The 72,089-nt window shown below is 41.4% G+C and overlaps 3 protein-coding genes and 2 pseudogenes across 4 annotated transcripts; 2 read left to right on the forward strand and 3 right to left on the reverse strand.

Moving 5' to 3' along the window:
• Positions 1-12,624: 12,624 nt before the first annotated feature.
• On the forward strand, positions 12,625-16,883 carry LOC136527902 (aspartyl protease APCB1-like). Of its 2 annotated transcripts, XM_066520762.1 has the most exons (10): positions 12,626-13,223; positions 13,254-13,326; positions 14,214-14,331; positions 14,547-14,758; positions 14,869-15,108; positions 15,608-15,752; positions 15,824-15,906; positions 15,972-16,083; positions 16,196-16,268; positions 16,352-16,883. In XM_066520762.1, the coding sequence occupies exons 1-10, from the start codon at positions 12,809-12,811 to the stop codon at positions 16,492-16,494; spliced, it is 1,614 nt and encodes a 537-aa protein (XP_066376859.1). In that variant the 5' UTR covers positions 12,626-12,808; the 3' UTR covers positions 16,495-16,883. The 2 variants fall into 2 exon arrangements, with proteins under 2 accessions (XP_066376858.1, XP_066376859.1); XM_066520761.1 differs by having other exon boundaries at positions 12,625-13,326.
• Positions 16,884-17,066: 183 nt separating this feature from the next.
• On the reverse strand, positions 17,067-22,208 carry LOC136525951 (aluminum-activated malate transporter 9-like; annotated as a pseudogene).
• A 10,191-nt stretch (positions 22,209-32,399) lies between these two features.
• On the reverse strand, positions 32,400-35,373 carry LOC136525952 (aluminum-activated malate transporter 5-like; annotated as a pseudogene).
• An 8,867-nt stretch (positions 35,374-44,240) lies between these two features.
• LOC136525953 (uncharacterized) lies at positions 44,241-50,876 on the reverse strand. The gene is made up of 5 exons (XM_066518765.1): positions 50,865-50,876; positions 50,732-50,776; positions 50,398-50,652; positions 50,279-50,309; positions 44,241-44,446 (listed from the first exon to the last, which is right to left on the reverse strand). The coding sequence occupies exons 1-5, from the start codon at positions 50,874-50,876 to the stop codon at positions 44,241-44,243; spliced, it is 549 nt and encodes a 182-aa protein (XP_066374862.1).
• An 8,237-nt stretch (positions 50,877-59,113) lies between these two features.
• Positions 59,114-60,433, forward strand: LOC136526732 (uncharacterized). Its single transcript, XM_066519316.1, has one exon. The coding sequence runs from the start codon at positions 59,114-59,116 to the stop codon at positions 60,431-60,433; it is 1,320 nt and encodes a 439-aa protein (XP_066375413.1).
• Positions 60,434-72,089: the final 11,656 nt, after the last annotated feature.

Raw genomic sequence — 72,089 nt, forward strand, 5'->3', positions numbered from 1 at the left:
AGAAATAAGAATAGTGAGGAGAAGGTACTTTCTCTTCTGACACAATGGGATGTTGTACATGGTCAAGATCACTGGCCATGCGCTATGGTCGCTCATCCTCTCATTGAAGAGATTCATTTCATCGGTGCTCAAGCCAAACCGTACATTTCTTGGGTCATCGCTGAATTCTTTGTGCTTCTCATCAAACCTTTGCCACTGACTATAATCAGTCGGGTGTGCAATCTTATCATCATCCACCTTGCGTTCATCATCCCACCATGTCATGAGTGCGGCTTCTTTAGGGTTTAGGAAGATACGTCTCAAGCGGTCGGTCACTGGCAGGTACCATATTACCAAGGCAGAAATTCTTCTCCGCTTTGCATCGTTGCCTAATGGAGTGTCCTCTGGGGGCTAAGATTCTTGTACCACCTTTTTTGTACCCTTCTTATTCCTCTTTTTCCTCGTGGAGGCTTCGTCCCCACCGTAAATGTCATTGTTCTTGTATCGGCTGGCCCCACACCAGGGACATTTATCCAGTGACTTGAACGTTTCGCCACGAAAAAGTATACAGTGGTTGGGACATGCATAGATTTTTTCAACCCCCATTGTCAATGGACTTATGACCTTCTTCGCTTGGTATGTGTTGGTGGGAACTGAGTTTGGTTGTAGCAGCACCCATAACAGGAGATGCAATAGATCATTGAAACTACAGTCTGACCAGCCGTGCTTAGCCTTCAGGATGAGCAGCTCAAGCACAAAACGTAGCAATGTCCAATGTGTCGGACAGCCCTTTTCAACACCATACACAGTCTCCTTAGATGCTTTTGTCACCATTTTCAAATTTTCTAGACCTTTCGGACTATTTAGTAAAATCTCTGATCCAAGGGCTCGAATCATGTCCTCCAAATCATCTTCATCCCCGACACGTGCTCCACCATCATTATTGGCACCACCTTCGTCGTTACCATCTCAACCACCAGCATCACCACCTTGTTCATTGCCAAGCTCGAAATACATTCGTGCATCAAGCTCTGCTGAATATTGGGACATGGATTCTATGGTTTCGTCGTCGTATTCGTCCTCATCCTCGTCGTTAACAATAACCGTTTCACCATGATGAATCCACACTATGTAGTCCTTAACAAATACTCTCATAATCAAATGTGATCTGATGATAGTCACATCTGTCCATGTCATATGGTTCTTGCAATTTTTACATGGGCAAATAATTGTATCCTTATTCTCTTTCAATGTCGTTGCATACTTCTTTGCGGCTTCAATAAATTTATCCACCTCTTCACGGAAACCTGCCTTAAACTTTAACGAACCATACATCCAAGAGTTCCTGTACTCCATCTTTTACAACAACAACAAAATAAACATTAAATGACTACTTATTCAGATATATATAAAAATAAAACAAATTAATAATTACTTGAGAATAATTGTATATACTTCAGATATATATGAATATAAATATAATATAATTACATGAAGCATACAAACACACCATGGTAGAGAAAAATTAATTAATGACCCATTTATCCATAAATAATTACAATACATATTTATTGATTACAATAAACAATTTGAAAGACAACAATTAGCAACAATTATACTTTACCCAATATCTTTCATATAAACCCTAGTCCAATTTCATCAAACATAAACTTACAAAAACGAAATTAATAAAAAAAACCAAACCCTAGATCTAGATCCACATGCACATGAAACATCCATAAAACTAACTAATTGTTCACTAAAATCAAGAAACATGGACCAAATAAGGGTATGATCTTGTTCCCCTTCCTAATTTATCCTAGTACATTTAAAACTTGGGTCTAATTTGCTTCATAAGTAGCTCAAGCACCATAGAAGAGAGAGAAAAATAAAACTCTAATTACTCACTAACCAACCATTAAAACTTAAAAAAAGTGTGGAATAGCATTTTCTTACCTTCTACAACCTCTCCACCAAAGGATTTGAGACCAAAACCTTCCCTCCTTAATAGAGCAAATTTTGATAGGTGCCAAAGGCCTCCCCACCTTTCTTTTACGGGTTGGAGTGAGTGACCCGAGAAGAAAGAATGTACTGCAGCTGTTTTATATGTGGGTCATTTGTAGGGGCGGCTGGTGATTGAGCCGTTCCTACAAATCGGAGCTATATATACGGGGATATTTATAGTGACAGCTCAATCACCGGCCGCCCCTACAAATAGCAACTCTAGGGGCGGCTGGTGATTGAGCCGCCCCTACAAATCAGACCCCATTTACAGGGGCGGCTCGTATCATTACGGTTCTCATGTTTGTTGGCCAAATTAATTTCAGTTCCCATGAGAACCTTCGCTTCTTCGAAATATATATACAAGTCAACAAACATGATGGAAGCAGCCGCAATCATTACCTACTTTATGTAAGTAGACCCACAATTTTTTGGTCCATTAAAGTTTGCCTGAAATATTTTTTTTCACAAATAGGGACTTTTCTAACGTTAGCCTCCATAATACGTAATAAAGAACTGTTCCAATTCTTTCTAGGTAGAAATGAATCAATGATACGCAGGAAAATACGGAGAAAGATCCTTGCTCGTACAGACATGTTCCTTGTAGTCCAAATTTCTACCACTGTAGCATGCATACTCCCTCGGTTCCAAAAGCAAAGATGTTTTAGGTTTGTCATATATAAGTCAATAATTTTCTTCAAATTTGACCAAATTCAATGATGGATTTAATGAAACTAATTATGTGTCGTAGAAGTTGCTCTGTTTTTTTTTAATAATTTGGTCACACTCTAAGAAGTTGGACTTAGGATACAACTAAATTAACACATTAATAAATTTTAAAAGGGAGCATTCTGCATAGAAAGAAAAATTATAGTCACGCACATTTCACCTCCAAACACTTTACCGAGTGCTTTTTTTTCGGGCACTCGACAAAGAGGCTGTTTACCGAGTACCAGAGATAAAGCACTCGGCAAACAACTGACACTCGCCAAAGAGGTGGTTTGGTGAATGCCGAGCACTCAGCAATTAATAACACCCGGCAAAACTGGCTTTGCCGAGTGTTATTCTCCTGACACTCGGCAAAGGGCCGCCGCCGTTAACCCTTTGCCGAGTGTCTTCTTCTGACACTCGGCGACACTCGGTAAAGTGGTGATTTGCCGAGTGTCATTTTTTTACACTCGACAAAGCGGTTATTTGTCGAGTGTCATTTTATGACACTCGACAAACTATTTTTTTTTTTACTTTTGACCTTCAAACTTTTTCTGTAGTCCTCATACAATACCTGGTGCTCCATGTTCCAATATGGCATATTTCTCGGACTTTTTCTATATTTCTTTAATTTATTTCGTTTAATTGAATTTTCTTGGATAATTCAAATTATAACTGCTAGTCATTCGAATAATGAAAAAATGAATGGAAAAATAATATTCATGTTTTTCAGTATAATGTGAGGCCGTATCTAGGACCAGACCACCAATTTCGAACATCTTGTTCATGAAACATGACCACGAACTCGTGGTCGAGTTGTTTTTAAATTCTATAAAAAGCAAACGAAGTCCGAAAATCATAAAACTTGTCAAGATGTCATGATATCATATGTGGAGGTTGTGATAAAAAATTTGAGAAAGTTTCGTGCAAGTTGTCACATACAATGCTTGCAAACCGAAGAATCTCCGAAGAAGTTTCATTATTTCGTGAAGAGGCCGACAAGGTGGTAAGCATCGTACGTGACAACTTACGCGAAACCTTCTTAAATTTTTATCACAGCCTCCACATATGATATCATGACATCTTGACAAGTTTCATAATTTTCAGACTTCGTTTGTTTTTTATAGAATTTAAAAACAACTCGACCGCAAGTTCGTGGTCATGTTTCGTGAACAAGATGTTTAAAATTGGTGGTCTGGTCCTAGATACGGCCTCACATTATACTAAATAATATGAATATTATTTTTCCATTCATTTTTTTTCATTATTCAAATGACTAGCAGATATAATTTGAATTATCCAAGAAAATTCAATTAAATGAAATAAATTAAAGAAATATAAAAAAAGTCCGAGAAATGTGCCACATTGAAACATGAAGTACCAGGTATTGTATGAGAACAGTAGAAAAAGTTTAGAGGTCAAAAGTGAAAAAATATGGTTTGCCGAGTGTCATAAAATGACACTCGACAAATCACCGCTTTGCCGAGTGCCAGGACGTATGGCACTCGGCAAAGAATTTTTTTTGAAAAAAATAAAAACCCCTCTTTGCCGAGCGCCAGTACGGGGTCATGCAACAAAGATTTTTTTTTAAAAAAAACCCTCTTTGCCTAGTGCTAGGCTAGGTGGCACTCGGCAAAGAATTAAAAAAATTAAAAAAAACTTTGCCGAGTGCCAGATCGGGGGCACTCGGTAAAGGGGGGATTTAACCTCCCGGCCCAGCCGGCCCGCACACACCGCACACACGCACACACAGACGCCCGCGCCCCACGGCAGCGCCACCGCCGCCGCCCGCGCCCACGCCAGCGCCAGCGTCGCCGCCCCCACCCGCGCCCGCGCCTGCGCCGCCGCCGCCCCCGCCCGTGCCGCGCCGCCGGAGGAGGACGAGAAAGAGAGGAGGAGGAGAGGAGGAGAGGAGGAAGAAGGAGGAAGAAGGAGGAAGGAGGAAGGAGGAGGAGGAAGAGGGGGAGGAGGAAGGAGGAAGGAGGAAGAAGGAGGAGGAGGAGGAGGTGCCCCAGCCGTCGCCTTGTCCACCGGCCCCCTGACCCCTTCACCACCGCCGCCCTACGATGCCCACTAGGTATGCCCTACTATCGTCGTCATCGTAGTATTACTAGTAGTTGCGGTAGTAGTAGTGGTAGAGTAGCAGTGGTGGTAATCGTAGGAGTCATAGGAGTGGTTGTGAAATTGTTATATATATGTGGTTGGATATAATCTTGTGCATGTCGACCATCGTGCCATTCATATATATGTGCATGTCGGCCATCATGCCATTGGTTTTCTTGTAGGTTTTGAAAACCTCACCGTGTAGGGGAGGTGTTGCCGAAATTTTGTATTGATAGTTTTATGTTTCTTTTTTTGCAGAGAAGAGCCTATCGGAGCAAAGCCGGAGTACCTCGGTGACCCCGATCGCCTTCCTCGCCGCTGCAGGTCTGCCTGCACCGCGTCGCCTCGCCACTACACCGACCCGCCACGGCCCCGCTAGCCTGACTCCACCGTCACCCTAGGTATAACACATCTTTCCGTATCATGGTCGTAGATCACATAATCCAGTTAGGCGTCTCCCGTTCGAAAGAGATACGGTTGGAAATATGCAGATATTTCCATATCTAAAACCGTATCTGTTTCGAATTGTCCACATTTTTTGGACAGCCCACGGATGCGTAGGTGGGGTTAGTTTCCATGGTCTGCTCTGATCCGAGACAGAGTTTTGGCATCATCTCCCTATTGTTCTCCGGATACACACTCTCCCTGGTAGGACGTGTATTTGGAGAACAACGGGAAGGTGCTGCCGAAATTCTGTCTCGGATAGGAGTAGAGCATGGAAACTAACCTCATCTATGGATCCGCGCGTGGGATTAGGACCTATCCTCACCTATTAGATAGTAGGAACGTCGTGTAGATGCAATTGATGTTTATATTACTCGCCGCTATATATGTTAGAGGATGAAGGACCGTGAGTGGATGTACACGGGCCGCGCAAGTCAGGGTCAGGTCACCAATGAATGGATCGACAAGACCGATGCTTTCTTGGAATGGGCATTTGGCGTGGCTGCAAAAGGAGCGAGTAAAATTTACTGTCCCTGCAGCAAATGTGCAAACAGGAAAAGACAAACGAAGAAGGTCATGGGGGAACATCTTTGGAAGAATGGATTTACGGCAGACTATACCTGGTAGGTCTACCATGGTGAAGCCGATCATATGAGAGAGGTGGTGGTGAGACCACGCATCGAGGATTACGATGCTGATGCGAGGGTAGCAGACATGTTAAATGACTATCACGAGGCACAGTTCGCTAAAGGACATATGGAGGAGGAGCCAGAGGCAACCGCAAAGGCATTCTATGACATGTTTGCCGTGGCACAGAAACCCCTTCACGGCCAGACAAAGGTTTCTCAACTGGATGCCATTGGACGCATAATGGCGTTAAAGTCCTAGTATAGCCTGAGTCGAGGCACCTTCAATGGTATGTTGACAGTTATTGGAAGCCTGCTTCTAGAGGGTCACCTTCTACCAAAGAGCATGCACGAGTCACAGAAACTCCTTCGTGCACTTAAGATGCCGTATGAGCAGATACATGCTTGCCCGAAGGGGTACGTCCTATTTAGGAAAGAATACGTGGAAGCAAAGTATTGTCCAAAGTGTAAATCCTCTAGGTTCCTGGAGGTAGATTCTGGTGATGGCTAGAAGAGGTAGCTTGACATTCCTGTGACAATCCTACGGCACCTTCCGTTCATACCGAGGATCCAACGGCTATACATGACCGAGGAATCCGTGAAACAGATGACATGGCACAAAAATGGCAAACGATACAATCCTGACAGGATGGTACATGCATCCGATGGTGAAGCATGGACCACTTTGATGGCATTCATCATGAGAAAGCTAAAGAGGCTTGTAATGTACGTGTTGCGCTGGCAATAGATGGGTTCAATCTTTATGGAATGATGGCTGCCCCATACACATGTTGGCCCGTGTTCATTATCCCCCTCAATCTCCCCCGGGCGTATGCTTTCAACCACATAACGTATTCTTGTCGTTGATAATTCTTGGACACCCGGGGGATAATATGGGTGTGTTCATGGAGCCTGTGATTGCTGAATTGGTCCATGCTTGGGAGGAAGGGGTATGGACATACAACCGAGCTACAAAGAAAAACTTCAAAATACATGTTTGGACAACGTTAAGGCTAGAGTGGATGTGGCAACATTATGTGATAGACCAAACCAACATATGAAGCCTCCTAGTCGCGGCAAGACATAGAGAAGGCCTAAGGCCGATTTTGTCTTGAGCAAGCCCCAAAGGAGGGAAGTACTAGAATGGATCTAGACGTTAATGTTCCCTGATGGGTATGCAGCTAATCTGAGGAGGGGAGTGAACTTATCTACTATGCGAGTCTTAGGGATGAAGAGTCATGACTACCACATATGGATTGAGCGGCTTCTTCTGGTGATGGTTCGAGGCTATGTCCCTGAGCATGTCTGGCTAGTGCTGGCAGAGTTGCGCTATTTCTTTCGCCAGCTTTATGCTATGGAGTTATCTCGGACCGTGATTACTGACTTGAAAAGAATGACACCTGTGTTGCTCTGTAAGTTGGAGAAGATCTTTCCACCCGGCTTCTTCAATCTAATGCAACATTTGATTTTGCACCTCCCGTATGAGGCACGAATGGGGGGGCTGTGCAGGGCCGTTGGTGCTATTCAATCGAGAGATGTCTAAAGGTTCTTCGAAAGAAATGTAGAAATAAATGCAAAATCGAGGCTTCCATTGCAGAGGCATATATTCTGGAGGAGGTGGTGAACTTCACAACAACAATATACTATGGTGACAACCTCCCTAGCGTGCATAATCCACCCCCTCATTACAATGCTGGCGAAAATGAATCGAACCTCAGCCTTTTCCGAGGGCAACTCAGAAGCGTAAGTGCATCGACCCCCAAGACCTTGAATCATGAAGAGTGGCGCCATATCATGCTATACATGTTGACCAACTTTGACGAAGTGGCGTCGTACATGCAGTAAGTTCTCAATGAACTTGTTAAATACGCCGTCACTATTCTGCATCTAACCCCCTTGTTTCTTGTTGGTACAGGGAATTTCTTCATGAATTCTAGCGTCAATCAAGGGATCCTACCCCGCAGCAGGTAGATACCCTTCTTAGACAGGGTGTGGGAAATGGAATGCCCAATTTCATTTCTTGGTTCAAACGGAAGGTACCATCCAATTTAGCTCGTATTTAGTTTGACATTCCAAGTTACTCGTACGTGTGAATAATATAACGATGTATCTTGCTTGAGCTTGCAGGGCCAGAGGGATGCGTCTATGCGTGCTGAGTTGAGATAGGTTGTCGATGGCTTTGCCATAGGGTCATGTCATTTTCCGATTATGACGTGAATGGATATCGCTTTCACACAACAAGCTACGAGCAGAGTCAGCCCAATCGAAGAACCACAAGTTCTAGAGTTTTTACGCCCGGCGTTGATGGGGTCAAGTATTATGGAAGAATTGAAGAAATATACGAACTCAAGTTTCATGGTTCCAAACCTTTTAATCCCATCATATTCAAATGCCATTAGTTTGATCCTAAAGTAACGAGACGAACATATTCTAATCTTGGGCTAGTTGAAATTCGACAGGATTCCATCTTACCAGGAGACGATGTCTATATTGTGGCCCAACAGGCAACGCAAGTTTATTATCTCTCATATGCGTGTCAAACCAAAAGTCATCTTAAGGGTTGGGATATTGTGCACAGGGTATCGCCACACGGTAAAGTGCCTATCCCAAACGATGAAGATTACAACTTAGACCCAAACACATATGACGGAGAGTTCTTTCAAGAAGAGGGACTAGAAGGGAGGTTTGAGATAGACTTAACCAAAGCGATCAGAATGAAAGTAGACAATGAAACGGTTATTGAAGAGGACGTTGGAGATGAGGTGCAAAATGTGAAGGAGTTACAAATGCTTGAGCGATTACATTTAGACAATGACAATGGCAACATTGCTCATTTAGATAGTGTTGATTATTTTGACATGATTGATAGTGATGATAAGACTTATGATCTAGCTAATCCCGATCATGAAGATTATTTCTAATACATGTAATATGTTTTTTGTAATTACGTTTTATTTATTTTGCATCTCTTTCTAAGTACTTCTTGTTTATCTGTGCATATTGGTTTACTCTTTGTAATTGCAGGTGATTGAACAAAGATGGTGGGCGGTGGGATGAGGAAGCTAGGTGATGATACTTGTGGTTGTTAATGGTACTTCTATTTGCAATTGTGGTTGTAGATGATGGAGCACTTGGATTACTTGTGAACTTATTTGTAATATATTGTGAGACATGTGACGTTTGTGATATATATGTGGTGTTGGATATCTGTGCTGTTGATGATATATATGTGATGTTGGTGATGTTTGTTATATATATCTTCTGTTTGTTTGGATGGAATGTAAAAAACAAATAAAAAGACTGTTTTCAGTCACTTTGCCAAGTGCAATGGCCATGACACTCAGCAAAGTGATGACCTGGGAACATGCCTGGGAACATGCTTTGCCGAGTGCACAGGCCATTGCACTCGGCAAACATCACAGATTTGCCGAGTGCCACGGGCCAGGCACTCGGCAAAGGTCGCCTGTTTGCCGAGTGTCTTGCCAGTGGCACTCGGCACAGTGCCCACCTTTGCCGAGTGTTTGAGTCAACAGCGCTCGGCAAAGAGGCGACCTTTGCCGAGTGTTTGACCTTGACACTCGGCAAAGCAGCCGTCACGGTTGCGCTCGCCGTCACGGCGACTTTTCTTTGCTGAGTGTCAGATTAGCACTCGGCAAAGGCTTTGCCGAGTGCCCGATAAAGTGCACTTGGCAAAGAGGTCTTTGCCGATCAACTGTTTACCGAGCGTCCTTTGCCGAGTGTTGTCGAGTGTATATCGGTCTTTGCCGAGTGCCTGAGGCACTCGGCAAAGAAGCCGCCTCCGGTTGTGAAACAAAAGAATATAGAGGAAGAAAACATTTTCTATAATGAGTTCTTGAGAGACAAAGGTGAGAGCCACTCCATGATAATTGTATTACTGCTCTCCTCAAATTTATAGTTTAATGGCCTATTTGAATCAGTTTTGAATCATTAGAATCTTTGGTTGTGAACGTGATTATGATAATATGCATTATGGATTATACTAATCCACGTTGTTTGTATTCATAAATAATTATAGTGCTGGATTATTGTCCATTGACCTAGAGTCTCCTATTAATATCTTTGAGGTGAATTATAGAAATCTAATAATCTATTACTCCCTCTAGGTTGCTAAAAGAAGTCGTTTTGGATAGCGATATGGTCTCCAAGCATAACTTTGACTTCTTATTTTTACAAAAAATATTTATTGGAAAGTGATATATGTATATTTTTATGAAAGTGTGTTTCAAGACAAATCTATTAATGTGGTTTTCACATTTCCAAACTCGACAACTTAAAACCTATTCATGGTTTATATTTCCAATATTTGACCCAGCTTTATCCAAAAAGACTTCTTTTAGCAACCTGAAGGGAGTAGTTTTTTGGATTATTATAGTACATCTCATAATTTTGGGTTTTTAGATTACCTAGATATTATTTTAGCTGATTACTATAATTCAGGGGGGTCCAAATGGTCTCTAAGTGTAGTGCCTCGATTTGACATGAATAAAACGAAATTACAAAGTTTTATATAAAATAGAGATTACTCCATAAGTTTCAAAAGATTATACTTTTAGAACTTTATACTTATAAATTTGCGTAGACTTTCCAATCCAAAAAAAAGTAATAGCACTACTACATGGTCATGATTTTAGCTTGCGAACTATATGTAACAAATTAAAATGCCAATATATAAAGGCTTTACGCCACCAAATACACCTACGGTGACTTCATCAATATCGAGATTTGCCGGTTCAGTCTTTCGGATGTGTTTATAGAGATAAGTTATATGTTCGTTTATAGGAGATGAGTATATACATATACGAGTGTCTGTGTTTGTACAGTGATTAAAAAACAACACGCCATGCGGCCTGTTCGTTTGGCTGGGCTTGTTCGTTGCTGGATCGTGAAGAAGTACTGCTGACTGGTTTGGTGTGAGAGAAAAATACTGTTCCGGCTAAAAATTTACGATCGTTTACGAGGGAATAATCCCAACCGAACAGGCTGCATAATGGAACTGTAACTGAGGCGTGATGACGAGCATATATAGGGACACACAAGACTACAAGAACAAACAACCAAACCAAGTAAAGAACTCTCAAGTACCTCTCACAAGGGGAGAAAAAAGATTCGCTAATTTTTGGTTGCCATGAGAACCTTCGCTGCTTCAAATACAACATTCAGCATGATGAAAGCAGCAGCCACAATAATTTGTTTCTCCCATTTTTGTTTTTATGCAAGTGGTTTTGGTCCATGAAAGTTTGCTTGAAAATTTTGACTTTCTTTCATAAATAGGGACCTCCACGATGAACACATGTCCTAATTATTTGCATAGAGAAATTAATTATACGTAGCAAAAACACAGGGAAAGACCCCTGTAGCCCTGCTCATACATACATATTCGTTATAGTCAAAATTTCTATCGCTATAATGAAGTGGCCTTGTTCGCTTGGACTATTTCAGCAGTACTTTTCAGCGAAGGAATATTATTTTTCTCTCACAACAAATCAGCATAAGCATTATCATAAGTCAAATTTTAGGTAGCTAAGGAGGAAAACCCCTTTACTCTATCATTGTTCCTTTCGATTTTGCAAAAAAAAATTCTTATGGTACCTTGATGTGACATGAGCACAAAAAGGGGTATAAGAATCCGTTTTGTTTTCCTTCTGTAGGACTAAAAATGAATCACCAAACAATATATAATGAAAAAATATGACCAACTTAAGAAAAAAAAAGACAATTCTTCGCTAAAAAGAAAATAGATTACCCAAATTTGAGTTGAAAATGAGTTGAACATGCATGGATAGTCGGGGTTTATGACCACACCTTTCACCCAACTAGTTGTGCTATGCTCTCACTTTCTTAAACTATATATAATGGACAACTGCATATTGATTTGATTTACGATGGAAGCAAAAATAGGGCTTGGTGGAAAAATGGGGAGGCATCGAGTTAAAGGGAAATTTGTGGTCTTGTCTACCTCATTTATAGAGTCAAAATTGGAATTGGCATTACTATACCATTTTTTACATGTATAACAATATAGTTGGAGAGAAATCCATTTCCATAACTTTTTCTCCCCTTGGTTAATTAAAGGTGACTCTATATAGAACATTTATTTCCAACTTGAAAGGTATACATATATACCTTTCTTATTATTGAGAACTTTGTACATATTCCATAATTGTCACGCCGTGAAAACAACCTACTCCATCTGTCCCAAATTATCTGTTGCTTTTAGTTTCCGTGTCGAAAGTTTGACTCGATTTATAGAAAATACGTGCAACATTTGTATCTCCAAAATAAATTTATTAAAAAACGAGATTCGAAGATATTTTCAATGATATCAATTATGTATCTTAAATATTAATATTTTTTAAATATATATGTATATTTTTTTGGAGTATATAGCATTAATTAAATCTAGAAACGGACGCAGGTAGCCCACGAGTCCACGACTGGATTACCGCACCGCCGTACCATCCAGCCAAAGAGACGGCAGCGTTTGATCCCGTATCCCCTGCGTGCCCAGCCAAGATCATGCCAGCTACAGCTTACAAGTGGCCACGACAAAGACAGGCCACACCACACCACCGTGCTCGTGTCGTGCTGCGCATCCATACCGTACGGACGATGCGACTCATACGATCGAGCACAGCACGCGCGACGAGCCAGCAAGTGCAACGGCACCAAACCACCTTTTGGCAACTGATGAATCGCGCGCTGAGAAGAAATCCCCGTCCTGCCACCTGGACACCTCGCGGCCAAACCGGGACACGCAGTCGGGGACGGGGTCGTCGGGACTTGGCCTTCGGGGCGGACCGGCGGACCAGTGATCCATATATGGATGGCAACCCGCTTCTCTTCTCTTCTCTTCTCTCCCGCGATCGACCAGCCAGCTCCTCCGCCTCCTCGATCTCCTACCTCTCGCGCGCAATCACCCGGCCGATATGGCCGCCACGACGCCGGTGACGTCGTCGCCGGGTCCACCGGAGGAGCAGGACGAGGGGAGGACGAAGCCGCACCACCAGCGGGTTCCCAACGGGTACGTTATGATCGTGGTCCCCAACGACCGTCGCGACGAGTTGCCCGCCTCCTCTCCTCCTCATGACGCCGACGCCCCAGAGGAGGAGAGGGAGGACGAGGAGGAGCGGTCACCGCGGGCGACGTCCTCGCTGTGGCGCGCGGCGGTGGCGGTTGTGGCGCTCGCGGCGCTGGCAGTGGCGGGCAGAGTCTGCCTGTACGCGGACGGGGACGCCGCCACGGCGGCCTGGCGGCTCTTGGACACGCGGGAGGACGGCGGCGGCGACGAGGGCGCTGCCGGCGGCAGGTCCTTCCTGCTCCCGCTCTACCCGAAGCCACGCCGCGGCGGCTGGGCCAGGGAGCGGGCCAGCGGTGGCGACAACTGGCTGCAGAATTCCACGTCGTTATTTCCGCCGCTCACCGGCAACGATCACTTCCCGGAAGGGTGCGTGCCCGCAGCCTCTGCAAGAATTCGGTTTCCGTAATTCTGTCCAACAAACAGTATCTGTTCTTCCATCTGCTGCTGTTACATTCTCGAACAAGCTGGGTTTCTAGGAATTTGTTCCTTCCTTCTTGTTAATTAATTGCTTTCTGTGGGGAAAAGGGGAGCTGCCTTCTTTCTCGTTCAATGCGGCTCTTGTAGTATGCCTTGTTGGTCCTTGGGTTTATCGGCTCTCTCGTTCGCGGACACTCCTTGACATTTTCCGATTATTTTGAGTTTGTCGGCTCCTAATCGCGGACACTTCTGCACAATTTTCGGTGATTTTGAGTTCGCCGCCTCATAATTGCGCCCATTTCTGTACACTTTTGCATGATTTCGAGTCTGTTGTCATGTCTCCCTTTTCCATTCAGTTGGCTATACCATGTTTCAGGGGCTCCACCTCCATTCAGATTTTGAGTTCGCCGCCTCATAATCGCTCTGCTGTTTGTTTTCGGGGAGTAGTTGGAACTGTCATTTGTTTTAGTGCTAGTTGCAGAGTTTGTACTCTAGTCGTTCGTTCCTTCACAGAATTGGAAGTACGTTTGGCCATCATACGGAACCGTAACTCTCTCAATCATTTGGGATTTCATCATTCAGTAGGGTCTACGCTCTCGAAGTTGTCTATACTCAGATATACAACTGTCTTTAAATTTTGGGTTAACAGTGCGCTTTCGAATAAATTAGAGCGATACTGCTTTGCTGGCTTCGAAGTCAACACTCGTCCCAACAAACGGACATAGAATAACTATTTGATGATAGATAGTCTTTCTTGTTTATACATCCAATTGTCGGTAGGCCTTGTTAACATCGCATTATTTTCCTTCTAAATGTTAATGCCCTTACCCTTGCAGGATGTACTACACTACTGTCTCTTTGGGCAATCCTCCAAGGCCTTATTTTCTTGATGTTGATACTGGCAGCCATACAACATGGATCCAGTGCGACGCGCCATGCACAAGCTGTGCAAAGGTACACACCATTTCAGCTACATGCTCCGTTTTACTACAATGTCGTTGCCTGATGATCTTAATTAATAATTAGTGGAAAATTCCATGTGGCTTAGTGGTTGAGGGGCTCAAGTCATGGGTTCAAAGTCCCCATTTGAAGCTCTTCTTTTTCATGATTAGCTGGATTGTCCCAAGTTCACTGGATTCTGTAATAAACATTATTCAATCTTGTTACAGGGAGCTCACCCTTTATATAGGCCCCCTGCACGGACGAATCTAGTTCCTGCCAGTGATCAACTTTGTGAAGGAGCCCAACATGACAACCCAAATCAGTGCGACTATGATATCAGTTATGCTGACGGAAGCTCCTCTATGGGCGTTCATGTAAGGGATAATATGCAGTTCATCAGTGAAGATGGTGAAAGGGAAAATGCAGACATTGTGTTTGGGTATGAGTCAGCCTTCCAATAACTGATAACGTCATGACATGTATGTATAATGATGATTGTTGTTAGCACATTGTCTAAGAAACTAACTGCCATTTGTCCATCGCATACAGGTGTGGATACGATCAGCAAGGAATTCTTTTGAACAGACTAGAAAATACTGATGGAATTCTCGGTCTGAGCAACCAGGCACTAAGCCTTCCTACACAGCTAGCCAGCCGAGGTATTATCTCCAATGCTTTCGGTCACTGTATGACGAGAGATCCCAGTGGTGGTGGTTATTTGTTTCTTGGTGATGATTACCTTCCCAGATGGGGAATGACTTGGGTCCCTATCCGAGATGGTCCAGCAGAGTAAGTTGCCTCTGTCTTATGGAAAATTATTTCAGTTCGTGTGGCTATCATTCTTTCCTTGGATGTCATGCACCATTTTTAGCCAATGCGATATGCTGTGTTTGCAACATATCCTCAGCAATCTTACCATTTCTTGTCACTCTCTGAGACTGAAACCATAAAGGGGAAAAATTACTCAACTGCTTTTCTATAGCTCATTACTCTCTCCCTAATATCACACTGTCACCACATGCTTCAGGAAATGCCATGAAACTGACCTGCATGCTATGTCTCTACTCAAATCACAAATATTTAGTTGCCAAAAGCAGGTGGAAGAAATGCCTTTTTTTAGCCTGAGCACACCAGCCGAGTAGCACAAGTTCCTACAGCATACCAGGAACTCTTCTACGTGGCCCCTTTCCTGTGAAATAAAATTGCACATGAATATGCTGTTATATAAAGTTGAAATAATAAAAGTTAGGCCATATAACTGAAACTTTCCCTTTCTTGTGAGCTTCAGTGATATACGCAGAGCCCAAGTCCAGCAGGTAAACCATGGGGATCAGCAGCTCAATGTGCAAGGGAAGTTGACTCATGTGATCTTTGACAGTGGGTCCACATATACACATTTCCCAAATGAGGCGCTTATAAAATTGATATCTTCGGTGAGTGTCAATTCTTCTATAGATGTAATCATAAAACAGGTCAATTCTTATGTTTTCTTTTAATTTAACAGCTGAAGGCTGCATCCCCACGACTTGTACAAGATGACTCAGACAAAACACTTCCTTTCTGCATGAAAGCTGATTTTCCAGTGAGGTAACATGATCGAAATCTCTTAATTGAATATGTCTTTTTTGCTAAATTGACAGGCATTTTTTCAGATCTGTGGATGATGTGAAACATTTTTTCAAGCCCTTGAGTCTGGAATTCGAGAAACGATTTTTCTTCTCCAGAACCTTCAACATTCGTCCTGAAGATTACTTGATCATCAGTGTAGGTTCCCATGTGATGTTTCTTACATCTGATTAATACTGTATACTCCATTTCCTATTTGAAGTACAGTAGTACACCTAAAACATCATGGTTTTCCTGGGATTCATTTCAGGATAAGGGCAATGTCTGCCTGGGGGTGCTCGATGGAACAACGATTGGTTATGATTCAGTAATAATAGTCGGAGGTATTCAGTGGTCATTTTCTTGACAAATTTCGATTGCCCAATCTATTCCTGCTAAATTTATCCTTATCTCATATTTGTTGCAGATGTTTCTCTTCGTGGAAAATTGATTGCTTATGACAATGATGAGAATGAGGTCGGGTGGATCGATTCAGACTGCACCAACCCTCGCAGACAAAGCAGATTTCCTTCCTTCCTGCGACGAGCGTTGCACAACCAAGTTCTGTAAATACTACAAAGATGCTACTGTGAAATCAGCTGACCATGCTTGTTCTTACAGACGTGAATCCTTCGTCTGAATTCTGAAACTGCCATGGAACCCTCCTCTTCCTTGGCTACAATCGTGTGGAGGAAATGTAACTACGGGATAGAAAAACGGTTACAAGACGGGGAAATAGAAAGGAAAGGTAGATAAGCATAGCTAACATATTGTACTTTGTATTCCCGCTGCCTGTACATAGTCAAAAGAAGCATAATCGATAGCAGTTGTGGTATTTAGCTGACCATGTTTGCTATGTTTTAGAGATTAAAGTGGGGAAGCATAATCGATAGCAGTTGTATTTCATTGACACTTCTGATATTTCTGATTGGTATTCAGTTTCATCAACAGTTTTCTGATTGATGGAATACTGTGATAAGGATTCTAATTCGCAAGACAGTCTACGCAACTTTAATCGATATATACATTAAAGACAACCAAAACTAACAAAGAACAAGAAATCACAGTGATACAAAAACCAATATCAAATTTTCTGGTGAGTGCAAAAAAGAATAAAAAACAGGCAATTCACAAAATATACTTTGAACCCTTCACGCAATATACATACGTGCAATCAGCCAGGTGTAACATTATTTACAAGTCGCTGAAAACACAATAGAACAGATGCATAGATCAGCATTTTACCATATTGATGATTTCTGTGGCTGTAAACTGAACTCCAGCAATACAGCTTGCAATCATCTGATTGCACATTTACAAGTTTAGTGTACATTCCGTACCCCCAAATTAATTTTAAAAACAGAAACTAGATGCCAAAACAGGATTGCATGGTCATCTGAAACTGAAGCCTTGCAGGTTGTCATCAGTGTCAACTCTAGAATCCTACCATTTTCCGTATTTTATCGAAAAACCTAACATCACCTGTGCTAACTGCAGTAGGCTCCTCCACAGGATCCTTAAAGTTAGCCTTCTCACTCAACTCATCAAATGCATTAACAACATTCTGTAGTCTGGCAACAAATTCAATCAGAAGTGATGCAAATGTAGCCAAGGACAAGGCACTTGCACTTTCATATGTTTGGGAATCCTCGTATTCAAGTGGTATGTTTGGATGGAATGATCTACGAGCAGGCCAAGACAGTAGTGGCTTAAAACCGTCAATTGTTGATGCTGAATCAAATCTGCTCAGAAATGAATTTGCAACAAAGCTCTTTGACTGATGCACTAAAGTTTGATCAACTATGGTAGGTTCCACCCCGCCATTGTTGTTTTCTTTGGCTTTGTTTTCTTTTTCCACAGCACTGGTGACATCATTCTTGTTTTCTTTGTTCTTGTTTTCCTTTTCCACAGCACGGGTGCCATTTAAAACTTCTTTGATTCCTTGAACTTGCTTGCTAGCATCCCATCTTTCAGTGTTCACCAGAAGATATGACTTCTCATCAATCTTTTTTTGCAACTCTTCAGCTGCCATGTGAACTTCGAACAGAATACCTGAACTCAGCTTGGTCATTGTCTTAACTCTGCTTCCAAGCTCGCGCAACACTTTAGCTCCTTCCTGTCCCACTCTTTTAATCTCTGCAGCAAATACCCTTATGCTTTCTGGTGGTGCCTGGTGCAAGCGGTAGAGTCTTACCGCCTGTGACCGAAAGGTCCCGGGTTCAAGTCACAGTCTCCTTGCATTGCACAGGCGAGGGTAAGGCTTGCCACTGACACCCTTCCCCAGACCCCACACAGAGCGGGAGCTCTCTGCGCTGCGTACACCCTTTTTTTTTGGTGGTGCCTAATGTCAATAATATATTTGTTTAGAAAAAAAAGATGCAGAGTCTCAACAGTTGTTGTTGACATTAAATGGACAAACCTGAATTTCTGAAAGAATGCAACCATGTAATGCCATGACTGCAAAGGAACAGTGCCTCAATGCTCCAACTTTGGTGAAACTCCTTCAAGGATAGTTCATTGTTTTGTAAGGGCCATGGGGTGGCTCCCATATAGCAAAACCAAGCTGAAAACACACTAGAAATTAAATCTGACAGCAGCACCAATAGCAATCAATATAAATCTGCTTGTACGTATCAGTGAATTTCCCAGTGTTGTACCCAGAGACCATAACATAACAGAATGTCAACAAGAACACACGGAATCCATACTCATACGGCTTCATCATCGGATGCAGCTTTGTCAAGGTTGTGACAAAGGCTACCAATATAAACAACGAGAATTACACTTTAGATATATTCATAGGCCCAATGAGAAAAAAAAATTGATTGCTCTCAGAATGTAAGTGCTCACCAACAATAAGGATACTTGTTATAAGAATCACTTCCTCCAGTTTTCCCAGATGTTTGGACAATTCTGCAACTGCTAGAGCAAAAGCTCCTGCAGTTAGTGTCCCCAATCCCTGATTAAACCCTTTGCTTAAGGTTGCACCTGCATCAACACTGATGCAAATCAATTACAGAATATGGAAAAATGAATTTGCCGGTGTGCACCAGCCACTGGACTTGTTTCATGCCCGGAAGGTCAACCATAGAAGCAATTTTCTTAATAAGACAAGTTATGGAGCGGTATAGGGAGAAGAAGAAGGACCTACACATGGTTTTTATTGACTTGGAGAAGGCTTATGATAAAATACCAAGGAATGTTATGTGGTGGGCTTTGGACAAACATAAAGTCCCAACGAAGTACGTCAGGCTCATTAAGGACATGTACAACAATGTTGTGACTAAAGTTCGAACAAGTGATGGAGACACGGATGACTTCCCGATTAGGATAGGACTACATCAAGGGTCAGCTTTGAGCCCTTATTTGTTTGCCTTAGTGATGGATGAGGTCACAAGGGACATACAAGGGGACATCCCTTGGTGTATGCTTTTCGCGGACGATGTAGTGCTAGTTGATGAAAGCCGAACATGAGTGAATCAGAAACTGGAGTTATGGCGGGAGACTTTGGAGTCCAAAAGTTTTAGACTCAGTAGAACTAAAACTGAGTATATGAGATGTGACTTCGGCACTACTATTCGGGAGGAGGAAGGTATTAGTTTGGAAGGTCAAGTAGTGCCTAAGAAGGATACCTTTCGATATTTAGGATCAATGCTACAGAGAGACGGAGATATTGATGAAGATGTTAGCCATAGAATCAAAGCAGGGTGGATGAAGTGGCGGCAAGCATCTGGTGTCCTATGTGACAAAAGGGTACCACAGAAGCTAAAAGGCAAGTTTTATAGGACGGCGATTAGACCTGCTATGTTGTATGGTGCAGAATGTTGGCCTACGAAAAGACGACATGTTCAACAGATAAATGTCACGGAAATGCGTATGTTGCATTGGATTTGCGGTCATACAAGAAGTGATCGAGTTCGGAACGATGATATACGTGATAGATTAGGGGTAGTACCAATTGAAGAAAAACTTGTCCAACACCGGTTGAGATGGTTTGGACATGTCCAACGGAGACCTCCATAGGCACCGGTGCGTAGTGGAATCCTAAGCCATGATAGTAACGTGAAGAGAGGCAGAGGAAGACCGAAGTTGACTTGGGTAGAGGCAATAAAAGGAGACTTGAAAGGATGGAATATACCCAAAGACTTAGCCTTAGATAGGAGTGCTTGGAAGACAGCTATTCACGTGCCTGAACCTTGATTGCTTCTGCTGGGTTTCAACTCTAGCCTACCCCAACTTGTTTGGGACTTCAAGGCTTTGTTGTTGTTGTTGTTGTTGTTGTTGCACCAGCCACTGGACCCATCTTTTCCAAGTTGAAAATTTTCCATCTAAGGGTCTAAGTAGCAGTGCTAATCAAATAATTAAAAAAAAAGCAAGCACCTTAAAGACCAGTGACAAAAAAGAAAGGTATAAGAAAGAACAGCTTCCTTAGTGGCAAATAAAAAAAAGGAATTATCTATGTTTTTTAACTTTCTGCATCACAGAAACAATACCTACAACATTTAACAACCAATCTTACTTTTTTCTTCCAAATTTTATTTGTTTTGTCCATTTGAGTAGCCATTATTCTCTGAGCGACCTACACAAAAAGGGTTTCCAAATAAATTTGATGAAACCCATAGTTTAATAAGCAATTGTGACCGGCTTAAATTTTACGGTATGATAGTTTGGACTTTGAAGACGTCTCAAGAAGCATCTGGCCTAAACTTTAAGAAGTTGTGGTCCATCACCATTGTAAATATAGTTTTAATAAAGTTACACATCCCACTGCACACAGGCTCGAAATAAAATATGCCAGCCAACAGCATAAACTAGGCAAGCACCATTTCTTAATCCATCTACCACCCGATCTTCAGCAATGTCAAAAGCCGCTCAATCACCAGGTCTTCGACAATGCCAAAAGCAGGGGGCCACGTTCAGCAGATGGGGCTAATGGAAGACGAGTTTTCCTGTCTCTGCACGGAACAACTGATTCACTCGGTCACCTAAAAGTGGACCCGTGTTGTGCATTGCTGGGAGTACAAACCTAACATCTCTAGTATCATTGCCCAAAAGAAGAGATCTCATAATTACATTTTTAAGCTGGCAGGCCCGACTGCCTGAGTGATCTTGAATGCAACGGTAGTTCGTTGCTGATCCGCAGATCAGATGAACATGGGAAGGAGTACTGTATATATGGCCATGCTCCAAGAACTGACGCGTCGGAACAGAGACAAGGGCAGCAGCCACAAAGATCCCATCAGAAGATGAAGGCACGCAAGAGACTCGAGATTCGACAAACGAAGGAATTTCAATCAAGACCGAACAGTAGAGGAACCGGGCCATAGCAAAGATGACACCTTGAATTGAACGCAAGTAAACCCAGGGAAAGTCGAAGGCGGAGCGCACCGATGCTGAACTCGAAGACGACGACGACGGTGAGGATTGCCCAGACGGAGTGGCTGACGTTGTCGCGGGGCTCCCGGAGGAAGACGAGCAGCGAGATGAGCGCGAGCGCGAGCGCGACCTTGCCCGCGAACACGGGCTTCCGCGGGTCGGCCCGCGCGAACGCCCACAGCTCCGCCACCGCGCCGCACGCCGCCCCCCACCAGCGGGCCACAGCGCCGCCGGCCCGGCGGAGCAGGCCCTCCTTGGGCCGCTGCTCCTCCCCGTCCCCGGGCTGGGAGGTGGTCGGCAGGGTCCAGGCCGAGGAGAGCAGCGGGACCGCCGCCCCGCGCTGGTCCTCCAGCGTCGACCACAGCGACCCCAGCCTCGCCGGCGGCGCCGCCGGTGTTGGCGTTGGCGGCAGCGCGGCCGAGGCCACGGCCATGGAAGCGGTCGGCGGAAGGTTACGGTTACGGCCTTACGGGGGGATGGATCCGCCGGTGGGGCCTGCAGGCGATACGGAAGCATCGCACTGGGATTGTTTGCTCTGGGCGCTCGGGTTCTGCCGTGTCCGGGAGGGAGGGAGGATGTGCAGCTTGCAGAGAAGAGTGCAGTGCGCTGCTCTGTCTGCTTATCGTGATTGCGACACCGCGGCGTGTTCGTACTTTGTAGACGACGAGATCTGCTCGCGTTGCTATTGCTATGACTCGGCGGTTTCTGCTGCAGTTCCGTGGGCTGTCGGCGCTGCGGCCGTCAGCCCGGTGGGTTTTCTACTGTTTTTTTTTTCCTTCCCTTCCCGTTACGCAGTTTTCGGGCTTGGGCTCTTTGATTTCTTGGAAACCTGGAAATATGGCCCATCTCATTTGGTTTTGCAGACCGATGGGATGGCTCTTTGGAACATCCACCGCGGTTTTTGTAACTCCGGCCATGTTTTAGATTGCAAAAAATTTTAAACCGATGAATAGTAGCACTTTCGTCTTATTTGGTAAATATTGTCCAGTCGTGGACTAACTAAGCTCAAAAGATTCATCTCGTGATTTCTAACTAAACTGTGTAATTAGTTATTTTTTTTTATCTACATTTAATGCTCCATGCAAGCGGCTAAAAATTGATGTGATGGAGAAAGAGTGAAAAAACTTGGAATTTGGAGGTGATCTAAACAAGGCCTCCATAATAAAATGAACTGAGCATTATTGCTACTGGCTGACTTCGTATAACCTAATGTCACTTTTGTCACTTGAACGATTAGTAGTATGGCACATTTGCATCTACATTGTGCATTACTCCCTAGTTCTTAAAAAATTACTTATATGATTCTAGTTTCGTTCTGAGTCAAACAATATCGGCATCTCTCTCGCGCGGTGAACACAGGGCCAGCCATGGCTGCTCGTCCTTGTCAAAACACCAAAATACCAGTCATCTCTGTGTTGCTATGTGGCCAAGAAAGCGAACGAGGCTCACCAGGAGAACAAAGCAGTTATGGATCATCTCAACATTCCCCACTCCATTCACCTACAAAATCCATTTGAGCGTGATGATGACAGCGAGCTAGAGGGGAACCACGAGTAGCTGCCAAAGGGGAAGTGAAAAGGTTTGATTCCATTTGGTTTGTGTACTTCTCTCGTCTTGTAAATTTTTTTTGCACGTGATGGATGTTGATATTTGTTAACTTATAGATAAATTCATAAGCGCAAGCATGTGGGGATGTAGCTTTCGCCCAAGACTATTTTAAAGTATCGATATACTAATCAGTGATTAAGGTCGTCTATGTTTTGTATGGGCTAGAGAAGGTTTTCCTATGGTTCCTTTGGATAATCTAAGGAGTTAAGAGCAACTCCAATAATGTTCCCTAAAATAGTTACCCTACTTGCGATTTAAGGGTTTTTTCTACTTTTAAAGGTCTTGTTTACTAGGTTAAACTCTAACGGTAGACATCTCAAATTATGGCCCCTGTTTTTAGACCTATTGGTCAGTCACATTACACTTATTCTTTTTATGTTTCCCTTTCCTGTTCACTGTTCCTATCCCCGCTCCTAGTAGGGCCTCATCGGGGAGGAGGTTGGGAACGAGAGGCTCGTCGAGCAGGAGGCCGGTGATAAGGCAACCTGCCAGGGATATAGCCTTGGTGAACGTCAGAACGATATATAGAAAGATGGGATTTTAGTGTTCCTGCCTCTATTCCAAAGCTCAATGGTGATTTTACCCTTCTTTTTTAACTTTGTGAGTTTACCCTCGCTATTTTTAAATGAAGCATCCATTTGCCCCTACTTTTAACACCGTTTGAACTGGTGAGATTAAATGGCCAAAAAAATAATAAAAAAGGAACCTAGACAAAATGACAGCACTGCCCCTCCTCATCCTGAATAGCTCGAATCGTCCCACAAAAAGAAAAGCGTCGGGCTCGGGCACTTCCCCATTCGGAGATGGGACCTAGGGTTTTGGCTGCTCCTGGCGGCAAGGTCTTCCTGGAGTCGAGGTGTGCCTGTCTGAAAGCCCTAGTTTAGTTTTGGATAATTGATGAAACCTAGGACTAACCTTTGATCTAAGTGTATGAATTAGATAAGGTAGTCCAATCCAAGTGATGGAGCAAGATGATGGTCATGGTGAAGGTGATGGCCACAAAAGAGATGATCAAGCGCTCCAACTTGAAAAAGAAGAAATAGAAAAATAAAAACCAAGGAGATCCCGACAAAGGTATCAAATATGTTTTTGTTTTGGCACTTAAGACACCATAGAGGGTGTAAGTGCATTTAGGATCGATTGCCATACTATAAAGAGGAGAAATCTTTGGCTAAGCGGTTATCGAGTGCCACTAGGTGACATGATTCTTGCATATTGAAAGGACATAGGATGATGCCTAGAGGGGGGTGAATAGGTGTTTCTGAAAATTAACACCTTAAAATGCGAAAACGATTTAGTAATGGGAGTTTCTGAGTGGAAACTCCAAATCAAAGCAATACAACCCCTCACAAGTTAGCCACAGAGTATATAAAAGATACTAAATAAGTTTATGGAGCCAAGCACCTGCAACCAAAGAGTCAAATCAAAATGCAATTAAGTTTGGAACATGAATTAATACCAGATGTGTCTGGTATACACGGTTTCAGTGGAACAACCCTAAACTTGCTCCTTTCGATTTCTATCTTCAAACCAAACTGCAAGTACTTACCAGAGATGACAAGATACACAGAGAACCTGCACAAGAGCTAGAGCAACACAAATATCAAATGAAATGCGAATTGAGACACAATATTTGTCTTATCGAAGTTCGGACTCGTTCGAGTCCTACTCTCCGTTGAGGGGGCTACGGGCGACCCAACGAAGTTCAGCCCTAGAGGGTACCATGAAGGTCACTCTAGCCGGAGTCTTTTCTAACTCCTTTTCCTTCTTCCACTAGTTGATTCCAAGACAGCAGAATCGAACGTTACAAACTTTTCGAGGCACACCACAATATCTCGGGTGCTCTCCGGCGAAACCTAGCCGTCTAGAACTGAAGAGTCCAAGAGTAACAAATGCAAATCATGAGATTGACAATATGCATAAATGCTCAAGTGGTTTGATTGGTCTCTTTTTGAATTTCTCTCAATCCACTAATGGATTTGGCAATTTGGATCACACACTCACTAAGAGAGGGTTTGAGAGAGTTGGCAAAGCTAAAAACGTGCTAGAGGATCAGCAGAATCAACATCCTCCAAAGGTGGAGGCTAAGGGGTATTTATAGACCCTTTGAAAAACTAGCCATTATGTAGCCGTTGGGCAATACCGGACACGTCCGGTATGACTTGCACTGCGCCAACGGTAACTGAGTTACAGTATGCGAGGTGTCGGAACTCCCGATGAATGCCAAAACTCCTGACCATCGGAACTATCGACTCACGTCGGAACTCCCGACCCTCAGCTCATTTGAAAACTAGCCATTGAGCTCTGGCCTACTATACTGGACACGTCCGGTATAATACCGAACACGTCCGGTATAATACCGAACACGTCTGGTGTGACCAGGAGTTAACTCTCCAAGTCAGTTAAGCGCGAGACGTCGGAACTCCCGACGATTGCCAGAACTCCCGACCATCAGAACTCCCGACGAACCAACCCAAGAACATCAAGAATTTTGCTGTCGCTGGGCAAATACTGGACACGTCCGGTATTGCCATACCAGCGAAAAACAAATTAGCTCTTTTGTCTCTCAAACACTAAAAACTCACATGGGTTGGCATGAGCACTTATGAATGATTATCTATCAACATGATGCATCCCTCTTAATAGTACAACATACCTATTAAACTCAAGATCAATGGAAAAAACGAATTTATACCGCTTGAGTTGATCTCTTTTGAATTGATGCCATCTATTTCAATCTTCATCAAGTAAGGGTGCCGACATGTTGATATTGATCTTTTCACTTGTGCATAGCCATCTTGAGCACGTGACTTGATTCCATTCATCAAATATGAATAATCCTAAATGTATCAAGTCACTTCCATAAAACACTTCAATAGTGATTTGATCCTCCACATCAACATGACCATCATAGCTTGATTAGTACCTCAACTAAATGCAAGTTCTTCATTCTTCACCCTAGCTAGGTTCTTCCGCCGCCAAGCCGTCGCTTGCCCTTCACCCTTGCTTAGTACCTCGAAGCATTTCCTTGCTATCTTTACCATCTCAAGCCATCAAGTCACATCTTGTGTTGAATCATCCATTCAATTGTATTGTTATATTTTTCATTTCAATTTAGCAAGCTTCAAATATGAGACCATTCTATATGCAATCCCTCATGTCTCATTAATTAATTCTTACCGAGCTTGCTTTCACATAGTACATGGAAATTCCACAATAAATAAGACTTTGCATGAATTTCATTTGCATTGTTGTCTTGTGTTTGAACTAGATTGTTTCTAACAATACATCATTTTGGCTTTCATTAAGTACATATGAGATAATCTATTACTTGTCCACACTTAGCAAATAGGTTAGACCTTGAATCACATTGTCATTCAATCATCCAAAACCCACTAAAGGGCTAGATGCACTTTCAATCTCTCCCTTTTTGGTCATTGATGACAACTTGATTAAAGCTTACAAAAGGATATAAACATTTAAGCTTTTAGGTTCAATGATTTATGAGAGGCTCCCCCTTAATATGTGCTTATGACTAGAATTCACAAAATGACCTCAAGTGTCAATTGCACATACTAAAACATATAGGAGACTCCTCCTAAACCATTGCATCCGTGGGGTGCAAGTGTGTGTGACAAAGTAAAACCGTGATGCATATGACAAGCTATATCACACAAGAATAAATATAAAAGCATCACATCAAACATTTTCATTCTAGCATGCATGGTCCTTATGAAAATAAATACAACACATGTATGTCACACATAGCACTCATTACACATTTTCTCAAGTCCATAAACCACTAAGATAGATTATATTGCCACACGAGTCTTAAATGATACATCCATAAAGCATAAGTATAAGTCTCATCTCTCACATGATACAATCTATCTCAAACTCAAGATACATCAATGAAGCTCAAAAACTACAGCTGCAGTACATATCTCTAGGTACAAAGATAAGCAAATGAAACAAACATCCTGAAGCTTTAATCAGTCTCTCTCTTCCCCTTTGTCATCCATCACCACAAAGGTCCAACAATGACATACGAAGCACAAAGGGGCTGCAAGCTGTCTCTAAAAGTTGTGATCACTCATCACCATCTTCATCTCTGTCTCTGCCTTCTCTTTCATCATCTGAGCGTGGAGCACCAGGTGGGCGAGAACCACCCTCACCAGACAAGTCATAGCCACTAGACCTATAGTAGCTAAAGCCACCTATGAGGTCACCCCACTAGTCTGAAACATACTCGTCTGTAGCACTGAGACGTGGCTAAGAGTGAGTAGGCACACGAGCCTATAGTGGTAAAGTGTTAGGGTGCTCTAGTGCCTACTGCTGCTGCTGCTCCTGTCACTGAAGAAACTCAGCAAACTCTCTGTCATACCTAGCCTGCTGCTACTCCTCAGTCTCAGGCTCACTAGCTGCCTCATCTGATAGTGGAGACCTAGGAGGCTCAAGCTCAAGTCTAGCAGCAATCTGCTTTAGAGTCCGAGTGTCCTTCCTCTTAGCCTCCCTCTCTCTCTGCTGCCTGGTCTAGATGTCTCTACACATCCCAAATAAAGCACTAAACATCTTATGAATAGGAGAAGGAGGACTATGGCAATGTGAAGAAGAGCGTGAAGGAGCACATGGTGGAGGTGAAGTTCCTGCTGCTGCTGCACCACTCTCAGGTGCATCTACCTCTGCTGCTCCCCCTAGACCAGGTGGGGGTACTCTAACCTCTATCAAGTCGTCCACTATCTTTTGGACTTTATGCTTCTTGTCATACTCAAATGTGTGTCATGTGACCTTTTTAATCATATACATGATGTAGGGTGCAAATCTATAGCCCTTGAGGGGCCTCTCACCCACACTCCTGATCTTTGACCAAATAAAATAAAAAACACTTAATGACTGTGCACCTGGTGACATCCTGTGGAGCAAGTTTCTGGAATAATCAACAATGTTCCCTTTGTCTCCTCCCTTGCAATCAATGGTCTTCCTGAACATCCTATCCAGGTACCTATAGGTAGGGTGAAGACCAACTACCTTCCCAACTACTCCTCTCTCACCTCCTAGTGGGTACATATAGGCAAGCTACTCAGGAGGTAACACCTGCTCTGTGTGGATCATGTCTCTCTGAAGGTCCTCCTCTAAGAAGCCAAGAAAAGCTACAAAGGCGTCGTAGTCTACACTGTACCACTAGCCCTCAAGCATCCAATGCATACGCCTCGACTCCTCTTCCACAAACAAAGTGGCATAGAACTGTGCAATGACTTCAGAGTTCCAATCATGCACAAACTCCATGAGCGTGTATACACCTATATGGTGACAAGTGGTAATAGCATAGTCAATGGAGGACTTACATAGCTCTCTGACATATTTCCAATCTATCCACTAAGACTTGGCTACCACAGGATTCGTAGCAAGTATCACACTAGTGTAATGATCTAGATGGAACATAGTGTGAAAGCGATGATCATACTGAATCCTAGGCAAACCTCTGGGATCAATCCTCCTCTAATCTCTTGCTCTCTCAGTCATACCCTTTCCTTTGTAGTTGACTCTGACAACATAATTGGGTAAAACCGGAGCATGTACTTCAAGAAGGCCATAGTGCATGCCCTAACCTGGGTGGTGCACTAGAGGTGCCTACTGCTCCTCCTCTATCTCCTCAGAGCTATCACCACCATCTGACTCTCTGTCTGAATCTCTGTCAGTGCTCTTCCTCTTCTTATGCTCAACTCTGTAATCCTCAGTTTCATCATTAGAAGAGGGGCTGCTATCACCATCACCACTCTCTGTACTGTGGAGTGCCCCTAGTGGCTCTAGAGGGTCTCCTGCTGCTGCCCTACTCCTGCTGACTGAATCTGGGATGCAAGTCCTGCGTTGCCTCTTGTATTTCTCTAATGCTGGATCATGCCTATGCTTGGATCTGGGCTCCTATCTTCCACTCATGGCTGCTGCCCTGTATCCAAAATGATTTGCAAAGAATCTTAGATACATGCCCAAACAATATTTCTTATATCATCGTCTATATATATACAATTATTTATCCAAAATCTCGCAATCACCTATCCCATCCATGGTCAAGGTTTGCAAAATTAATTTAGACAAACAATCATACATATAGAGACAATAATCAATGAGTATTGAGTCAATGCTGCAGCTGAACCTGCACTGCTGGCTCACACCGGACACGTGTCTGGTATGCGCGTGCACAGCATCCCAAGCAGGGGCCTTAACATCGATCTCCATCAATCCATTTCAAAATTTGTGGGCAGCTTCCTCAACAACAATACTTTGCTTCTACCAAAAGGATTTGAAAAAGATGCACTATCCAATAGATCGGATAAGTTTCAGGATTTGAAATACCTAGGGTGGAGATCGTCAAAATTGATCTCAAATCCACAGAGCTGTCCTCGGAATCTTGATGTGGGAGACCTTCTATCCCGTTCTTGCCTTCTTCTTCTTCTCTCTTTCTTGCTTTGATCGGTAATGGCGCAAAGTGGCGGCAGCTGCTGGGTGCTCTGCTTGCTGCCCTGGAGGCTGGAGAGGTGCGTGGCATGGAAGAGGCAGCAGAGCGCGATGTAGAGGTAATGCAGTGGAAAGGGCACGGCGATGGCGCGGAGTGCGGGTGAGGGAGAGGTTGAGCGGCAGTGGTGACGGTTGAGACAGAATGAGTGGAATGGGCCTCGGAGCTAGGCCAAAAGGGTATTTGACCTAGCTCTCCCATGGATACTGGACACGCCTGGTATTTGTGGGACCAGTCCAACTTGTTCCAAATTTCATTCACTTGATTCCAATCCCCTTCTCTATCATTTCTTGATCCAAAACATGTCTGTCCTTGATCCAAATAAGGTGTAACTACTTTTCTTATCCAAATGCCAAGAGTAGCACTTCTCTTTTCCAAATATTTGGCATAAACATGATTTTGCTTAATTAAGACAGATATAGTGAGACATAGTAGAATGCGGACTTAAGAAAGCCATGTCATGTGTGATTAGCCAATCAAACAATCAAGGAGAGCTATAATCATCACATGACAAGGCTAGGTCTCAAAGACCATGATTCAAATAGTTTTTCAAATTCACACCACCTACACATGCTAGTTATAGGTTTTGAAAATCATCTCTCCTATGTCATACAAATGCACACTCTAGCATATAAAGGGCCTTAGATGCACTTACAATGCATGAATGTAAAAACATACCTTCACCTTGAGCCCATAAGAGTTCCACTAAGAAGATACATAGCATGATAATCTTCATGTTGACCTTAATAGCCAAATAATCATGCTAGATACGAAATCAATTTTTCATCCAAAGGACTACAAGGAATGCTAGATAAATTTGTTAGTCCACAAAGGTGCAAAATAGAAACTGAGCTCCCCTAAATAAGTGCCACAAGTGATTTGAATGACTTTCAACAAGTACTTAATTCTATTTAAGAATTTGGGAGTCAATCACCTATTTTGACCAACACTAAGTAATAATGTCATATTTAAATTTGTGTTCGAGAGATGCTCACAATCCACTTAGATTTGATAAATAACAAGCTTTTGAGTAAATTAAGGATATATGAAAATATATGGATCAAAGACTTAGTTGCAATCCAATTAGTGTTCTGGTTCTTGCAATACTAGACACGTCTGGTATGCATACTGGACACGTCCAGCATGTTCAGAACAGAAACACTTCTCTTTCTATCCCTGGCCATACCGGACACGTCCGGTAGGTGCAGGACCGAGACAATTAATCCATTGCTTGTGATTCTTCGTTTAGCTATAGTATTTATTTTATGCCCTACATCTCAACAAATAAATTGCTCTACTAGAGAGCCATTAAAACATCATATGGCAAAATAAAATACTTTTCAATTGAATCTAATTAGCCACTTTCAATATTTCACAAATAGACCTATTTGTGAGCCATTGAGCACAAAATATACAAAGTGGCTATCCTATAAGGTTTAGGTACTTGTTACCAATGGTGAGGATAAAGTAGATGATATATTCATTAAATTATCTTTGGGTCAACCATATAGGAGGTTATGATAAGAATTGGTTGATAGATTGAGTGAATATTTTCAATTTGCTTGCTCAACCACCCTGAAGCCTTCATCTCATCACCAAGTACCTACATCATTAACCTAAGCACACTTTGGTATCCAACTCTTGTTGGGTCTTTTTGGGTTAGTCAATAAGTGCTTAGGTACCCAAATGGCTTTAGTACTAGTTTGTGGTGAACACATCACCTTACTAGTGCTAACTCCATTTGTGGTCTTCCTAAGCATATCATTACAAACAAATGTGTTTGGCTTAGGAGTGTTACCATTTGGACATTCATAGCTTAGATGCCCCTTTCTTCTACAAGCATAGCATATGCGGCCTTTGTTTGCTCTATGCTTATTTTGCTTGTATGAACATCTATCAACCTTATGGCCCATCTCATTGCATCCATAGCATCTTCTTGTTGCAACTTGGGCTTCCTCACTTTTCTTTTGGTTGGCCAACTTGTTTGAGGCCTTTTGTTCGGCCGCTTCACACTTGTCGCCCCAACTCTTATGTGGACACATAGCCCACTCATGTCCATATAATCCACAACCATAGCATAACCTTTTTCCATGTTTCTTGCTCTTGGTTGTGTTGGACTTGCTTGAAATGTGATTCTTTTGTTGGGCTTTGGAGGAAGCAAGGTTTGTACCCTTCTCAAGCTTCTTCACCATGTTATCTTGGTTATCTTGAGAAGGTTGTGCTTTCTCCTTACCCTTCAACCAAATCACATCTTTCTTTAATCTTTCCACCTCTTCTTTGAGCTCTATGTTTTCTATGAGATTTAGCTCAATCGAAGATTGGTTTGCTTGAGGAGTACACTCATTAGTACAAGAAATATTTAATTGAGATGGTATACTAGTGAGTGAATGTGTGAGAGGTTGAGAAAAATTTATCGATGTGACCACAACCTCATGGGCCACCTTAAGCATGATGCTTGATTCTACTACTTCCTCATGAGAGCACTTTAGATGAACATAGTTTGCTTGTAGCACATTATATTTGCTTGATAGTTCATCTAGACTTGCCTTGATCTCAAAGTTTTCCTTCTCTAGTTGTGAAACACTAGAAGAGGAGTTAGTAACTAAAACATGCTCAATTGACAATTTTTTATACCTCTCATTGATTTCCTTTAGTTCTTCTAACTTGGAGATGAGAAACTGATGAGGACATCACTTCTTCATCACATACAAGCCAAGGAGAGGAGGAGGTCTAGCATGGGCGTCCAATTCATCTTTCTCATGGTGGAGGCCCAGTCCAACTGAAGTTGGAGCCCATCTCAGATTTCAGGATCAGTCTGCCTTAAACTAGTCACCCAAGATGTATCCGGACTTCGTTTTCGACGATCCACATATGGTTGGAAAGCTAATTTGATAAGGAAGCCAATGCAAGTGGTCTCATATCAAAATCCCTTCGGAATCAACGGGAATCGTCGTAACAAATCAGTGTCCAGAATCTGTCAGGGTGCTGCGACACCGTCTTTTGGTCCATCAATTGTTGATGCTGAATCAAATCTGCTCAGAAATGAATTTGCAACAAAGCACTTTGACTGATGCACTAAAGTTTGATCAACTATGGTAGGTTCCACCCCGCCATTGTTGTTTTCTTTGGCTTTGTTTTCTTTTTCCACAGCACTGGTGCCATCATTCTTGTTTTCTTTGTTCTTGTTTTCCTTTTCCATAGCACGGGTGCCATTTAAAACTTCTTTGATTCCTTGAGCTTGCTTGCTAGCATCCCATCTTTCAGTGTTCACCAGAAGATATGACTTCTGATCAATCTTTTTTTGCAACTCTTCAGCTGCCATGTGAACTTCGAACAGAATACCTGAAGAACTCAGCTTGGTCAATGTTTTAACTCTGCTTCCAAGCTCGCGCAACACTTTAGCTCCTTCCTTTCCCACTCTTTTAATCTCTGCAGCAAATACCCTTCTGCTTTCTGGTGGTGCCTGGTGCAAGCGGTAGAGTCTTACCGCCTGTGTCCGGAAGGTCCCGGGTTTGAGTCGCAGTCTCCTCACATTGCACAGGCGAGGGTAAGGCTTGCCACTGACCCCCTTCCCCAGACCCCGCACAGAGCGGGAGCTCTCTGCACTGGGTACACTTTTTTTTTCTTTTCTGGTGGTGCCTAATGTTAATAATATATTTGTTTAGAAAAAAAAGATGCAGAGTCTCAACAGTTGTTGCTGACATTAAATGGACAAACCTAAATTTCTGAAAGAATGCAACCATGTAATGCCATGACTGCAAAGGAACAGTGCCTCAATGCTCCACTAACTTTGGTGAAACTCCTCCAAGGTTAGTTCATTGTTTTGTAAGGGCCATGGGGTGGCTCCCATATAGCAAAACCAAGCTGAAAACACACTAGAAATTAAATCTGACAGCAGCACCAATAGCAATCAATATAAATCTGCTTGTAGCTGTATCAGTGAATTTCCCAGTGTTGTACCCAGAGACCATAACATAACAGAATGTGGATTATTTACACACGGAATCCATACTCATACGACTTCATCATCGGATGCAGCTTTGTCAAGGTTGTGACAAAGGCTACCAATATAAACAATGAGAATTACACTTTAGATATATTCATAGGCCCAATGAGAAAAAAAAATTGATTGCTCTCAGAATGTAAGTGCTCAGCAACAATAAGGATACTTGTTATAAGAATCACTTCCTCCAGGTTTCCCAGATGTTTGGACAATTCTGCAACTGCTAGAGCAAAAGCTCCTACAGTTAGTGTCCCCAATCCCCGATTAAACCCTTTGCTTAAGGTTGCACCTGCATCAACACTGATGCAAATCAATTACAGAATATGGAAAGATGAATTTGCAGGTGTGCACCAGCCACTGGACCCATCTTTTCCATGTTGAAAATTTTCCATCTAAGGGTCTAAGTAGTAGTGCTAATCAAATAATTAAAAAGAAAAAAAGCAAGCACCTTAAAGACCAGTGACAAAAAAGAAAGGTATAAGAAAGAATAGCTTCCTTAGTGGCAAATAAAAAGAAGCAATTATCTATGTTTTTTAACTTTCTGCATCACAGAAACAATACCTACAACATTTAACAACCAATCTTACTTTTTTCTTCCAAATTTTATTTGTTTTGTCCATTTGAGTAGCCATTATTCTCTAAGCGACCTACACAAAAGGGGTTTCCAAATAAATTTGATGAAACCCATAGTTTAATAAGCAATTGTGACCGGCTTAAATTTTACGGTATGATAGTTTGGACTTTGAAGACGTCTCAAGAAGCATCTGGCCTAAACTTTAAGAAGTCATGGTCCATCACCATTGTAAATATAGTTTTAATAAAGTTACACATCCCACTGCACACAGGCTCGAAATAAAATATGCCAGCCAAGAGCATAAACTAGGCAAGCACCATTTCTTAATCCATCTACCACCCGATCTTCGGCAATGTCAAAAGCCTCTCAATCACCAGGTCTTCAACAATGCCAAAAGCAGGGGGCCACGTTCAGTAGATGGGGCTAATGGAAGACGAGTTTTCCTATCTCTGCACGGAACAATTGATTCACTCGGTCACCTAAAAGTGGACCCGTGTTGTGCATTGCTGGGAGTACAAACCTAACATCTCTAGTATCATTGCCCAAAAGAAGAGATCTCATAATTACATTTTTAAGCTGGCAGGCCCGAGCAGTGGCGGACGCAGGAATGGAAAATTGGGTGTACATGTTACATATATATACACATGCCGAACCAAACCATTGTGACATATGTAAAACTAAATGTCCATCAATTCAAAGCAAACAGTACTAGAACTAGAGCAGAGTACATTAGTACAATTAATTAATACATACAATATTTTTGAAGTCTCAACTAATAAAGGAACATTACAAATTTATTCGACGAGGCAGCTTTTGGAATCGAGAGATGATGTCTTCATCAGCAACACATAGAAAAAATTGCTTCTCAATGAATGTAACCAAGCAATCATTCAAGTACTGATCCCCCATGCTATTTCTTAGCTTGTTCTTTATGAAGTTCATCACTGAAAATGCTCTTTCAATACTTGCAGTTGCAACCGGTAGCAATAGGACTAATTTCAGAAGCTTGTAGACATACGAGTGTAAGACATGCTTATTTGTTTCAACAAGCAAAACTGAAAGCTCAGCAATACTTTTCACTTTGCTAAATCTTTCATCACCACGCATATCAACAATAAAGTTACCAGGCTGATAGGTTAGACGTCTCAAATTAGTGACTGAGAAGTCTTTGGGATAAAACTTTGAGAGTTTTACTAAGTTATCCATGTCAAAAGAAGCAAATGAATCTTTGGGATTGAATGATGACATGCAAATCAGCAAATCGGTGTTTACCTCATCAAACCTATCATTGAGTTCTTTAAGCTGCCTATCAATGATGATGAGGACATCACTTCTTCATCACATACAAGCCAAGTAGAGGAGGAGGTCCAGCATGGGCGTCTAATTCATCTTTCTCATGGTGGAGGCCCAGTCCAACTAAAGTTGGAGCCCATCTCGGATTCCACAACCTGTCTGGCTTAAACTGGTCACCCAGGACACATCTGGACTCCGTTTTCGACGATCTACATATGGTTGGAAAGTTAATTTAATAAGGAAGCCAATGCAAGTAGTCTCACATCAAAAGCCTTTCGGAATCAACAGGAATCGTCGAAACAACTCAGCGTCCAGAATCTGCCAGGGTGCTGCGACACCGTCTTTTGGTCCGTTGGACCATGTATCGTGTTTGGGCCCATTAGGGGGTGCGTCTAGGGGGGTGATGCCCAAGACTCTATAAATAGTAGCCATCACTCTCCTTAGGGTTTGGGTTTTGTTTAGTTCTTAATTTTCTCATGAAATAGACATCGTTTTGCTGCAACTGTGCCGCCAAGGCTACATGCTGTGAACCAGGGCCCTAGTTCTTGATCTTGTTTGCCTGTGGCGATTAGTCCTTTCGAATAAAGACTTGAACTCCTTGTTATCATAAGCCTCATATTTATTTACAATTTTAGATTGCATTCATCCCGTTCTTGCTTGTGTTCTTGATTCACTTGCAGGAAAGCCTTCTCGGCGAGGTCAATCGCGTCCGCGTGGTTGATAACCAGTGGAGCAGTGGTGTAATGGTTGCAGGGGTCCAAATCAGTCTTGGTTCGAAGCCTAGATCGTGAACATCGAGTCTCCACCAATCGACGCTATCATACCTTTCAGAAGATCGAGCATAATCTACATGAAGTGGTATCAGAGCCCTTGTTGCCCGTTAGGTATAACTTTATTTTTCCCTTTAGATTGTTACTATTTTTGCATTACCTATAGTCGACGAAAAGCCAAAAAAAACACCGCCACATATTTCCTATCCTATAGCCTCGTTGTGCCGTGTAATTTCATCTCTGTGTCGCGTGGTTGAGTTTGTGCCCTAGGTCAAGATCTAGTTGCTGGTTTTAGATTGTTTTTAGTCCTATTTGTGTTTTTTCCTTTGTTTTTTTATCATAAGCCGTGAACACCTTCAAGTCTAGATATGTTTCTTTTATATCCATCAAACCCTAGTCCCCTCCATCTAATTTGTTGTACTTGTCTTCACTATTTCCATCAAATCCTTGCTGCCGTGACGAATTTTGCGTGCATTATTCCCGTTTGGTCCTCTAATTCGGAGTCAGTTCGTAAAACTAATCTAGTTTTCGCATACGAACTCGGATTTCAACGTTCCATATATCAAAATCGATTAGAAAATTTTTTTGGATCCGTCCATCCCTGGCTTGTCGGGGTCAGAGATTTTTATTTTGGTAAAAAACTAGTCACAAGATCCTCTTTTCGTGGTCACAAGCTTTTTGTCGATCTTGAGCACGTCTTCTGAAATTTCCATAGGCCACGCCTTTCACTTGTTTAAGCTCATATTTTCTATGGTTACTTATTTTGTGCTCCTAAGTGAAGAAAAAATATCAAAAAAATAAAAAGTCAAAGAATCCTAAAAAACAACGATAGCCTAAAAATAGAGAAAAAAGAGAGGGGCAAAAGTGGAACAATATCTAGAGGAGCACATAGAGAGCGCCATTCCTGCTGTTCACATCACTTGATTTCTACCTTATTTCTAATCATATTCCTGCTGTTCACATCACTTGATGCATCTGGTACTTAGAACGTGAGTAGACCAACAACTAAGACAAGTACTTGTGATACTTATTCAGCTTTGCTATTCAGTTGTGAATTTTGCTATTCCTTGCTACTATATTATGCCTGTCCAAGCTCCACTTTCTTCTAACCAAGTATAGGTTCGCCTTGCAACTGTTACACTCAAGCTACAATGGTATCATAGTCACCGATCGATTGCACCGCCTGTTGCTTTGGTAAGAACACTTGTAAGACCGTGGTAAGACGCTTGAGAGTTAAGTGCCTTGTTTTTCCTTGTCCATAACCTAAGTAGTTGGTAGAGATAATACTATTTGTGTTGTCTTCTTCTTTCTACTAACCATGTTAGGAAAAGCGGAAGGCAGTGGCAAAGGAAATGGGGACACACCTACAGATTTCAATGACTGTGTTTCTAAGAATGAGCTTCGTGCCGTTCTTGATGATAAGTTCAATGAGATCCTTCAACAAATCACCAACTTGGCCAAGAGAATTGAAGATGTTGAACAACGACATCCTGAACCACATCATAAAGATGATGATGATGATATCTCTGAGGAGGAGGATGGCGACGTGGAGGCTAAAGCCGAAGCTCAACGACGTGCTAAGGATGCACGTAACCATAATCGGTTGAACTTTAACCGACACGGTATAGGAGGTAATAACCAAGGTAATAATGATCCTTTCTCTAAAACCAAGTTTAAGATACCTCCTTTTTCTGGTTCTGCTGATCCTGAAGCATATTTAGATTGGGAGATGGCTGTAGATAAAAAATTTAGCTCTCATCAAGTCCCTGAAGAATATAGAGTTAGACTTGCTACTAGTGAGCTTACTAGTTTTGCTCTTTTCTGGTGGAATGATATTTCCAATAATGTTAATGCTAATGCTATTGCTCAAATACCTCAAACCTGGACTATACTTAAACAATGAATGAAATCGAGATTTGTTCCTCCATACTATCAGCGTGATCTGCGATTAAAACTGCAACGTTTAAATCAAGGTAGTAAGACTATTAAGGAATATTATCAGGAGCTTTTAAATGGTCTAGCACATAGTAACATACAAGAGGATGAAATGGATAAGTGTTCTAGATTTTTTGGAGGTTTGCGTCGTGAAATACAGGATGTTCTTGACTATAAAGAATGGACTAGATTTTCCCAGTTATATCATTGTGCTCTTAAAGCTAAAAGGGAAGTACAGGGACGACAACCTAGGCATTCCATGAATCCATCCACTCCTTCATGTCCAACCGAGGTGAGTATTTTTTCTGATGTGCAAACACCACCAGCGCCTGTAAAGAAGAGTTCTTCTATCACACCTTCTTCTAGTGAATCTGCTACACCTTCCTCTACCAGCTCTTCTAAAATTGTTTGCCACCGCTGCAAGGGCATGGGACATATTGCTAAAGAATGCCCTAGCAAACGCGCATATATTGCTACTAATGTTGGTGGGTATGCTAGTGCTAGTGATGAAGAGAATGAATTTGCACTTGCAACTAATCTTTATGCAGATAAATTTACGGATAGTGCTAAAGATTCTGATGAGGTAATTGATAGTGTGACATGCACTGCAAACTACAAATCAATCCTTGTTCAACGTATTTTGAGTACACAAGTTGAGCCAGTAGACAAGCTACAATGTCACAATTTGTTTTAAATGTTCCTCATTGTCAATAATTTCTATGTTCGTACTATAATTAATGGAGGGAGCAACAATAACTTGGTAAGTTCTAAGCTTGTCAAGACCCTTGGTTTATCAACATATGCTCTTCCACATTCATACCATGTTCAGTGGTTCAATAATAATGGTAAGGCAAAGGTAACACAATCTGCTCATGTGCATTTTTCTATCAGATCATACCATGATTATGCTGATTTTGATGTCGTGCCTATGCAAGCTTGTTCACTTTTGTTAGGCCGCCCTTGGCAGTATGATAATAATGTTCTACATCATGGTAGGCAAAATAGATATACTTTTATATTTAAGGGAAAGACCATTGCTTTACTTCCTTTAACTCCTGCTAAAATTATGCAATATGAAAAGGAACTTGCTGAAAAGAAAAAGAAAGGCCATGATAAAGACTTTAGCAAACCAACAAATGAACCATCAAGTAAGATGAAAGAAGTTTTATTTGCTCTTAAATCTGTTCTTGCTGATCATGATGAACCTTGTTATGCTTTAACTTGTACATCGCCTATATGTCCACTTGGTCCTGCTTCTAGTGCTATGTCTCTTGTTGGTACTAACCTTTTGTAGGAGGAGGATGAATTCCTAGCCAGGAAGCCACCATGGCAGCTGCCTTTGTGAAGGATTGGGCGCCAAGATGAACGTCTTCTTCTGGAGCCATCATTGCTATCATCCAATGGAGGAGACGGTCTACTTCAGTCGAGGACGACTTCAATTCAAGAAAGGTAGGATGATGAGGACATCACTTCTTCATCACATACAAGCCAAGGAGAGGAGGAGGTCTAGCATGGGCGTCCAATTCATCTTTCTCATGGTGGAGGCCCAGTCCAACTGAAGTTGGAGCCCATCTCAGATTTCAGGATCAGTCTGCCTTAAACTAGTCACCCAAGACGTATCCGGACTTCGTTTTCGACGATCCACATATGGTTGGAAAGCTAATTTGATAAGGAAGCCAATGCAAGTAGTCTCATGTCAAAATTCCTTCGGAATCAATAGGAATCATTGAAACAAGTTAGCATCCAGAATCTGCTAGGGTGCTGCGACACCATCTTTTGGTCTGTTGGACCGTGTATCGTGTTTGGACCCATTAGGGGGCGCGTCTAGGGGGGTGACACCCAAGACTCTATAAATAGAATCCATCACTCTCCTTAGGGTTTGGGTTTTGTTTAGTTCTTGATTTCCTCATGAAACAGACATCGTTTTGCTGCAACTGTGCCGCCAAGGCTGCATGCTGTGAACCAGGGCCCTAGTTCTTGATCTTGTTCGCCTATGGCGATTAGTCCTTTCGAATAAAGACTTGAACTCCTTCTTGTTATCATAAGCCTCATATTTATTTGCAATTTCAGATGGCGTTCATCCTGTTCTTGCTTGTGTTCTCGATTTGCTTGTAGAAAAGCCTTCTCGGCAAGGTCAATCGCATTCGCATGGTTGATAACCAGCGGAGCAGTGGTGTAACGGTTGTGGGGGTCCGAATTAGTCTTGGTTCAAAGCCTAGATCATGAACGTCGAGTCTCTACCAATCAATGCTATCATACCTTTTTAGAAGATTAGGCCTAGTCTACATCAGAAACATTTCTTGCTGTTGAAGTGATTGCTCTTGCTTCTCATTCTCTTCCTCTAGCTCATCATTCTTCTCAACTAGATTTATGATGATGAACTTGTCTTTGCGGTTGAGATGGTCAAGGTTGTAGTTGTCTTCAACTTCAACATCACTCTTATCTTGATCATCCACTTGTGCTTTCTTCTTTTCTTGATCTTTCTTGTTACTCTTCTTCTTGCTTTTCTTGGCCATGAGACACAAGTGATGAGAATCATGAGATACTGAGGTTGACTCATCACTTGGTCGCCACCGGTCTTGAGCATCCTTGCAAACAGCTGCTTGCTGCTCTGCTGCCTTGGCCATACCGAACACGTCTGATATATGTAGGCAGACTGTAGGTCATGCACTGCTTGCACCTCGTGCTCCGGCTCGGTGCTCTTGAAGTCTTGTGAGGCTTCTTCGCTGCATGAAGACACAATGGACATACTTTCCATTGAATTGCACTCAATAGCATCATCACATTTGGATTTTCCATATAATTCAACAAGTCTAGTCCAAATGAGATGAGCACTGTTCGAAGGTGGATGTCCATTGAAGATTACCTCATCTTGAACCTCTGCACTCAATGTACTCAAAATGACATTAATAACTTGAGCATTGAGTTGCACACATATCTCTTTCTCTTTTGACAAATTTTTGTAGTTGCTCCAATCAACTATAGGAAGAGGCATGCTTGCACCCACAATATGCTCAACAAGAGGGCTAATAGCCCAAAAAGTATTGAGTACATGTAATGACCAAGATAGAAAGTTTGAACCGTCATTTTGGAGAAGCACGGGCTCCAACTCGATAGGCGTCGACATCCTTTTCTAACGGTGGTGAAGCTTTAGGTGAGAACCTGGCTCTGATATCACTTAAAAGGACCTAGGATGTCGCCTAAAGGGGGGGGGGGGGTGAATAGACATTTCTAAAAATTAACACCTTTAAATGTGGAAATGATTTAGTAATGGGAGTTTCCGAGTTGAAACTCCAAATCAAAGTAATACAACCCCTCACAAGTTAGCCACAGAGTATATAAAAGATACTAAATAAGTTTATGGAGCTAAACACCTACAACCAAAGAGTTAAATTGTGGTAGAACCTCCTAAATTATAGGGTCCACATGCACCTGTCACTGTCCAATGACCTCTGACAACTATGCATATGTTCCCGGTAACTTAAGAAGACTGTCGGGTGTCCTCAGAGAACCCTGAATCATCCATGATTTCCGAGCAGGATCCCATTATAGAGTAATTGTAGTATTACAACATTTATTCAAATATCTACATCAGAGTAAAATAGCGGAAGTCTTACAATAACTTAATTTACAAAATAGTTATTTCAAACCTTATAAACTAAGTACGATGATTATTACAAACCATAGTAGTGGAGTGGCATAAGTAACATAAAATATAACACACAAAGGAAATACCTTGCCCAAGGGTCACCCATTTACTTATCATCATCAACTTGAACAACAGTCATGCAGCACAGTCCAAAACAGACCTGCCCATGAAGCTCACCTGCAATAAGGGTTAACGAACCCTAAGTACAAAAGTACTCAATAAGACTTAACCGAAATATAAACAGAGTATACTTAAAAATGCAGGCTCAGGGATTCAAGGTAGGGCTTTAGCAAGACTCAAAGTTCTTTTGCGTAAAAGCTCTTTAAAAAGATTCATTCAACATTTAATTCTTCATAAAGACCATATATGAATCTGCCATGATCCGTAATGAGATCATGAACTTCATATCAAAACTCTTTCTCAAATCTTCCTCAAGTTTCATTTATTAACTATGATGATGAATAGTGAGTTGAGTCTCCATAACCAAGGAGCAACGACGATTCGAACCAATTATAACCCGGCTGGGGATTCCCAACCACACAACATATGCAGGTCCCCAACCTCCATATACCAACCTACCCTCAGATCATCTAAAACAAGAACGGGTCCACGCCACTCGAGAATACAGTACTCCACCATTCCAGTCCATGGCCACGTGGGTACACGCTACTCTCGCCATCTCTCCACTCCTAGTGCGCGAGTAGCCATTCTTGTAATAGAATAGCCAAGTTAAGGCTTATCGGAGTATGTGATCGGTACTACAAAGTCTCACCCCATGCAATTCAATAACAGACGTGTCTTAATCGACACAGGCAGAAAGAACCCGCTCACAAGACATCCATGTCTTGTGGCTCTCATACACCGAGTCCGCCCGATCTAGATTTATTACTCCACATGCTCATATCTCATGATAACATAAATAACCAGTCATATCCAAAAATCCATTTATATCTCGTAGGTGACTGGAAATCACCCGACTTTTATCATTCTAAGCATGGCTAAGCATAATTAAGCATTCTCGGATTGAAACGGGTAACAAGGTTGATATGGAAAAACAAGGTTGGTAATGCACCAATTAGGTTTCCACTCAACTCCTAATCACTTAATGCAGTATTGAAAAGCAAAAGTGATATAAATTTGTAAAACACAAGGTAGGTTTAAATGCATCCAGGGCTTGTCTTGATTGACGGAAAGGTCAGGTTCCGAAGACGTTCCACAATTATCAAACCCGACCTCAACAGACGGATTAACTTCCTCTTCAACCTGATTCACTACCACGTTCTCGCTTTCATTCAGTACACATAGTAACAATGCCATGTTTAATATGATGCGAGATATAAAATATGATGCTTGACGATGGATGCAAAAAAATTAATAATTGGAATACAACTTTCCTTCGCGGTACAGTTGCAAACCAACAACTAATTAAACAATTTCATAAATTCAAACACTTACTTTAAGTATCAAGAATTATTTTACACTAATGACCCAAGGTCATCACTCAATCCAAAATTCAAACAAAACCTAAATTATTAAGGTTTACTATTTGCTTTTATGAATTAATTATTTAATTAAAGATATGAAATAAATCAACTTTATCCAAATGAGCTCAAAATTTTTATGAAGACTTATCCCATGATAACTAAGTGGCAAAACAATTTTCATAATTTTTGGATAAATAATACAGCCTAGAAAAATCATGGCAGCTCATTTATTAATTAATTAGAGCAATTTTTATCACATTCAAAATGTACTGAAATCAACATTTAATATTTTTCCTAAATAGTTTACATCACAGAGAGGTCACACAAAAATTTTCATAATTTTTGGAGCTCTAATTAATTCTATACAAAAATAACAAATCATAGCACTATTCATGCATTTCTGAAAAAGAAAATTCCATTTTCAAACAACACAGTCACTGACAGGGTGACCCCACTCATCAGCACAGTGCTCCCATGCGTAGCAACGATGACCGGGCATTGGCCAGTGATTTCTCACCGCCGGTGAGATCAACGGCGACGGCGAGGGTACCAACGTGATCACCACGACGAGACGCACCGATTAGTGGCACGAATTGCACCAGTCACAGCTCAAACCGAGCTCGACGCCGGCCATGGCGGACACGGCGGTGCGGCAACGATACATCGGCGAAGGAAGGCCGGTAATGGTTAAACAAACTGCTTGGGAAGAAATAGCAGCTCACCCCAAACACGCTGGAGTTGATGGCCGAACCTGAGGAGCAACAGAAAGGCGGGTCGACGAGCAGAGCAGACACGGCGGAGCAGGCTGTCGTCGACGGCGATGTTCCGGTGGCTGCGGTGGACGAAATGATCAAGCAACAAGGCACAAAGCACCACGGCAACATGGAGAAGATGGAGCAACACTTCGCAAGGGCAGAGGCTCACAGCAGAGCTCCGGCCACGGTGAAGCGGGATCACCGGTGACGCTGCTGGCCGCGGGGAAGAAAGGCACCGAGCGACGTTTCCCGGCGAAGTCAAGCTACAAGGGTGGGTCAGCTAGGTGCGCAATTAACAGGTGGAGCTATGACAGGCTTTGCTGAGGCTGGGAATGCGCTACGACGATGACACAGCTCAACGGAGCAGCGGCAGAGGCGACGGGAAAAGCAGAGCAGAGAAAACGGAGAAGCACGGCGACGTCGAAGGCTTTAAAATGCGGCTAGGAAGAATGAAGAAGCCATGCAGGAGCCTTCTCCACACCAGCGTGAAGCCAAATGTGGCCACGAGCGCGGCTGGAAGCCAAAGGAAGGGCGCCGGCGGTGAGGTGTCGTCCGCGGGTACTGTTCACCGAAATTACAGAATTGCCACTCATTTTGAATCCCAAATTACTCCCAAATCTATGTGGCAACTCAAAAATCTCCAAAAATAAAAGTTGTTCCAAATTCAAAGTTCTACAACTTTGCTTTTATAACCATACCCAAATTCGGTCTACATTTTGAAATGCAAGTTTGAAATCAAAAGGGGACACTTTGAGAATTTACGCCTTTTCAAATTACTTCAAATTTTATAAAACAACTTTGAAAACTCCAAAAACAAACTTTGTACAACTTGACAAGCTCTACACTTTTGCTTTTAGGCTCAACCCCAAAATGTGCTTAGATTTAGAATTAGGTTTTTAGGGTAGAATTTAAATACTGAAAATCAGGGTTTTCGGAAATTCCAAAGCAACACAAAGATTTTTACTTGATTCAAACCACACCAGTCAACACATATAACATAAAGGTAAACTTGTTTTAGTGTATGCATATCAAAATTTTCACTAATACCAAAATGATGTGCAATGCATATGATGATATGGCATGTTTTAGTATTTAAACACCCGAGATGTTACATAAATCAAAATGCAATTAAGTTTGGCACATGAATTAAATACCAGACGTGTCTGGTAGGTATACCGGACATGTCCGGTATACACGATTTCAGTGGAACAGCCCCAAACTTGCTCGTTTCGATTTCTATCTTCAAACCAAACTGCAGATACCTACTAGAGATGATAAGATACACAGAGAACCTGCACAAGAGCTAGAGCAACACAAATATCAAATGAAATGCGAATTGAGACACGATATTTATTTTACCGAAGTTCGGACTCGTTCGAGTCCTACTCTCCATTGAGGGGGCTGTGGGCGACCCAGCGAAGGTCAGTCCTAGAGGGTACCACGAAGGTCACTCTAGCTGGAGTCTTTTCCAACTCCATTTCCTCCTTCCACTAGTTGATTTCGAGGCGGCGGAATCGACCGTTACAAACTTTCTGAGGTGCACCACAATATCTCAGGTGCTCTCCGATGACGCCTAGCCATCTAGGATCAAAGAATCCAAGAGTAACAAATGCAAATCATGAGATTGACAATATGCACAAATGCTCAAGTGGTTGGATTGCTCTCTTTTTGAATTTCTCTAATCCCACTAATGGATTTGGCAATTTGGATCACACACTCACTAAGAGAGGGTTTGGGAGAGTTGGCAAAGCTCAAAACATACTAGAGGATCAGCAAAATTAGCAACCTCCAAAGGTGGAGGCTAAGTGGTATTTATAGCCCCTCTAAAAAACTAGCCGTTGGGCAATAGCGGACATGTCCGGTATGCTTACTGGACATGTTCAGTATGACTTGCACTGCACCAATGGTAACTGAGTTATAGTATGCGAGGTGTCAGAACTTCCGATGAATGCCAAAACTCCCGACCATCAGAGCTATCGACTCACGTCGAAAACACCCGACCCTCAGCTCATTTGAAAACTAGCCATTGAGCTCTGGCCTACAATACCGGACATGTCCGGTATGCTTACCGGACACGTCCGGTATGACTTGCACTGTGCCAACGATAACTAAGTTACAGTATGCGAGGTGTTGGAACTCCCAACGATTGCCGGAACTCCCGACTCACGTCGGAACTCCTGATAAACCAACCCGAGAACAGCAATAATTTTGTCGTCGCTGGGCAAATACCGGACACGTCCGGTATTGCCAGACCAGCGAAAAACAAATTAGCTCTTTTGTCTCTCAAACACTCAAAACTCACATGGGTTGGCATGAGCACTTATGAATGATTATCTATCAACATAATGCATCCCTCTTAATAGTATGGCATACGTATTAAACTCAAGATCAAAGGAAAAACAAATTTATACCGCTTGAGTTGATCTCTTTTGAATTGATGCCGTCTCTTTCAATCTTCATCAAGTAAGGGTGCCAACATGTTGATATTGATCTTTTCACTAGAGCATAGCCATCTTGAGCACTGACTTGATTCCATTCATCAAATATGAATAATCCCAAATGTATCAAGTCACTTTCATCAAACACTTCAATAGTGATTTGATCCTCCACATCAACATGACCATCATAGCTTGATTAGTGCCTCAACTAAATGCAAGTACTTCCTTCTTCACCCTAGCTAGGTTCTTTGGCCGCCAAGCCATCGCTTGCCCTTCACCCTTGCTTAGTACCTCAAAGCCTTTCCTTGCTATCTTCACCATCTCAAGCCATCAAGTCACATCTTGTGTTGAATCATCCATTCATTTGTATTGTTATCCTTTTCATTTCAATTTAGCAAGCTTCAAATATGAGACCATTCCATATGCAATCCCTCATGTCTCATTAATTAATTCTTACTGAGCTTGCTTTCACATAGTACATGGAAATCCCACAATAAATAAGACTTTTCATGAATTCCATTTGCATTGTTGTCTTGTGTTTGAACTAGATTGTTTCCAACAATACATTATTTTGGCTTTCATTAAGTACCTATGAGATAATCTATTACATGTCCACACTTAGCAAACAGGTTAGACCTTGAATCATGTGTCATTCAATCATCCAAAACCCACTAAAGGGCTAGATGCACTTTCAATCTCCCCCTTTTTGGTGATTAATGACAACTTGATTAAAGCTTACAAAAGGATATAAACATTTAAGCTTTCAGGTTCAATGATTTATGAGAGGCTCCCCCTTAATATGTGCTTATGACTAGAATTCACAAAATGACCTCAAGTGTCAATTGCACATACTAAAACATATAGAAGACTCCCCCTAAATCATTGCATCCGTGGGGTGCAAGTGTGTATGACAATAAAACCGTGATGCATATGAAAAGCTATATCACACAAGAATAAATATAAAAGCATCACATCAAACATTTTCATTCTAGCATGCATGGTCCTTATGAAAATAAATACAACACATGTATGTCACACATAGCACTCATTACACATTTTCTCAAGTCCACAAACCACTAAGATAGATTATATTGTCACATGAGTCTCAAATGATACATCCATAAAGCATAAGTATATGTCTCATCTCTCACATGATACAATCTATCTCAAACTCAAGATACATCAAAGAAGCTCAAAAACTGCAGCTGTAGTCACATGAGACTTTGCATGAATTCCATTTGCATTGTTGTCTTGTGTTTGAACTAGATTGTTTCCAACAATACATCATTTTGGCTTTCATTAAGTACATGTGAGATAATCTATTACCTGTCCACACTTAGCAAATAGGTTAGACCTTGAATCACATTGTCATTCAATCATCCAAAACCCACTAAAGGGCTAGATGCACTTTCACATATGTATTTAGGGACCTAGTGTGCTGACAATTGACCCTTGTAAAATGCTAACACACAAGCACACAAGTTCTACACTTTGTTGTTAGCAACTTGAAAGCAAGGGTGAAGCGATTGAGGAGGTAGAAAAAGAAAAGGAGGCGAAAACAGAGGATCAGACACTGGCTCTGTCCTGACCGAACGCTGCCAGGCTGAGTCCGGTCAGTGGATCAGCCCATGGCCGAGAAGGCCAAGGTCGATTGGATGCTAGGAACTAACGCAGACAGTCCATCCTATCACTTGGTCCAGAGGAGGCACAACACGAGGTGGTGATCGGATGTAGGCGAGGACACATGAACAGACGCACAGGGGCCGTGTCAGGTTAACGCTGACGTATGCTGGCGTCAGCATCATGGGCAAGCGTAGAAAAGCAAAGTGAAGACCGAACGCCCAGGCACGTCATGTCACCTCTATCCGGACACATCCGGTCAATATTTATCGGCTCTGGAACCTCTCTGGAAATGACCTTATGCTCTGTGTAGGTGAGTCCGATCGTTCAGGCATCAGGTCCGGTCATTACTTATCATAAGTACGTGAGTGGATTTGACCATTGGAGATCGACGCATAGAATTCAAAGGCGCGACACGTGGATGGGTTGGGATGATCGGATGCTGTCGACCGAATGCTAGGGTGAGTTCGGTCAGGTCTGCATAGAGCAATGACTCTATTTGTTTGAGGGGCTCTATAAATAGCTCTTGGCTGACTTGGGGCTCACCCTCTTGGCACTTTGACATACTTGACATCCTTATGAGCCTAAGCAAACACCTCTCACTCATCTCCATTATTGATTCATCATCATAGTGAGATTGGAAGTGATTCCTAGTGCATTTGCTTGAGTAATTACATCTAGTGGCACTTGGGGATCATTGTGGCTATGTATTTCTTGTTACTCTTGGTGGTTGCCGCCACCTAGATGGCTTGGAGCAGCGGAGGAGCATCGACACGAGTTGGTGATTGTTCGTGGCCATCTCTCAGTGATTGTGAGGAGTATTGTGCTTTCCTCGGTGGAGCACCGAAAGGTAACTCTAGTGGATTACTTGTGTCATTGAGTCACCTCACTTGTGGGTAGGTTCTTGTGGCATCCATTTATTGGACTAAGTTTATGAAACACCTATTAGCCACCGAACCACCAAGTGTTGGTCGACACAATGGGGACTAGCGTGCCAGCAAGCACGTGAACCTCAGGAAAAAAATCGTGTGTCATTGTGTGATTGGATTTCTCCCGGTGATTGATTGGTATTCATCTTGTGATTGGTTCATTCCTCTACACAGTGGTATAATCACCCTACTCACTCTCTTACATTCTTACAAACTAGTTGTGTAGCTAGCTCTTTAGTGTAGCTAGTTTTGAGGACTTGCTTGCTAGATTAGTTTCACCTAGCGGAGCTCTTTAGTGTAGCCTTGTTGAGAGCACTACTAGAAATACCCCCTGTAGTGACGTTTTATTTATACGATAGACACGTTTTATTTCGTCTCTACAAGATTGTAGGCATGGTTTTATAAAGCGTGTTAGAAGCGTCTTCGCATGGACCGTGTCAGGACTTGTAGAGACGAGTTCTCTAAGCGTGTCAAGGTGATAAAGAGACGTATTGTAGAGACGTTTGTTGCATGCCTACGGACATTGATACACTTTTACAGATACATTTGTATAACGTGGTTATTTGTGTAGTTATGTTATATAGCAGCGCTTCATATGTGCTAAGAAATTTAGAGACGTTCTCATAGATACATTCGTATAATGTGTGTACTAATGTAGTAACGGTGTGTAATGATGTTGTATTGTGTGTTAAAAAGTGTAGAGACGTTCTCATAGATATATTTATATTATGTGTGTACTAATGTTGTCACGTTTTGTAATGACATCAAATTGTGTATCAAGAAGTATAGAGACGTTTAAGTAATACATTTATATTGCGTGTCTAACAATATAGATGCATTGTTTAGTAACATCATTTTGCGTTTCAAGAAAACAGAGACAATTTTACACACATTTATATTTCGTATCTACTAATATAGAAACATCATATAGTAACGTTTTATAACGTCATCTAAAAAAAAGATATTTATCCATTTTATAATGTGTATATTTTTATTATAGCCATATTTATAGTTACACATTCTTACTAGAAATAAAGAGACTTCTACAAATTTGGACACACATGAATTGGAATGACTAGATAATGAGGAAGTGAATCATGAAGGCATTGCATTGAAAAATCCACTGTCTTTACAAAACAAGATAATGTTTAATGACCCATTAAAGTGCACTCTTAGAAGCAAACCATATTCATAAAGAAGCATAGGAAAAGTGGCAATATTATACAAATATCTATATTTTTCACTAACATCTAAAGTCTATCTTGTTCACTCTGAAACTTGTAGCTTCTCTTTCCAAGCACATCAAGTTACACGTTCCATCAAGCTGCAAAATAAGACAAGATTGAGTTGACACATGAATTCTAATAAAACCAATATAGCAAGAATGAAAGATACCAAGGCTGTACCAGCTTGAGTTGAACTCTTAAGTTTTTTAACCTACAATGAGACATGTGTTTAGAGGGATATGTAGTATATTTTTTAGAAATACAAAATAAAAAAATCGATAATATAAGAGAGAACTTACATGCGAACGAGGCCAAGCAACAAGAAAGCCAATAGCATCTTTCATAGTTTTGATAGAAAAGAGTGGTCTAGGTAACATCTCATCTCCATTGTTTCCATTGCCATTATTTTCAAGGGTCTCAACATAAACCCCAACAAATTCTTTTCCAAGCACAGTGCCACCAATGCTTCGAGTGCTATCAGTAGTCACTAGCTTTCCTTTGGCCACGATTTTATAATTGTTTCTTAGTGAAATAAGATAGACTTCCAGTTGGCTCTATCATTTTGTAAAACATAGTCATGATCATCAAACTTGTAATTAATTTAGCTTCAAAACAAAGGAAACAAGCACATACCGATCCTGATTGATTACAAGCAGGAGCTTCAATTCTTTGAGATCTCTGCAATAGACACAATCAAACCATATCATTGATCTAGCAAGTTCAGCCATACTTTGAAGTGTTACAATAATATAAAATATAGACATACAATATTGGTCATTGTGGTAGCACGTGGAAAAGTTAGACCTTCAGAACCCTTATCTGCATGACCTTGATTCTCAATATGTGCCACCTGCAGTCATAGTTGCACTATCAATTTTGTGACATGTAACATGGTTTAACTTCATATTGGGAGCTATAGCAAGATTGTACAAATAGATGTTAATCAAATAGATGTACTCAATTCGGATTTTGATTGTACAAATAGATGTTAATCAAATAGATGTACTTCATATTGGGAGCTATAGCAAGATTGTACAAATAGATGTTAATCAAATAGATGTACTCAATTCGGATTATGTGACATGTATCAATTTTGCACTCAATTCGGATTTTGATAATCAAATAGATGTACATGACTAGAATAGTTCATAATGTTAGCACATCTCATACAATAGTTCTTAATCAGATTATTGTTTTTAACTTCATTTTGGGAGCTATAGCAAGATTGTTAACCAAATCTCACATTAAGACCCCTTCAAAAAAATATCATACATACTAGATGGAACTAAGGAAGCAGCATATTTCCCTTCAAATGTGTTTATGAGCTGCAGTCTCCCACCAGTCTTTCCTATCTGAACAAGCCAAGTATGGAATATTTACTTGCTAAGTAAATTTACTTTTAGTCACATGCCTATTTACTTGCTATGACAGTTTTTCTTTTGCCTGCAGTAAGGATAACAGCAAAATAATTGTTGCTGCATGTGACCATAAAATAGAAATACCTTGGAATATTTATTTTGTGCTTTCTTTCAGGACAAAGCATCCAGTGAGACCATTTTACACTAAATAATAAAAGAGTTATGATCTGTGGTTCAAATCTGAAAGGTTTTAGTTTTCAGGTTTGTCTCTAGTTTTTGTGAATTGAAATCTGCAAGGTTTTATTTTCTAAGAGCAGATCGGTGAGCAGAGTTTGGCAAGAACTATCCCTGAAAAATCACAAATGCAGGCTGTCTGAGAAGCAATCAGCAGTAAGCACTGTTGAAGCTACGTGGACAACCAAAAAGAGCAGACCTTAATTTTCTTGCCCCTTGTATATTTCTAACATACCTTTGCAACCATTGGCTCACGTGGTAACTCTGGCACGGAACAATCCTTGTTGACTTGACTAGAATTCTGGGTATGTGCCCCCTGCATATTTGTAACCTTAGAATTTAAGACATTCGAATGTACTTACATGGTATATTGTAGCTTAGAAATTAGAAATAAGGGTTGTGCTCCCTTCTAATTCCTGTAGCTACATCTCATAGCTACAATAATGTAGAATCACAAACAAGCAGGGTGAAGAAAGGTTAGTGTTACCTGAACAGATTTTTCTGGAGAGTACGCATTATCATTGTCGATCTCAATACCATCATCGCTACATGCGCCATGGGTACCGTCATCACTACAGTCTTGCTCAGTATCAGTCTGACCATCCATTTCAGTATCAACAACCTACAGAAAAATGAAAAAACATACGCTTAGTTACAAGATATGAATAAACTCATTCCTAAGAGAGAGAGACATAGACAGGGACCCCATGGAGGCTTACTTCATCATGTAGAGCTCTTTCCATTCTTTTTAGCAAATCATCATCTGGGTACTTTTGTGACACAAAAGCAAGCCAAAGTTTCATAGCACCACTCATGCATTGCATCTTATTGTCCATTGTATTCACTTTGTCACGGTACCTTCTTTCTTCTTCAGTTTCAGTAACAAGAGTAATACCTTTAGAAACTTGCACTTGACTCCAGTACTTATCATCGTAGTACCCACGTGCTTTTAATTGTTTAGCAACAATCTCGTTGAACACCTCATTAAAATCATTAGCTGAAAGATTACCATTGTTCTGCTCTTTTCTTTTTTCTAATTCCTCAAATGATGCATCCTATCGAAATAAGCATATAGCAAGGTCACATAATCATAACAATAACTCCAAATCGAATCCACAAGTAGCAGAAAAATATACCATTACTAATTTCACTTTGTTGGTGCTGTATCTCCCACTCTTTTTCTTATGAGCAGCGTCCCATAATTCTATCCTATGAACCTTTCCTTTCCTTCGATCTTCCTGCACAAGATATTAAAATTGAGAATCCAATCAATTCTATTACATGATCATTGAATTTTACACATAACAACAGTTAGAATATATATCACCATCTCTTTCTTCAGTCTAGCATGGCTTTTCCTCCCCGTTGTGTGCGTATTCTTCTGTTCTTTTGCACACCGAGAGTTTGTTGCACACAATTTCTGTAAACATAGCAAAATTGTAAAGCACAAATGTTACATTACTTTCTTTCAAATTTCTTGTAAATGTTAGATAAAAAGATATCACCTTATGTGCTTCTTGACACCAAAAGCTAACAAGAGGTCTCCACTGATGTTCATTAACAGTTATTGGTCTACCTTGTATAATTTGTTCTAGAGATCTCTGTTCAGGATTGAAATGTTCTTTCTTCAACTTAGATTTGTAGGCTCGCCACCTATTGTTTACAGTTCTTAAGATCCAATCTCTTGTAAGCTGTAGCGTTTGTCTAGGAAAGACAAATTTTGACTGTACAAAGAAAAAGTAAATAGTTGATGATTGGAACAAACAATAGTGTACTTTTCTAGCATTGTACAGATTACATTTACCTCAACATCCATGATTATTAGTTCCTTGTGTTTATTGAATAGAACATTGTCCCATCTTTGAATGTGTAATGGCGCAAATGTTTGTGTTTGTGCTAGATCACCAAGGTGTTGTCCAAGAACAGAGGCTGACCTTTCATTTGGTACACCATTTTCATCGGTCCCTACAATTACCTTTCCTCCTTTTAGTTTTGATAAGTCTGAGACTCCAAAATCTCCTAAAACTTGTCGCACCTGTCCATTAGGCCCTACATGTATGAAATTATATTATTTGACATTGTATTTAGATGTGTCACCAAAACAAAAATCAAACTTACATATTATCTTGATTGGACTTGCACGTCGGTTTGGCATGTGGGCTAATATATTGTCAACATCTGGAGGACCTTGTAAATTCTCCTCAATCTCATTATCTACCAAATCATCAGGCTCCTGTTGCTCATGTCTTTCATCTTGTGCTTCAAGGTGCAAGTTTCTTAATCATCGAGGTCCTCTTGCCATGATTTCTACTGCAAAAGAGCAGTTTTAGTTTGCTGCTCAACAAACAGATAACCAAGAAAAGTTTCAATGCTGATCGTAAATCACATAGTGCACTCATAAGATGTCGCACGGAACCAACACAGTGAGAACCATACATACAGAGGGGGAAATGAAGAACATGAATCTTTCTGACAGGAAAAAGAGAGATGGATAAGTATAAATTTGTAGCGCTGACTGCGCTCTAGTAATCTACACAATGGGATCATTAGATTTTCACACAGTGACAAAACCGAATAAAGAGAAGTCATAGAGCCAAATAATTACTCCATACAAAATCCAGGAGTCAAATAACTACTCCATACAAATTCGGAGAAATCGTAGAGCCAAATAATTACATATAGTTAATAGATGTTTCATGGAGTAAATTTAGATCAATTTTATACAAAATCGTTTAACACTAAAATACAAACAGAATCATAAACAATGTTATATGTTTTCATATAAGAAATAAAATTGTCTTTTTTATAAGAATTGTTCAGAGCTCATAACTGAGGTTGAGTCCTATGTTCATGAAAGAAATTCTACTAAATTCACATGTACATGTTTCGATCTATCATAAATAAATGTGTTCTAGACAAAAAGGACATGGATCAAAATATGCATACGGCAACTATTTAAGATGTGAAAATCAGAGAATCTGCAGTACTTTATTTTAGAGACAAAATCTAATACTGCAGCAGGAAGCAGGCAGTAGGGGCACCGGGAACCGCGGGGGCGGGACGGTCGACCGCGCCCAGGCTGCCGGTCGGGGTACGAATGCGCGTTCGCAGAGGCTGGACTGCCGGAAGCAGAATAGCAGAGAGGAGCGGCGGGGACGGCCTGGGCAGCTGGAGCCCTGGCTCTGGCTATGGCTGCTGGCCGGCCGGTCGCTCGGTCTGGGAGGCGCTGGAGAGTGGAGATCAGGTGAAGGCCAGGAGGGGAGAGGTTCACCGATGGCAGATCAGGACTAGTCGACGACCGGCGGATGGCCTGCGCCGTCCGAGGAGCGGCCAGGCCTTGGGCAGTTGATGCGTCGGCGTCGAGGAATTTGGGGTGCGGGTGTGCCGCACTGACGCGTGCTGCGGTCTCGCAAATGTGGAGACGGGAAGGAGTGGGGGAGGTTAATAGATGCGTTTTTTCCGTAATCTCACGCCGTGGGGGTGATTTAGGCGCGAAATTAAAATGTTCGAGCCCTCCACTACGCGGCAAGTTTTTGCAATTGTACACTAAAAAATAGGCGGCAAGACAAAATACGTTCATACGAAATTCCGAAATTCCGATTGTAATTATAAACGATTGTATACGATTGTAAGTACAATCGTAGAATGGAGGGGAACAAGTTCCTCAGTGCTCTCACCAGTTGTGCTCGGCACTTCGGCAGGGAGGGAGAGGGACTCGTGGGCACGGGTCCCTAAGCCGACGGCGCCGCGGCGGACTGCGGCCTCAGAGGCCCCGTCGCACGGGCACGGCCGCACGGGCCGCGGGTGCCTGGCGGCGGCCGGCCGGCAGAAGCGGCTAGCAGGGCGCAGCCGTGCAGGGATCAGGGGCCGGCTGGGCGGCCGGTGGTGGTGGAGGACGGGGACCGCCGGCCGCCGCCGCCAGCGCCAGGAAAGGAGTCGCCGAGTCAGTGGAAGGAAGAAGGAAGCGTCCTCCTTTTTTTTTTACAGAGTGTTACTGTCATGGGCTGGGCCAGCGCCAGGAAAGACGCTGAGTCAGTGGAAGGAAGGAAGCGTCCTCCTTTTTTTTTACAGAGTGTTACTGTCATAAGACAATGATTTGACACTTAGTTTTTTTTTGTCAATGCATATGTACATATACGATGTAAGTACAATCGTATATACGAAATTACGTTCATACAAAATAGGTTTCATGTTTTTGGAATATTGTTTGTATATATGTTAACGAATATATGTGGAAGTACCACCAAATTTGTTTTAATCTGAAACAATATTCATATTGTTTTGAAATAATTTTCAAAAAAAATAGCAAAAAAATTTTCAAGAAAATATGTTTTTTTAGAAATGCGGCAAGAGATTTGCAGGATTTTTATTAGACGAGCAAAAAGGAACAAGAAAAAAGAATTACAACAAACAACGGGAGACCAAGCTCACCGCCACCACGGCACACCGGCCGACAACCCTACTAAATACCCACCGACAACTTAAAGTCTAGAAAAACAGCCTGAAGCCGAAAAAATGCAAAACTAGACCAACCGAACAGTGACCAACAAATACTAGAACTACTCCTGTTGTGGTCCATCATGAAATCTTGTTGCCAACTAGTATTGCTCTATATCTTCCTTGCAAAGGAGTGCCACCTGACTAGGCTGCAGCGACTTGTTCTGAAATGTTCTTCGATTCCTTTCCTTCCATAAATTCCACCAAAAATAGATCATAATACCATCAAACGCCTTTCTCTGATCTTTATCTGTCTTAATTATGCACTTTCGCCAGTATTTGTACAGGGATCCTGTCATTCCGACATTATCGATCACCGATAGGCTGAACCATCACTTTATGAAGGACCAAACTTGCCTTGAGAAAGTGCAGTCCTTGCAAAGATGTGTCGGTGTTTCCGGGTCAATACCACAATAGGCGCTTTTGGCTATGTATTCCCCAGGCATGACAGGCCCGAAGAAGCCACACAGGGCTCTACTAATACGACGAAACCTACGATACATAGGGCGTATCGCCCTAAACCCCTTGCCTGAAGGGGTTAACACTGATTACTTGATCCCCTCATGACCAGCGCCTAAGCCTCCATGGCCGGAGCCACGGCAGCCTTCTTCTGGATGGCGCTTGTCTTCTGCTTCTTGGCTTCCTGCTCAATGAGCATCTTGATGGCCACCATGGGTTTCGAAATTGTATCTAAGAACCTGTCAATCAGTGTAAAGTTGTTTTCAGAGTTGTTATTGTTTAACTCTCGGCTAGACTGATCATCAATGGAAACTGTAAGTTCGGGCAGTTGTACAGTAGGAGAGCTCACCACCATGCCGTGAAGCTGATCCGCCTGCAGACCCATGCACAGGTTGGTGATGACGTGCTGCACCACTTGCTCCTTCTCCACTGCTGCCTGATTTGGAATAATGTCGTGATTTAATCTTATAAAATTCGTACGATCTATGGTTGGAATTATTTGAATTTTATATGGTCTTTTAAATTAAAAAACCTTAGCCAATTAAAAAAACAAAATTATTCGTATGCAAGCCCAATAAGCACAATGGTTGAGTCGGTTCACAGAATAAACAAAGAGCTCGTCCAAGAGAGAAGACCACGTCGTAGGCGCGGCCGGCGAGGGCGCATGCAGGCGCGACCGAATTTGCGACCCAGGACGAATCTCCCTGTCCTGAGCGGCCCAGCCCAACTATGACAGTAACACTCTGTAAAAAAAAGAAAAGGAGGACGCTTCCTTCCTTCCACTGACTCGGCGACTCCTTTCCTGGCGCTGGCGGCGGCCGGCGGTCCCCGTCCTCCACCACCACCGGCCGCCCAGCCGGCCCCTGATCCCTGCACGGCTGCGCCCTGCTGGCCGCTTCTGCCGGCCGGCCGCCGCCAGGCACCCGCGGCCCGTGCGGCCGTGCCCGTGCGACGGGGCCTCTAAGGCCGCAGTCCGCCGCGGCGCCGTCGGCTTAGGGACCCGTGCCCGCGAGTCCCTCTCCCTCCCTGCCGAAGTGCCGAGCACAACTGGTGAGAGCACTGAGGAACTTGTTCCCCTCCATTCTTTTCCTCCTTGCAGCTCTTGCCCTATATACCGTCGGGTCACATTGAATTAACCATGAAATTAGATTATTTATTAATCGATCTATGGCTTAGAGTATAAAGGTCACTTCACTTATCAAACATTCGATGCCTCGATGACATGTTGACAATGGCGACGACACTGACAGTCATGATTTATTAATCTCCAAAGTGGTTGAAAAATATGCTGAAATCCATGATCAAACCATCCATTCACCTAAAAAAGGATTTGGTTGAACATATTTGGGCACGATATGGGCATCATACCAATATCATGTTCTGACTTTGTGTTCATGAACTTTTTATTAGAGCTGTTGTAAGATATTCATATGTACCAGTTATTTTCTAAGACAATTATTGCCTCGTGTATGCACGAGATGGAACAGATTTATAAGAGATTCATATGTACCTGTTATTTCTAAGACAATTATTGCCTCTTGTATGCACTGTATTGGTCCAACTTTGATGTGTTTAGTTCTTATACTCCACTGTGTGTCTTGAGCCACCCTGTTGGCATCTAACTCATCACACATGCAAAGGACATCAGAATGAGCAGAAAAAACCCATCAATCCCACTCAGGCAGCCAGTTCACATTTTAACAGAAAACACATAAATGGCACAATTCAAAAGGTTCTAAATTCTACATTTACGTGGTCTGATTACAACACAGGCTCTAAATTCCACATTTGTGTGGTCTGATTACAATACTGGCAGCTTCCACTTTCTGATTTGAGATGCGTTCTTGGAAATCCTTCATGTTACTTATGACTTCAGTAATCTCTGACTGAGCATTAACTAGTTTCTCCCGTTGTTCTTCAACCACTGTAGTTGCAGACCCATTAGCTGCTCCTTTCATTTTCTAAGCTTTCTTGCAGCCCACTGGACGCACATTTGGAGCCACCCTATTGGCATCTAACTCATCACACGACCTCTTCGTGCCTTGACATTTAGCTTGCAATTGCAGACTCTCTACATGACTTTCTTTTTTTCTAAAGTGGAATAATTGCAGACTCTCAAAACTCATATTGTATGGTTTAATTCACTACTGATATTAATCTGCCTCAGATATGCTTTCTTTTTACTAAATGTCTAAACTTTGTATATTTTTATGCCTTGTGTTAATGTGAAATTGTGTCATCGTTTTCATTTAGTCATGGTTGAGCAAGTTGGACTCGATCATGGTTAGTTTGAGTACTCAAATTAAGGAAGTTAGTTCATCTACCATAGAAACTAATAATCTTAATTAATTTTGTTGCTGCCAGTCAAGTACTATTTTTCGTACTCAAACATGTCTTGCAAAAGAAAAAAACTGATTGATTTCATTTCATTCTTACTCCTTGTTAGAGGGTCATGGATCGAAGTTGGATGAGTAAGCCAAGACAGGATACTGCATATCAAGATGGTGTTGAGCAATTTTTGACTTTCGCTTACCGGGACATTCCACGTGATAGCGAGATACTTTGTCCTTGCAAAAAATGCAAAAACAGATTAAACCATAGCCATGATGAAGTCAGGACACATTTGAGATGTGATGGTATTATTCAAGGTTATACGACCTGGGTTCATCATGGAGAGATGTATGAAAGTCCACAATTTGCATTTGTTGACGTGCCAACTGACACTACAAACTTGCCTACTTCGGGTGTCTCAAGGGCTCCTGCAGTACAAGATGGCATGCAAGAACTACTTCAAGCTGCCTTTTTCAGGAATGAAATGTTTGAGTCACTACCAAGTATGTCTGAAGGTGTAGTAGATGTTGAATCAGGATTTGCAGATATGGAACAAACTGTAGCTGAGGATGTGCATCCTGCAGATGACAATGCTAAGGAGAGTGAACAGAATCTATATGAAAGATACTTGAAGGATGCACACACAAGCTTATATCCTGGGTGTAAATTTTCTAAGTTGTCATTTTTGGTAAACTTATATCACTTAAAATGCTTAAATGGCTGGACACAAGAATCATTTACAAGACTTCTAGGTGTGCTATCTGATTCATATCCTCCTCATGTAGACCTACCTAAGACATATTATCAAGTGAAGAGAATCATCCGTGCTTTAGGCCTTGACTATGTGAAAATACATGCTTGCCCCAAAGATTGCATGCTTTTCCGAGGAAGTTCAGCTAAGAAAGATTTTTGTGATGTGTGCCAGAGCTCTCGCTGGAAAGATTTTAAGAAGAATGGTTCTACAATTAGACCTAAGAAGAAAAAGAAACCAGCGAAAGTGTTGCGCTATTTTCCATTGATACCGAGGCTCCAAAGGTTATTTTCAACTACCAAAACTTCAGACGACATGAGATGGCACGAGGACGGACGCACAAAAGACGGAAAAATGCGACATCCAGCGGATGGTGAAGCTTGGGAAGATTTTAATCGTAGATATCCTAAATTTGCAGCAGATGCTCGTAATGTACGCCTTGGTCTTGCAAGTGATGGATTTAACCCTTTTGGGAATATGAGTTCAAAGCACAGTACATGGCCTGTAATGCTGGTTCCTTACAACTTGCCACCTTGGATCTGCATGAAGCAAACATCCTTACTGTTGTCAATGATCATTCCTGGACCGGATTCTCCAGGGAATGATGTTGATATATACTTACAGCCCTTGATCGATGAGCTCTTAGAATTATGGAAAGGAGTGCAAACATGTGATGCCTCTTCTCGAAAGAAATTTCCTCTGTGAGCTGCACTGTTGTGGACTATAAATGATTTTCCTGCATTAGCTTACCTATATGGCTGGAGCACAAGTGGTACATATGCATGCCCATCATGTGGTCCAGCAACAAAATCATTTCACCTGAAGAATGGTAAAAAGATGTGCTATATGGGACATCGTAGGTGGCTCCCGCAGAACCACATATATCGAAGGCAAAAGAACCAGTTTGATGGCATGGTAGAGGTTGGACTTGCTCCTGAAATAATGAGTGGTACTTCTATTTTAAAAATGTTAGAAGGTAGAGTTTTTGTTTTAGGGAAAAAGGACCTCACAACAAAGAATACAAAGGGAAATAACAAAGGAAAAAAGAAAGGAAAGCAAGGTGATGAAAGCCATCAGAAATCCAAGCGTAAAAGAGGACAAAAGAAACAGAAAGATGGGAACAATGGCAAGAAGGAGAAGAAGCCAGAAGATTGGTTGAAAAAGCGGTCAATATTCTTTCAGTTACCATACTAGGAAAAGAACAAACTAAGGCACAATCTAGATGTGATGCACTTAGAGAAAAATCTATGTGACAACTTAATTGGAACTTTAATGGATATTCCTTCCAAAACAAAGGATGGTCTTAAAGCACGACTGGATTTAGTGGAACTTGGAATTCGACACAATCTTCATCCTGTGGTAGATAATGAAGGAAAGCAAACTATGCCTGATGCACCTTTTACCATGTCTAGAGAAAAAAAGGAGGTTCTCTGTTCAGTATTCCAAAACCTAAGAACACCTGATGGCTATGCATCAAACATTTCTAGGTGTGTTAACATGAAAGATTGTACATTGACTGGACTAAAAAGTCACGACAATCATGTTTTACTACATGACATCCTTCCAGTGGCACTCCGATCCTGTTACCCCAGCAAAGATGTCATGGAAATAGTTATTGGAATATCTAATTTCTTTAAGAAGTTATGCTCGAAGGTGATAGATACTGATGAGCTACAAACCCTTCAAGAGAGTATTGTGGTAACACTCTGTAATATGGAGAAAATTTTTCTACCATCATTTTTTACTGTGACAGTGCACTTGATGGTGCATTTGGTAGAAGAAGTTAGACTTGGTGGCCCCGTTCACTACCGGTGGATGTACCCCATGGAGAGGTATGTAATTACATTTTGCAGGGTTATTGTCAATAATTTTTTCAACTAACAACAAGTGTTCATGATTTCATTTAGATTTTTTGTTCGGCTTAAAGCGCTTGTGAAGAACAGAGCTCAGCCAGAAGGTTCGATTGCTGAAGGGTATTGCATGGAGGAGTGCATGACATTTTGTTCCAGATTTCTTGATGGAGATACTCGTTTTAACAGACCGGCTAGAAATCCCGAACCTTCAGGCAATATGAAAGATATGTACATGTTTGAGAGTGCTGGAGAACCAATTGGAAAAGCTACTGTAAGCCATTTTGATAGCCAGCTTCTTATTCAGGCACATCGATACGTGTTGCGACACTGCGATGAACTTGAAGAATTCCGCAAGTGTGTACTATAATTTCTCTTGACTCTATTTTAAAATTTTATTATGTTGAAGCCATCACTGTATAACAAATAATCCATTGTTGTAGAGAGTTTGTGGATGAGGAGAAAGGAAAATCGTGTCCTTCAACTACTTTGACTCTGGCTTCCATCGATAAGTTGATAGACCAGCACTTCCCTGACTGGTTGGAACAGAAGGTAGTACAACTGAAATAGCTTATTAGGCGAGGAGTCTAATAGAATGAATTGATCTAATAATTAATTTCTTCACTACAGGTTATCCTAGGTGATGGACTAGGAATCACTAAAAAAGTTCGAGCTTTGGCTGCCAAACCGAGCAGACATGGTGTGAGATACAGCGGCTATATTATTAATGGTTTCAGGTTCCACACACTAAGTCGTGAGGCTGCAAGGTCGACACAAAATAGTGGTGTAGTGAACATTGCAGAAGATGGGGTTAATTATTATGGCAGATTAACAGATATAATAGAACTGACATACACTGACTACAAGGTTGTTCTTTTCAAATGTGATTGGTATGATGTCCATCATCGTGCTGGTTTACGAAACGATGAGTTTGGATTACCACTTGTGAATTTTTCAAAGAAAATACACACCGGGGAAAAACTGGAGCATGATCCCTGTGTCTTTTCTTCACAAGTGGAGCAAGTCTTTTATGTTGAACACCCAAAAGCTGAAGGATGGAATTCTGTGGTAAGATTTAAGCCACGAGATACTTTTGACATGGGTGATGATGAACTGCCACCGGATGAAGCAAATTAGACTAACTGGCTTTCAGGTATTATCAGGCTTTTTTTTAGAGTATGTGGACAATTGAGTGCCACTAATTTTGACATACATAAATATAATAATAATTATTCAGGTTGCACTTATTACAAGGCATATTTGTTTCAGGTTACTCTTGTCTATGCAGGAGGGTGTGTGTTGCTCTGTTTCACCTAGGTGATGGATGTGTTCCTGCATGATGGATCGAAGAGCATCTTAGTTTCTGTAGGCTGCTAGCATGTGTTTTCTTTGTAATATGTTTTATAAGAAGTTTCATTTACAATTGGTGGTCTAAGTGAGAAATCAATGCCACTCACATGTAATGCTTGAATTATTGAGAAATTGAGTCCAGTAATTTATAGATTGGTCGTATGATTGAGAAATTGAGGTTAGTCATATGATTGAAAAAGCAGCATGTGTTTTCTTTTGCTTGAATCTTTGAGTGAAAATTATGAAATTGTTGAGCGTGTGAAAATTTTGGAAAAATATGGAGAAAAACATGTATTTTATTTGGCTTCAATTGTTGCGAGAAAATTATGGAATGTTGAGTGTGAGAACATTTTTTTTATGAATAATATGGAAAAAATACAGGCAAGGAAGTTTTGACCTCTTGACCACGTGTAGAGAATTAGGGAAAGGTTACCACAACACTACATGTTCAAAAAAAGCATTTTTAGATAGTTATTGACGGTAAGCCGATACACTTTATCACGTATCTACAAGCATGCAACGGTCAAATAAAGTCTCTAATTTTGTGTTAGCTTGATATGTTTTTATTATCGTATCAAAAGGTGTCTTTACGTGCCTATAAACAATTGTTTGGTACGTTCTGTGACGTGTCTAGATGGTACAAACGATATGAAGCATCTCTATATCTGTAACGTTTTGTGGCGTTTTTAGTATCGTGTCAATTAGTGTGTTTAGATATATATGGACGGTGTTATGACACACTTTATAACGTGTCTAGACGCTATTGACGATTAAAAGCATGTCTAACACTGTGTCATTTTGATACATTTCCAAAATCGTCTCGAGAAGTGTCTTTACATGTCTTGTAACAGTGAAAGCGTGTCAAATGTCGTATCCAGTTGACACGTTTCCAAAGTCGTGCTTAGAAGCGTCGTTATGTGCCCATGTACATACGCTTTCAACCAGCGTCACAAAGAAAATGTGTCTAGAGGGGGGTGTTTCTTGTAGTGGAGCTCTTATTGAGTAGAAACTTAGCTTCTTGTGTGCTTAGTGATCATAGCAACTAGAATGATTGGGATAGGTGGCTCGCAACCTTTGTAGAGCTAGAGCAAAATTACATTATGCTAGTTAGTGTACTAACCACTTGCTCTAGTGTAATTATAGAGAATTTTTATAGGCTATTCACCCCCTCTAGCCATTTAGGACTTTTCAAGTGGTATCGGAGCCATGGTCACCGTTTGATTGAAGGCTTAACAACCTTGGTGTCAAAATATGGCTCAAGTTGTGTTCAACCATGTGGAGGGCAAACCACCGTTCTTTGATGGTACATGCTATGATTATTGGAAGAGAAAGATGAAGATGTATCTTGGTTCCATGAATGATATGAGATGTGACCGAGGGTGACTATGTGATTCTTATCCTGACAATCCCACCAACCAAGATAAGGCTAACAAGCAATGCAATACAATGGCTCTCAACACCATCTACAATAACATTGATTCCAAGGTGTTTGAGCAAATCAAGGATTGTTAAAGAGCTAGTGTGGTTTGAAAGAGATTGGAAGAAACATATGAGGGCACACCAGCAGTTGTTGGCGGTCACTAACGACAACATTCGACCGCCAATTATTATCCAAAACAAGAGGAATAAACAATCTTTTGACACATATGTCTTTAGTATTGACATAGTTCCACTTGTATTGGAGAAAACATGTTTTGTAGGACACACATTCAAATACAAGTGGAAAATATACAAAACCAAGCAAAAGGCGCAAAGCAGAAAGAGTAATGTAGAAATGTGCAAAGGAAATACATGGAGAAGCCCACCTACACATCAAATCTGGGCCGAGCACCGATGTGGGAGGGGCCTAGGCCTAGCCACCAGCCCAAAGCGTGAAGGCGGTGCTGAGGAGGGCCAGCCTAGGTGAGGCCGCACCAAGGGTGTGGGCATACCACCTTGTCCTCCGCCTAGCCCCACCATGCACAGGCAGTGCATTAATGATGTTTGGGGTCGGTTTAGGCTAGTTTCCTATTTTATCTCCCCCTAAACCGACCTCAAGCTAGTATAAATAAGGGGGTAGGGCTCATTCTTCAAAACACACAACATTTGGAGCTATCACCTCACCTCTCTCTACGTGTACTCTCTTAGCTTTAGTAGTAGTATTTAGAGCTAGCAAAGCTATCAAGGAGGGCTTGGCTCCTTGGAAGAAGAGTGACATCTTGGTATGAATAGTACTATGAAGAGTTCTTCCAAAGTCTTGCTCTCATATCATTTATATAGTTGTGCTATAGAACTAGAGTATAGTTGTCTTGTTATAATCATGATATATGAACTAGCGTATAGTTTGTGTGTTATGATCTTAACATGTTCAACTTCATGCTTAATCATTCATATGATTTGTATGAGTAGAAGTAGAGCTAGGGTTGGGGTGATGGTTCATTGTTCCTTCGGGTTTGCCCATATTCTTGCTTGTCGATTCATAGGGTCAGAGTCCTAGGGGATATAGGTAGTTTCCTTGTACACGGGCATGGTGCTCAGGTACATAGGAACCTTCGGATATGATGGTATCCCACGGTTGAGGGGTAGGCGACAGGTGGTGATAGCGCAGTCTGTCCCTTGTAATCCCCCATGTCCGGGTATTGTGTAGGAGTTTTAAAGTCTCTCATGCGCAGGCAGACCAGTTCTCAAAGATCTCCTCATCTATCTCACACTTAGTTCTAACTCTAGTCATATAACTTGTATGATCATTAACTGTTCTTTGCATGGCTATATTAGAACATGCCGGCTCCACGTAGGAATAGTCTTTTATTCTTTATTTTCCTTTTATCCTTGATGTTAGCCCAGATGTGTGTCCACTATCCATGAAATATCGTTTTTATCCCTGTCATGCACTATGGTCCACTATACAAGTATGTAATCATGTTTATATCTATGCTAGACTCTTATACCTTGCCCTCCCTTAGGAAAATATAAATAACGATACCCTGAATACTTTTGGGTGAAATGCTACAACGATAGATCCATTCGCTTACGGATATTCTCTGTAATCATTAAGAACTATCGTAGTTGGTGTTTCTTGGTGGCGTTGCTACGATTAACTCAATCTTAGTAATGGTGTTAGGAAATACCAACATGCATTTTTGGTGCCATTGCCGGTGATGGACTTAAAACCTCCTCACTTGGTGATTGCGCTAAGAAATGCCAACAAGCATTTCTGGCACCGTTGCTGGGGAGGGCATAGGTTGAAGAACCTAGTAGGACATAATCATGAGCACATGCATGTAATGGTAGCCATAGTTTATGCAGGCTAATTCTTCTTGTTTTCTTCCTATTGTGGATGAAAATAGGATAGTGTATGTGTGGTTTTGATCTGCTAAACAACTACACCGATAATCTAGAGGCACTCCTAAGGAAGAGCCGGTCTCATACCGCTTCTTCTTCTACTACTCCGCTAGCAGTTGAACCAGTCATCCCTGTACCATCTGCTACTACCGAAATGGCTAAGCCATTCCATGACTATTTCACCCCTGTTGTTGCCAACGTACCCGTTGGGCCTACTGTCAACACGGGCACCGAAAACTTTGAGCTCCAGACTGGCCTCATTATGATGGTGCAGGCAACCTAGTTCTATGGCTTGCCAAGCAAGGACGTGAATGCACACCTGCAACACTTCCTTGAGCTGTGCGACACCATTGTCGTTAAAGACATCACACAAGCTAGCATCAGGCTTCGTCTGTTTCCCTTCTCCCTTGCGGGGAAGGCGAAACAATGGTTTTACAAGGAGAAGGATGCTATTAACACGTGGGACAAATGTTCCTTGGTGTTCCTCGTAAAGTTTTCCCCATGGGCAAAACCAATGCCCTGAGGGGAGATATTTCAAATTTCCAGCAGACTTCACTAGAATCCATCCCCGAGGCATGGAAAAGGCTCTAGGATTACATCCAGGCCTGCCCGCATTACAGAATGGAAAACTGGCTCGTGCTCTAGAATTTTTATGAAGGGCTCATGCCCATGTTAAAGGGGCACATAGATGCTGCTGCTGGGGGAGCATTCCTCTCCCTCACTATCATTGATGCCATAACACTCATCGAGAAGATGGTGGTCAATCAAAGCTGGGGAGAGGAATGAAAATAACAAAAAGGCATGCATACCATGAAGGAGATGGATATACTTGCCGCAAAAATAGACTTGTTACTCTTAAGACTGAATGAGAGAGCCTACGAGAAGGAAGCTATGAGGGCCACCATTTAGGCCATGAACTCACAAATGACTTGCAAAGTATATGGTGAGGTCAGACATTCGGGGAATAACTGCCCCAAAACCCATGAAGATGCTGCCTACATCAACAACGGGTTCTGACAAGGTAACAATAACGGGTGGAACAATTAGTCCCACCCACAAGGAGGTAATTCAAACTTTAACACAAATTTTAATTCGAATCAACCTCCCTGGAAAGATCTAGTGTTAGGTCAAGCCAAAATTAATGAAAATCTGACTAAAAAGCTAATGTATAATGATAAAATTATAGAAAACATAAATTCTAAACTTGAAAACCTATCTTCATTCGTAAAAAACCAATTGAGCTTTAATAGAATGATCGAAACTCAAATAGCTCAAATTGTTGGCGCGCTACCTATTTCTGATTCAGGAAAGATTCTAGGGAAATCAGAAACCTCTCTCGAATCTATTAATATGGTCTCAACGAGGTTTGGTAAGCCTATATGTCGGGAAAGCCATGATTATCTTGTAGATCCACCATTCGTCACCAAGAAAGAAGATCCTAGCCACCCGACAATCACATGCTCAATAGGCCCACATGTCTTCCACAATGCCTTCTACGACCTTGGAGCAAGCATCAACGTTATGTCCAAGGTAATATATAATAAGATTTTGGGTGGACCTTTGTCCATTGCAAATTTCCAACTGCAAATGGCGGATCAAACTTCACGACACCTAGAAGTGTTAGCCAAGGATATCTTGGTAAGAATTCAAGACACATACATCCCCATGAACTTCATCGTTCTAGACATGGGTCGCAATGAGGAAGTTCCTCTCCTCCTAGGGAGACCATTCCTTAACACCATAAATGCAGTACTACACGTGGGATTCGGGCATGTTTGTTTTCATATTTAAGGGCAAACACTAAGATATCCATTTAATGGATTTAACATGCACAACACCTTAAAAACAAATAGCCCAGGAAACAACCACGTAAAGGAATCAAACAGGTATGGCAGGTAAAAGGGTTAGCATCCACGCCTACTTCTCCAGGCACGAACGCACCATCATCAAGTAAGCACTGAAAGGAGAAGAATCCTGCTCGTTGGACTTTAAAACAATGAGACCTTACCAAAGGTAAATCGGTAGTTATCCTTTATAATCTATTACTAAAAATGCTAAAAATAAAAATAGTTAGTTCACCTTTTGTTTATCCAAACTCGAATAAACTTTGGTTACTTTTCCATGTCTACACAAGGCATGTTTTAGTTTGAAGTACGGTTAGTGATCGATCATATCTTCATAGGCTTCTTAACTTAAGCATGGTGCCTAGGTTAACTAGCCTACCTTGATCAAATTATTTTGATCATTGAACAAAATAAAAATCTATGCAATAAAATAAAAATAATATACCTTCTTCAAAGACTTCACTAAGGAACTGGCCTCAAGCTAGCTTGGGGGAGGGCCCCGCAAAGGTAACATGTATCTTTTATTTATCGCTTATATTTCTTACATTTATTTTTGTTCATAAAAAAATAAAAAAATAAAAAAATAAATATGATAAAAACACCAAAAAATATTTATTCCACTCTCATATATGTTTAAGGAATGTTTAGTTTCTCCTAAATTGAAATGATCAATAGTTGCTCTATCTATAATTCATTTGTGCCTAGGTTATAACTTAATATTCCCTAAGATTTAAGTTTGTTAGCTAAAAAATAGCTCATCCTAAAAACTTAAAAACTTATGGGTTGCAAATGCATGCTCCTTTTCTATGTTGTTGCGAGTTATAATATGGTACAAATAGAATTTGCTATGATTTTGTTCTAAGAAAACTTGACATCCGAAGATTTTAATTTAAAGAATGCCAAAATCAAAAAGTTCCTCAACGATTATGAATACCTACCAAGGCCATATAACATGATATTCAAATTCAAACCTTAGTCATATGCTACTTGTTTGATCATTGAGCTTTGTCAAATTGTTGTGACCCTTGTTGAGATTCTCGTCATGCACCCATGATCAAGACACACGTACACTCACAAATAAACTGCTAACTCTTACACTGAGAGTTACACAAAAAACATGGTTTTTCCGTCCACCAAATAATTACTCCATTCATTTATCATGTGTCTCTGTCAAAAAATTTTATATCCCAAAAACAATAGTATGGGCTATGCTAAAAAAATACAAGAAAGAAAGGAAAAGAAAAATATCCATGCCAAAAGGCATGAGAGAAAGAAAAAAATACACATGCCAAAGAGCATGAAGAAAAGAAAAGAAAAAGAAAAGAAAGAAATAAAGATAGCCCATACTTTTAAATAAAAAAGCATTTATCCAAAAGAGAGAGAGTCATGATTCAAGGAGTGCCAAAAATATTTAGAATTAGGAAGTTATGAAAATTCCACACTTGCACGTCTTGATCAAAGTGTATGATTTGCATCTCCTTGAGGTCTATTTTTTTACTTAGCAAAATATGTGATGCAAGTATGCCCCACTTTCATACCTACCCAAAACTCCACTCAAAAGCCTTTAGTGGTAGGATATGAAAAGAAGGCAAAATTTCAAATGCCTTGGTGAGGTTTCATATACATTGAGCGATCGAGAGTATCATTTGAGGAACTTATAGTTGTTTTACAAAACTCATAAAACCTTCGGATAGATGGTCAATCAAAAAACAAATGATTGATAGTTCTGTTATAACCGTTCTATCTTGCAACTGCCCAAGAACTTGGAAAATCTATACGCCCCACAGGGATCAAGATAAAGGGTGGATAAAATGCCAACTTATTTGAATTATGAAAGAATACTTTGTTATAAATATGGCACTTGTGAATTGTAATGGCATAGTAGCAACTCCTAATCAATAACCAAGTACTTAGCTGTTTGCTCAGGACGAGCAAAGGTTAAGCTTGGGGGATTTGTTGGCGGTCACTAACGACAACATTCGACCGCCGATTATTATCCAAAACACAAGAAATAAACAATCTTTTGACACATATGCCTTTACTATTGACATAGTTCCACTTGTAATGGATAAAACGTGTTTTGCAGGACACACATTCAAATATAAGTGGAAAATATAAAAAACCAAGCAAAAGGCGCAAACCAGAATGCGTAATGCAGAAATACGCAAAGGAAATACATGGAGAAGCCCATCTACACATCGAATGTGGGACGAGCACCGACGTGAGAGGGGCCCAGGCCTAGCCACTATCCCACAGCGTGAAGGCAGTGCCAAGGAGGGCTGGCCTAGGTGTGGCCACACCGCCCCACCTCCTCCTGGCCCTACCTTGCACATGCGGTGCATTAATGACGTTTAGGGTCGTTTTAGGCTAGTTTCCTATTTTATCTCCCCTAAACTAACCTCTAGCTAGTATAAAGAAGGGGTAGGTGCGACGGAACTGCCTAATTTATATAAGATCAAGTACGACTGTCCCCGTTTAACACAGACATCATGGTAATACCTAGAAAGCAAGCAACCACATGTCTAAAGAACTAATGTGAAGATAACTTGAAAGGAAGAACCTGACATTATATTTAAAAGAAAAGCATGTGCAGGCTTCTAACAAGGTATCACTACTAGTTTTAGTGTTCAAAAGGGTGAAGTTTTTGCTAACTACTAACTTGTCATCTATTTCCTTTGGAAGCAAACATACAAGGCAAAGCTAATCACACACTATCTCCAAGCACAACTATTCAAACAACATGGAACAAGGTATTTTGCCTAGATATACATAGGGAAGATATTAACATCACATTGATCATAAGTTACTTAGTATTAGAACAAAGTGATGCACAAGCACAATCATGATGCATGACCGTCCTATTCGTCCTCACAAAATTGCCAGCGTAAGGTGGCAATCACGTTCTATGTCGGTGGCATAATGCGTACTCTCTTGATATATAGCTAGTCGTCAGCTACATTCAATCTACGCATTCATGGTTAGGCGTACCTACTGAATATTCCATTTCAACCCAACCCCACAATTATATGTATGCGGAAATGAAAATCTGGTCTCTAGGTTTCATTCTAAATACTTCTATATATATATATATATATAATATACTTCTATATCAAAGCTACCCATATGTAAATACGTCTATACAAACATAAAGAATATGCATATATAGCCGTATCAAAGCTACCCACAATTAAATACCTTAGTGTGTGTGTGTGTGTGTGTGTATATATATATATATATATATATATATATATATATATATATATATATATATGAGACATATATACTTTGGTATCAAAACTACCTCTCCCCATTGGCCGTACGCTCACATCTTGTGGTCATGCCACTCACCAACTTACCTAGACATAGAGGTATATTGATCCATTCATCACCATTCAAGCGAATGGCATCCATACAATAGCACAATGTATGGATGACAAAATAAAAATTGCAATTAAGTAAATCCCCATAGTTAGTATCAGTTTACTTAGCCACCTAGCAGTCCTTAATTGGGCTTAACTTGAGGTTATCGCTAGCATAGTTTTGCAAATTAGTTTTAACAAATTTGCCTGTAGCTAAAGTTTTAGTCCAAATAGGCTTTTAAAAACCAAAACTTTTTTTAAAATTATGTACATGATAGTGTTATGCTTAATCTTGCTCTAGTACTAGCTATGATAGAACCACCCAATTTATACAAGATCAAGTACGACTGTCCCCATTTAACACGTTGACGCGCACATACTTTCACTTATATAAACCTGGTAGTCCGTTGAGTGTCACGAAGGACCTCGGTAAATCCACATCACAACCAAGATCGCACGATTAAACAAATACGCATCATATACATAGAGTTATAGTGGAAATATTATTTACAATGAGTTCACAAATAATAATACAAGTTTGGGTTTCAAAACTGATTCGTGAAAACAACATAGCTTTCAACTGATTACAATAATATAAGTTCCAAATACATTCCTAGCATACGTGATATTCTCTGAC

The sequence above is a fragment of the Miscanthus floridulus genome, chromosome 19, assembly GCF_019320115.1.
Source record: "Miscanthus floridulus cultivar M001 chromosome 19, ASM1932011v1, whole genome shotgun sequence".
NCBI lineage: Eukaryota > Viridiplantae > Streptophyta > Magnoliopsida > Poales > Poaceae > Miscanthus > Miscanthus floridulus.

Coding starts and splice junctions, on each gene's coding strand:
- LOC136527902 (XM_066520761.1), top strand. CDS start 12,809: ATGGCCGCCACGACGCCGGTGACGTCGTCGCCGGGTCCACCGGAGGAG. Junction 13,327..14,213: donor AACGATCACTTCCCGGAAGG/GTGCGTGCCCGC, acceptor TTACCCTTGCAG/GATGTACTACACTACTGTCT. Junction 16,084..16,195: donor AAGATTACTTGATCATCAGT/GTAGGTTCCCAT, acceptor GATTCATTTCAG/GATAAGGGCAATGTCTGCCT.
- LOC136525953 (XM_066518765.1), bottom strand. Junction 50,310..50,397: donor TTGCTTGGCCTCGTTCGCAT/GTAAGTTCTCTC, acceptor GTCTCATTGTAG/GTTAAAAAACTTAAGAGTTC. Junction 44,447..50,278: donor TAAGAGTTCAACTCAAGCTG/GTACAGCCTTGG, acceptor TTCGGTGAACAG/TACCCGCGGACGACACCTCA.
- LOC136526732 (XM_066519316.1), top strand. CDS start 59,114: ATGAGTAAGCCAAGACAGGATACTGCATATCAAGATGGTGTTGAGCAA.